Source organism: Carya illinoinensis, chromosome 1 (assembly GCF_018687715.1).
Source record: "Carya illinoinensis cultivar Pawnee chromosome 1, C.illinoinensisPawnee_v1, whole genome shotgun sequence".
Classification (NCBI taxonomy): Eukaryota; Viridiplantae; Streptophyta; class Magnoliopsida; order Fagales; family Juglandaceae; genus Carya; species Carya illinoinensis.
This window is the reverse complement of record NC_056752.1, coordinates 9,309,115-9,376,695: the sequence shown is the minus strand read 5'-3', so window position 1 is coordinate 9,376,695 and position 67,581 is coordinate 9,309,115. Positions and strand designations below refer to the sequence as shown.

Here is a 67,581-nt window from a genome sequence, read left to right as displayed (position 1 = left end):
CAGACGGCGTGGACACCATCTGCACCAAGAATGCATCCGCTCCCCATGTAATCTCTCGCCTTGCCTGAATCGCCGATATAGTTATCGGTTTCTCTTTTAACCTACTCCCCACAAATTCCAGACAATCACCATCTGGAAGCTGAAAGCTAATTATCCGACTTCTGCAATTAATACTCGCAGAATATCGGTATAGCCAATCCATCCCGAGGATGATATCAAAACCCAACAGCTTGAACACCACCAAATCAGCATCCAAGAATCTCCCCTCAAAATTTAACGGGCATCCCAAAGCAACCTTGGAACACCACACCATCTCACCATCGGGTAGAGCCACTACCATCGCCTTCGGCAACGGTTCCGTAATCAAGTTACACACCCGTGCAAAAGTGGAAGATACGAACGATTGTGAAGCACCAGAATCAAACAAGGTACAAGCATCAAACTCATACAAACGAACTCTTCCTGAACCAAACACACAACCCATGAAATCCAAAAAGCAAAGAATAAACCAAAAACACCGAAAGAAATAAATCCAACTTAAAATTAAAATTAATTTAATCCATACCTGTGATTACTCCAGCATCATGGGTCGCTGGTGCCTCATCATCCACCTCTCCGGGTGTGACAGCATAAACCCGGGCTTGCACTGCTTGTTTCGGGTTGGTTCTTCCACCGCGCCTACCTCCACGGCTTCCTTGAACCATTCTTGTACATTCTCGGACAATGTGACCCTGCTGGCCACAATTATAACATCGAACCCCACCAGAAGGGCACTCACCCACATGGGCTCTATTACAAACTCCGCAAACAGGTACACGTCCTCCCATGCGAACACTTGAGGATGCTTGCGGTCGAATCCCGGTCAGCTGAACAAACTTCTGAGGCGAACCCGAGCTGCTTCCTTCACCAGAAAAACTCCGCCTCTTTTGCCCTGGAGGGGAGCCCATACTCAGATTATTTTCCCGCTCTATAAGGGTGGCCACATCCACTAACTCCTGAAAAGTGGATATCCGATGGCTGACCACCATGCGGCGTATATCATGACGCAGCCCCTCCTGAAAACGATCTGCTCGCATCTCCTCAGTGGCGACAAGGTGAGGAGCAAACCGCTCAAGTTCTATGAATCTCCGGGCGTACAGCTCCACTGTCGCGCCCCCTTGGACCAGATTGGAGAACTCTCTTGCCTTTTGCTTCCTTACCGATGCGGGAAAGAAGCGGTCATTGAACTCTTTCTTGAAACGCTGCCAAGTCACCGCAGCGAAAGATCCCAATTCAGATTCCAACAGCACCCTCTTGGTATCCCACCAATCAGAAGCAGTGCCTTGCAAGAGGTAGCTGGCGTAAAGTACTTGCTGTGCCTCAGTGCACCCACACACCTCAAAAGTCTTCTCCAGATCTTTGATCCATTTTCCAGCCTGTATTGGATCCTCATTTCCCGTGAAGTGTGGAGTCCGATGCGCTAGGAAGCGCTCATAGGTGCATCCGGCTTGCACCATGCTACTGGACCCTCCTGGATACATCCAAGGCCCTCCCTGATATGGCCAAGGACCTCCTGGTTGTGGCCAATACCCTCCTTGTTGCGGACAAGGCTCTCCTGACGGTGGATAAGGTCCTCCTGATGGTGGACAAGGCCCTCCTGATGGTGGCCAAGGACCCCCTTGTGGTGGCCAAGGTCCTTGTGGTGGCCAAGGCCCTGCCTGTTGAGACCTCGCACTCTGTTGCATAAACTCCGTCATCTGCTGAATTGCTTCGGCTATGGAGTCATCTCTGGAGGTATTTTCTTGCGGTTCCTGAGTATTTTTCCTTGGTCTCCCTGGTCTCCCCATATTCCCGTCACAACACTACTCTTGACCCTCCTTTAAGAAAACAAATAAAACCATCATAAAACCAACAAAAACAAAAACAGCACTACACAACAAGAAACAAAAGAAATCAGCATGCCAAAACATAACTAAATAAAATAAAACGAGCAAACAAGCACAAACAAATAAAACAAATAAAACAAATCAAATAACAACTTTACTTAACATAAATTTTTAAAACACAAACTTTAAAAACATTCTGGTACTACCTACGGGACATGTGGTTTTACCCAGAGCCAAACCGCTCTGATACCACCTGTGACGCCCCCAAATCCCCATGCCCGAACACGGGGAAATCGAGATGTCCGGATGGTGACAACCCGGGGTCACCATCCCATCGACGAGTGCCAAGTGTGTGCAAGAGCAACAAAGTGCACAAGATAAACGCAGCAAAAAGCAAGTCAATAAATAAGTACCAGAATTTTTCTTAACGTAATACAAGCTGTTTGAAACATACATAAATAAAATATTACAAAAACACAAATACAGGTTTAAAAAAAAACAGATATAAAGCATAGCATCAGCAATCCGGCGGAGCCGCATCCTCGGGCTCAGCCTCCTCCTCCTCGTCCTCGAACTCTACACCAAAAGCTACGGAACCAAAAATGGTTCCGCAGGTAAGTATAACCCAAACGCTACCAGATAAAAACACATATAACTCAAACAACATGCATGCAAGAACAACGAAAACACATGCCCCGCAAAATACATATTACCACGCACGCCAAAAACCCATAAGGCCCACAAACATCCATAAAACCAAACCTCGCCATTATTCCCGATAATGGCCCAAATCACCATTTTCCCAGAAAATGGATCATAACCGAAAACCACACCACAACCCGCTCTGTATGCACCATGATCTCCCCTAGGGATCATCCGCACACCCTGGCTCAGTGCCACACCGCAGAGAACGGCTACGCGTGTGACATCTAAACGAGTGATGCCCAGACTCACGTCACATGCGCGAACCATCTGGGCCATCCTCTAGCCCTCGCCAGTGAAAGGCCACGGAGCCGGTGAATAGAGCGATGCCTAGACTCGCGCCTTGCGCATATCGGGCTAGACCCATCCTCTAATTTCTGCTCCTGTCATCGCCCAGCGACAACTCAGGGGACGTCACTCAGTATTAACCACTCCCGAGTGACCAGAGGAGTTCCGATTACGCATACACTATGATCTCCCCTAGGGATCATCCGTATACATGGCTCTGTACCACACCGCAGGTAACGACTGCGCATGTGGCACCTAAACGAGTGATGCCCAGACTCACGACACAAGCGCGAATCATCTGGGCCATCCTCTAGTCCCCGCCACTAGAAGGACCACGGAGTCGACACGATATCGTTACCGTATCGTGCGATCCGGTCGTCGCCCAGGGGATGTCACTCAGTATTATCCGCTCCCGAGTGACCAGAGGAGCTCCACCGTGATAATAACCCATCCCGGCTTGGGCTCGTGAGACACACGCAACCAACAACCAAAAACGCCGATAAACGTGAGACACTCAAATAAAATAAAATGCACATGCACGCAATTAAAATGCATAAATATCCGATATGCAACGCACGCCACACGGCACAACCCAAATCAACCAAACACAACCAACCAAACAAACACTCCGTCCTCAATCCATCCGACCCCCGAAACTCCTCGGACTCAGTCCGGAATCAACAACCAACAACAGATAAATAATTGAAAGAGCAATATATATTAAAATCTGAAAATAGGGTTTGGAAAATATTTACAGCGCTATATGGCAATTTTAGAAAACAAGCGGCGTTGCAAACGGCGGAAAAACAACAACGTCACAGTGAAAATTCACTGTGGCCGTGGGTTTGAAAAACCCACTTTTGAACGGGGACAAACTAGGACACGAGATTGATAGAGGATGGTCAAGGGATGGTTGTGAAGCTATTGGAAGCGACGGACGGCCGTGGGTGGCGGCGGAATCGCCGGAAATGGCCGAAAATAGCAAATCGGAAAACAAGCTCGTAGGAGCTGCTCCGGTGGTCGTTGGAGGCCGGAAATGGGTGGGTTAGGACGGCAAGGGACCGGTGATGAAGTGGTGAAGAAATGGTGGCCGGAGGTGGAGCGACGGCGGCGGATCGGAGTGAAATCCGTGCGGCCTTGTTGGGCTTTTTCCGGCCAAATGGACGGCCGGTTGGGGGTGGCTTTCGGAGGGGTGGTGCGCCGGAGGGAGGGGGGGAACTTTTGGGACCGGTGGGGATCCGGTTGGTGGCCGGACGGCAATGGGCTGGAAGAGAGAGAGAGCCGGCGCGAGGGAGAGGGAGGAGAGAGAGAGAACTCGGGGGCGGGGGTTCGGTCGAGCGGGAGAAGAAAAGAAAAAAAAGAAAAGAAGAAAAAGAAAAAGAAAGGAAAAAGAAAAGAAGGGAAAAAGAAAAAGAAAAAAGAGAAAAAGGAAAAAGATGTGAAAAGAGATGAGGTCCAGTCCTCACTCCGGGAAAACGAAACAAACCGCCAAAAAGATTAAAACCACAAAACAACTAAAAGAAATAAAACACTACCTCAAATAAATTAAATTAAATTAAAACCCAATTTTTAAAACGCAAATAAATTAAAATAAATAGCTAATATATTAATTAAAATAAAAACAAATATTTCAACGAAAATACACCCAAAAACGGGTCATCACAGCAATAGTGGTTTTGGGGATTAGATCTATCGTTATATTATTTTTATCAAATAAAAATATTTTATTTTAATTATCATAATTTATAATGCATACTTTTTTGATAATTTTTTTTATTCAAATGCAATAGTTATATCGTTTGTTCTAATTAAATTTTTATTTTTATTTCTATTTTCAATGATTATTATTTGTCAATGAGAATCTTAAATAACTATATAAAATTTAATAAAAGTTAATAACTTAATTTTGTACAAACTTTTCTTATATTTGTAAGTTGTACAATTTATAAGAATTCTAGGTAGATTTGGGGCATGGGATGAGACATGAAATTCATCTTATAATTACAATTTTTTTAAATTTCTACACAAAATATAATAATCAATTTAATTTTTTTAAATTTTAAAATAATAATAATATTAAAAAATAATATTTTAAATTTTTATCTAAAACTAAAAATTCTCATCTCGCTCCCTAAACTTACCATACCTTTCTACCATAAAGGTCAAGTTTGTTGAATCTCTTTTTTTATTATTGTTACTAAAAGTTAGGGTAATTTCATTAGCCTGATCCAATATCAGTGCTATTATTTGTGTCTTATTTCTAAATAATTAAAAACATGAAGTGTTATATTTTATAAAAATTAAAATTAAAAATAAAAAGAAAAGGAAGAAGGTTATATGAAATTAATACCGAGTCGGGTGTAACACAAGAGATGGGTGACCAAATTTACATACTATAAAAATAAGTAAAATAATAACCTCATTATCAAACACAGATAGAATATGATATCATCTTCAAACATTATTTAACGTGTATATTAAAAAATAGTTGATATAGATTACGTTTCAAAAATCATTACCTAAAGTGATTTTGACAAAAAGAAATTACACTCACCAACCTTACACTACATACTTATTTATAATAGAAAACACTATATCCACATAAAATATTTACCGAAATTTTATATTGAATTATTTTTTCTTTTTATTTTTTTATTTTTATTTTTTTATTTTTATTTAATGATTAAGAAAGTATTTTTTTAATAAGTTTGTGATTTTTTTTTCTTTTTTAAAAAATGTTAAGGAGTTAAAAAAATTAAAAAAAAAAAAAAAAAAAAAAACCTTTACGTAGTCTGTATAACCTTGATTTTTTCTGTGGTTCTAGCATGGCCCTTTATTTTTTATTTTTTATATTTTTTCTCAACAAATATGTGATGTAGGCTACTGAATAGAATAACCGAATGCTCTAGGCCCCGTTTGGTTAGACAGATGAGATGAGATGTTTTAAATAATAATTAATAAAATATTGTTATAATATAATTTTTGAATATTACTTTTGTATTAGGATTTGAAAAGGTTATATTTTTTATTATATTTTATATTAAGATTTAAAAAAATTATAATGATGAATTGAAATGAAATGAGATGAAATATTTAGTTTTGATTAAACAAAATCCCCAACTCATCTCTACCATGTCATGTTCTCAACATCTACAAATTCGGCCCTCATAACCGCCTCCAGGTCTGTTGGGCCTATAATCATAAAAAAGGGCCAATAGTTGACAATGGGGGCCCAGTAAGTGGTCCGTTGGCCCGAAATACAGTGGGACTCAATATAATTGAGGCCAACCGGAGTGAAGGGACAAAACCAACATGAATGTGGGTTAGAACACGCGAAGCCCGTAAACCCATAACAATGGAGGACCTCAATTATGCATAATTTCACCGATTTAAATAAAACAAAAATATTTAAGTAAAATATTATCATTTCGTATCTATTCTGATATATTTATTTTCTTTAACTTGAATTATTATATTTGGTTGAGACCCATTTTTATTTTTCGATATTTTAATCATTTAATGTTTTTTTACGTTTGGATTAGGTTGTCTGTTTTCATAAAATGTCTATTTTTATGAGATATAGTTTTTTTCAGTTTTTTTCCATAACTATGTCTAGGCATGAGTTCAACTATGTTTCTCTCATGACTCATAATAATCTTAGTTAAATGAATGTTTGGTTCATTTTTGTTTAGAAATAAAATAAGATATTTGTTATGATTTGTTTTAACATATATAAATGATGATTTAATTTCATATATTTAAGAGAAGAAATGCATACTTTAAATATTTCATTTGAAAAAGACACTAACGATAATATTTTCTATAAAAAATAATGATATATACAAGTATTAAATATATAAGTATCGCGCAAGACTTTTATAAAAAAGTGCACCCACATAAAAAAGTGTGAAAAACTCAATTTTTCTTGGTAGAGTCTACTTTTTTACGAACGGTTTGCTTGAAGCATGTGTATTTAGGGCTTGTCCTTTACATTCCTCTTCTGTAAAAGAAGGAAGAGAGATAACCGTCTAACATAATATGAATTTGAAGGTGATATTTAAGGTATGCCTATCATGGGATGAAAAGTTGCTGGGTTACATTATACAACTACTGGTATACTGTGCCATCAGCCACTAACTTAATCATTGTTTGACATATTGTTTAGAGAAATTAAAAAGAACTATTCTAAGGATTGAAAATAACTTACGTATTCATTTTCAAATATATACTCAAGACTTAAATCTCATATTTAACTCATGTAGGAACTTGCATCTTTGGAAAAAATGAAAAAAAAAATTCTAAATGGAGGTCCAAAACTTTTAAACCACACACCATGACGTGGCAAACCTGGTTTGGTCACTATGTCACGATTCTCATATTTATCTCAAATCACCCTCAAACCTGTTCCGCTCTTTCTCAATTTAGGTTACAAGTTCGAAACTCTTGCAAAGTCCCCACCATTACTTCTTTCCTGCTGATGGTCGGTCTCTCTTCTCTCTCTCAGTTTTAGAAACCCAGCTCTTTTACTCCCTGATTCTAACACAAAGCCCACCCCGTCCATTAGTCCCTCCCCCCGTGTGTCCCTTGTAAATTCCTTCACCCTTTCTTTATCTATCTTGCAAAATCGAGTCAACATCGAAGAGACACCCCCCATGTGTCCATATCCTCATCTTCATTGACCTCTTGATTCTAACTTGTGATTTGGAAATCTAAGTTACTAGTGTTCTTTCCCTTCTTATTGAATTCTTGGTGTTTGTTCTTCATGGCAAAGATTCTAGATTCACATTGGTGATAAACAAAGTCTTAGAAAACACAAAAAGAGAGAAAGAACATAAAAAAGAAGATGAAGAAATAGGATAAGCTAATGAAATAAAAATGTCATGTGGAGATAAAAACTCCAAACGGTAAGTTCACTGTGTTTGCAAGAAATCAGTATTGTATTGATAATTTGGAGAAATGGAAAAAGAATTGAGAAAATAGGGAAATGGGGAAAATGAAATGCACGTTTAGGTTACATTAGAAAAACTCCGAAAAATACTTTATAGAATTCTTGAATGACATGTGAAGAAGAAGAAGAGATTTTTGAAAAGGTAGTGTTTGATGATCTTTATGTCAGTTTATATTTACACAATACAAGTCTCGTAATATAGGATGGACCTCAACTTTATTGTCTGTTGATCTTTCTCTCAATTTTTGGGCATGTTTGGACACTAGATGTATCTTAGAGTTATGTGAATAATAATAAAATGGTTTAAGTAAATATGTTTATGTGAGTTTTGTAAAAGTTTACAAATCTCATTTTAAGATATGTTTGAATGTATATATAAGTTCAGATTGTTTCAACTATTTACAAGGATTGAAAAAGTGGTTGTTGAACCAAGGTTTCAACTATTAGATTTTGATAACAACAAAATAGCTCACGCATAAATAAGTCTCAATTTGTCCACATAATGAAGTCTTGAAAGATCAAGGACATCAACAAATTAAATATAAGTAAGAAAATGTACAAGCTTACAAATGAAGCTCTAAGAGTATTTTAGTTCATCTATTTTTAAATTTGAAAAAAGATTAAAGCTCAAAAATATTTTTAATATACTCATGAAAAATCATTTTGCATTTTCCATATGTCGATGATATGATTAAAAGTTTAAATTTTAAAATTGAAAAAATAATTAATTGTAATTTTTCAACATGTGCATAGCATGATTAAAAGTTTAAAATTTGAAATTCGAGAGATGATTAGTTAGAATTTTCAAGTGTGCATGATATGTTTGAAATTTGAAATTTAAAATATGATTAATTGTCATTTTTCAAATATGTGTGATATGTTTGTAAGTTTGAAATTTGAAAAATGATTGATTATCATTTTTTATATGTGCATGATATAATTCAAAAAGGAAGTCTTATGTGTCAATAAATAGCTCAATGGACATATTCAAAATTAGACAACAAGTATAAACTTTACACCGATATTCATCAAAGTTTCAATCTCTCTATTCTAGCATTGAAAAGAACTTACAATTTCATTTTTAAATATATACTCGAGACCTAAATCTCATATTTAAGTCATATATGAAAAGAGTCTTTAAAAAAATAAGAAAATCTAAATGGGGGCTCAAAATATTTTACTCCACACACCGTGACATGGCACTAGGCACCACGTTAGGGTTCTCAAATTTGTCTCATATCACACTTATTCCTGTTATCACACTTGTTCCGGTTTCACTCTATACTCCTCTCTCTCGTGCACTTCTCTCTCTCTCTCTCTCTCTCTCTCTCTCTCTCTCATATTAGGTTATAAGTTCAAAACCCTTGCAGAGTCCCTTCCGTTGCTTCTCTGGCCTGCCGATGGCTAGTCTTTCTTCTCTCTTTCAATTTAAGAAATCCAGCTCATTCCCTCTATGATTCTAGGGCAAAGCCATCCCATCCATGAGTCACTCCCCCCATGTGTCCCTTCCAAACTCCACCCCTTTTTCTATCTCTGTTGCCAAATTGAGTCAATATTGTAGAGAAATCCTCCTTACATCCAAATCTTAGTCTTTGTTGAATTCTTTAATCTCAGTTATGATTTGGAAATATGAGCTACTATTGTTCTTTCTCTTCTTATTGAATTCTTGGTCTTCGTGATTCATGGCAGAGATTCTAGGTTTGCACTGGTGACAAAGGAAGTATTGGAAAACAAAAATGAAAATAGAAAGAACATAAGAAAAAAGACAAAGGAATGTGGGTAAGCCAAGTAAATAAAAATGTGGTGTGAAGATAAAAACTCAAAACAGTAAACTTACTATATTTGCAACAAATGAGGATTAGATCGATAATTTATAGAAATGGGGAAAATAAAATGCACATATAAGTTAGGTTAGGTTAGAAAAGAAATAAAATAAATAAATTTGAAAAAAATACTTCACAACAAGCTGGGATAACATGCGAAGAAGTAGAAATTTCAAAAAGTTGTGTTTGACAATGTTTATGTCAATTTGTATTTGCACATCATAAGTCTTGTATTGTAGGATGGAACTCGGCATTGTTATGTGCATGATATCTTTAAAATTTGATATTTGTAATTAGAAAAATAATTGATTGACATTTTTCAACATGTGTATGATATGTTTAAAATCTTATAGTGAAATTTGAAAGTTGATTAATCGAGATTTTTCACATGTGTATGATATATTTGAAAGTTTGAAATTTAAAAGTTCATTGATCGTCATTTTTCTAATGTGCATGATATATTTGAAAATTTAAAAAATGCTTGATTGTCATTTTTTATACCTGAATGACATGTTTGAACGCTTGAACTTTGAAAATGAAGTTTCGTATGTCTATAAATAACTCATTTAAGATATTTAAAATCATACAACAAGTACAAGCTTTACAATGATTGTTCATCAAAGATTTTAATCTATCTATTCTAGCATTAAACCTTATCACTTGTTCATTTTGATAGAAATATAGTTTATATTGTATTATATTCATTTTGCTCATTGAGAAGTGTAATCTTGTGACTTACCCACTATTAACTATTGTATAAAAAGCAAAAATCTGTATAACACCTATTAACGTCGTGTTTCATAAGCCTTTGAGCCAGGCTGCTCAGCAGTCTAGGCATTTGCTCTATCAGTGTCCTGCAACAGGGAAAGGAGTGGGTCTGGTGGCCTGAGAGACCTCTGATGGCTAAGTCAGTCTTCGTCTTTGGAAAATACTTCACTAGAAATATAGAAGTCTAATAACAATTTATTATCATGGATTAATTCCCGTACCTCGTAATTCTGAGCATCCATTTATACTCGTCCCTACAAGCAGGAGGTCATACCCAAGAAGAGGGAGGCCACTCTCTAAGCCTCCACCACCATGCTGTCTTTAATGCGGCGTGGTCTCTTGGTATCAGTCATATAATACAGCATTGTTGTTTAGTATCTTCATTGAATGTGGCATGGTCTTCTGGCATTGTTGCTCAGTTCTATCTCTTTTTCTTGGAGTGTTTCTCTCCCTTTCCTCTAACTTAGGTTTCCCGCACTATTATATTAATGTCCTATCTCAACACAGGCGGTTGCCTCTGACCTGCATGAATCAGTGGCCCTCCCCGAGCTGCTTGTTGGGGGGGGAGACCCTCGTAGGCTTGGACTGATGACACCTTGACTCATGGGGCCGGGGGAAGGTGATAGACTTGGGGTTGTTAGCATGGGCTTTAAGCCCCTAACAAAAATTCTCCCTAGCAACCCCAATGAATGTAGTAGGAATTCTAGACAGAGAATTGTTGAATCATCATTTGTATGGTAATTGTAAGTGTATAATATGTTCTACACAAATTCTTTGATTTAGTGTTGCTCAAAGGCGTAAGAAGTTTCTATCTCCACCTAAAAGAAGTTGTATAGTGAATTTGGAAATACTCAATGGGTCAGTTGAGGCGAGGATGCAGACAGTGGGGCTGAATTTCATTAAAATATTATGCTTGCATCTCTCTCACTTTTAAATCCAATTCACCCTCCTCTTGGGTTAGTCATAGGAACAACAATTGGAATTAGAGTAAGGGCTCTATTGTAGGATGAATTATATCTTGAATTAAAGATCTGATGGCTAACATTACATCTAAACTGCTAAACAAGTTGTTGGAGTACAAAAATATTCTCGTTAAACTTTTCAACCTCACTTGTTCTAGAATGTAATCGTAAAAAAAATACGACAATGGATGACGAATAACAAGTACCAAGAAAGACCAGTTCCTAAATGGCATCATCATATGACTTATTAACCTGAGCTATTTCCTGATTTACTATGGCGCCTATGGTAGATGTTAAGAAAATTGGTGACTGAGGTGCAAAATACCTCGTATATTGATCGAAATGGTTTGTGGAAAAAAATTGTTGAGTCATTGCTAATAGAGAAAATATGAGAAAGCATGTAGATTGATTACAGTTACACAAAGAATATTGAATACAAATTGAATATGTTGAAGCCTATCTAATAGACAAAATACCTCGTATATTTAACAAAAGTTATTTTACCAAGCTAGCAGGATTAAATACAACTTATCCCCAAAAAATTTTTGAATCGTCAAAAAAAAAAAAAAATTTACTCTACTCCTAAACGTTGAACCTCTACCATTATTCACTGTTGTTGGCCTTAAAATTGAGCTTTCTCTTCCCAGCTCCTCTACTCATGGTTGAAGTTCATGAGCATTCCAATTTGTCAACTTTTTCAATTCCTTGTTTTCCTATTTCATTCTTTTATTCTTTTTTTCTTCATCAAGAAGTTTTCACCTTAATTCAAAAATTTAACTGTTAACCTGATCAACTTCACTCAAACTCACTCTTAATCTTCGAGAAATAATTGTAACAAATGTAGTATATTGTACACTGAGAGTCCTTGATTCTGCAATGACCTCAGAATTTATTCTACAAATCAAATGTTTTTCGGTTCCTATCATGTTGTTAATAGCTTTAATGGAGAAAACTGGTGGTTGACACATGAAGGGCTCCTGATTCAAATTTAGAACATTATTAGAAAAAAATTACTCGAGCATAAAATCCTTTTGGATAAATAAAAACTAGGTTAAGGAACAATGTGAAAATAATTTTTCTCATGAAAATTTGATTGGTAAGGATGATCCTTTAAAAAAAAATCCCAAAGCTTTTAAATTTTTACAAAATCTCATTTGTCAAAAATATCAAGCGATGGTGTCAAAGCTAGCCTCATAGCTCTACAACACTTGTCTAGATCTAGCAGTTCCAATTATTCAACTCTCTATAGTTTCTACTAGGGCCCATTTTTATGTGTATTGGTTATTGTGATTCTTTTTAATGAGGCTAAAAGGGGGAGAAGTTTATGAATATTTGCTAATATTTAATTACTTAATTTGATTTAATCTCTTTCCTATTATGAAGCTTGATATATATATATATATGCTTGGAGTTAAGTTTATCTTTACTTATTAGTTGAAAAACTAATGCACATTATCAAATGGAGTTTAAGCATTACTACAAGTATAAAAATTTTATCAAGTGATTGTTCTCATAAAAAATGGGGAGGTTGTTGAACCCAAAATTTCAAGTATTATATAACTATATCTCTACTTATGGATCTTGATTATAACAAACAAGTTCAAACATAAATGAATATCAAGTTGTCCAAATAATGAAGTCAAGAAGATCAAGGACATCAATAAATCAAACACGAGCAAGAAATGAAACAATCCTACAAATGAGACTCTCAGACTATTTTTGTACATTTCTTGCAAATTTCAAAAAAATGTTAAAACCCAAAAATATTTTTAATATACTTATGAAAAGTTATTTTATATTTTTCACATGTGCATGATATAACTAAAATTTTGAAATTAGAAAATTGATTGATTGTCATTTTTTGACATGTATATGATATGTGTTGAACCCAAGGTTTCAAGTTTTATGTAATTATATATATACACATGGATTTTGATGATAACAAATGAATTCAAAGAATAAAGAAATTTCAAACTCAAATTGTATACACAATGGAGTCAAGTACATCAAGGAAACAAGCATAAGCAAGAAGGGGAACAAATTTACATTAAAGTCATAGAGTAATATTGTAAATCTCTTAAAAATTTGAAATTAGGATTAAGACTCAAAATTAATATTTTATCATAAAGCATTAAAATACATTTTCCACATGTGCATGAATATTTTGAAAATTAAATTTGAAAATTTTGAAAGATGATTGATTGTCATCTTTTACATGTGCATGCCTTGATTAAAGGTTAAACTTTGAAAATATTAAAAATGATTGATTGTCATCTTTCATATGTGCATGTTTTATTTGAATATTTTCAAAAGTGATTGATACTTTTTTTGACTTATGCAAAAGGTAGATGATTTTGTTTGAAATTTTTGAAAAGTAAAGTGTGCTCCTTTTGTCATATGCAAAAAGTAAAAGATTAGGTTTGAAATTTTTGAAAAATGAATGATGTTGTCTTTGACAAATAAAAAAGAAGAATCTTTTATTTAAATTTTTTGAAAAAACGAATGATGTTGTCTTTGACATGTGAATCTTTTTAAATTTGAATATGAAGTCTCATATGCCTATAAATAGAACATTTGAGAATTTCACATTTACAACATCTAAAGTATACAACATTCATTCAAAACTTTCATTTTCTCTTCTCTAAGCATTGAGCCTCAATCCTTGTTCATTTTGATAGAGATATAGTTTGCGCTGTATTGTTCTTATTTCACTCATTGAGGAGTGTTTTCTGATAACCTACCTACTATCAGCTCTTGTATCACTAAAAGGATGTGTATAACCCTTGTGCGTGTAGAAAGTGTTCTACACAGGGAATAGTTGAATCACCACTTGTAAAGTGATTGCAAGTGTAGAGGGTGTTCTACACGGATCCTTTGTAGCGGTGTTGTTCAAAAGTGTAATAGATTTTTATCTCCACCTGAAGTAGGTTGAATAGTGAATTTGGAGATCCTCAAGGGGTAGCTTGAGGTGAGAATGTAGGCAATGAGGCCGAATCTCGTTAACATACTGAGTTTGTTTCTCTCTTACCCTTACTCTTTATATTTATTACTATTTCGTATTTTGTTTATATTTTATATTGTATATTTGATTTATAATTGTTATTTTTTTAAATATAACTCAATTCACCTACCCTCTTATGTTAGTTATCTAGACAACAATATGATTAAAAGTTTAAAATTTGAAATTTGAAAGATAATTGATTTAGATTTTCTCATGTACATGATATGTTTGAAAGTTTGAAATTTGAAAGATGATTGATTTTTATTTTTCGCATGTGCACGATATGTTTGAAAATTTAAATTTAAAAATGAAATTTCATATGTCTATAAATAGCTCATTTAAAATCTTTTAATCACACAACAACTACAAGATTTACAATGATCATTCATCAAAAGTTTTTAATCTCTTTTATAGCATTGACCCTTAAACTTGTTCATTTTGAGAGAAATATAGTTTGTACTATATTATTTTCATTTTACTCATTGAGGAGTATATTCTGATAGCCTATCCACTATCTGCTTTTGTATAAACATTAAAAGGGTGTGTGTAACCCTTGTGAGTTTAGTTCGAGTTCTACACAAGATATAGCTTAATCATCACTCGTAAAATGATTGTAAGTGTAAAATGTATTCTACACGAGTTCTTTAAAGTAGCGTTGCTCAAAGATATAATAAATATCTATTTATACCTAAAGAAGGTTGAATAATGAATTTATAAATCTTCAAGGGATAACTTGAAGCGAAGACATAAGCAGTGGAGCTGAATCTCTTTAAAATACTAAGTTTGCATCTCTCACACCCTTATTTTTATATTTATTGATACTTAGTATTTTGTTCACATCTCATATTGTGTATTTAATTTATAATTACTCATTTTTAAAACAAACCCAATGCACCTCCTCTTAGGTTAGTCATCTTAGCAACAAGTTGTTTGAGAGTAAGATTAATTATCTTTTGAGTTAAAGATATTATGGCTAACATTTCAGCTACATTTGGTGAAAAACAATTTACTGCTCGACCTCCACTATTTTGAAAAACCGATTATACATTCTAGAAAGATATAATAAGAATACTCCTTTAAGCTTAAAATCCAGAAATTTGAAGATTCATTGTAAAATGATCTTATATCCTAACAAAAATTGTTAATAGAGTAAAAGTCATAAAAGAAAAAGAAGATTTGTCAGAGATGGGCCTAAGGCTTGCCTTTATAGGGAAAAAAGATGGAGCTACAACTTGCTTCCCCACCAACATGCATGTTGGTCAGTCACTGCGAATCTCATTTTTCTAGTTGTTGGACTTGGCATTGAAGGAAATGGAGGAAGGCAAAGCTTGAGAAAATAGGAGGGATTGTCTAGTGGGGTAGGGTTCAAATGGCATGAACATTGAACGAAATGGAGGAAGGTAGAGGAAGAGAAAGAAAATTGATTTTCTGGTGGGGAAAGGTCTTCACATGTGGTTTGGTTCTTCATCCAGATTTCTTTTACTATTGCATTTTTTTGTGGGGTTGAGGTCTTGTTTAGTCAATGAATGATTGGACTATGTTCATTTCAATGATATCTTACATGTTTAGATACCAGATATACTTATTGGTATGAAATACACTAAGAATTTCATATCTCATTTGTGTCCAAACATTCCCATGTGATTTAGAGAGAATGACAAGACACCAAAAAGGACACATCATCGATGCCTTGTTCTCACAGAAACTTGTGTTGAAAACAAGTCAACAAGGACATTTACAAGCAGCATTATGCAGTAGCAACTCCTATCTATACTTGCATAGAAAGCTCCTTACCTATAATCTAATATAAAGCCACCACTAATTCGCTACTTCCATTAATGGAAATTTGAGAAATTTAACATCAACAAGTCTTATATGGACATTTGAAGATAAAAATAATTAGAGATTCGCAAAAACACAATTTAGGTTGCAAACAACTGAAGAATGATGAAACAAATTAAGCATAGGGTTCGGATCATAGATTAAAATGGGATGACATTTGTGCTACCCGAAAGGAGTGCATCTTCGGACCCATCGTGGCCGAGATATGATTGTTACAATGTTTATGCTTAGAGTTGGGGATGAATGTGCAACACTTTCAGATAGTGGTAGTGGTGGGTTTCCTTGATTTGGGCATGCTATATTTGTAGTGGAGTTTCGTCTACAGTGTTTTAGACCAACGTCTCCTCAACCCAAAATCTCTACAAAGCAATGCCAAATTCAATTGGACATAAAAGAGGGCAAAGGAATATGCTTGATAATGCATGGATGAATATTGTTTACAAGGTAAAGCCAAAAGAAAATGGAGAATTGAAGAAATGGTCTACACAGGCTTGTCAATTATGGACTAGGGCTTGTTTTTATGGGAAAAAAAGATGGAGCTACGACTTTTTTCCCCACCAGAATGCAAGCCGGTATGTCAAGAACACATTGATAATAAGAGTCTTGTTTTTCTCATTGTCGAATGATGTTGGTGTTGAAAGAAATGGAGGAAGGCACAGCTAGAGAAAAGAGGAGAGATTGTTTGGAGAGGGAGGGTTCGAACGATGTGGGTGTTGAACGAAATGGAAAAAGATAAAGGGGGAGTAAAGAAAATTGACCGTCTTGGGGCTGGGGGGATGTCTTCACATGTGGTTCGATGCCTTCATCTGAATTCCTTTAACTATTGCTTTGTCAATGGAGTTGATGTCTTGTTTAGTCAATAAACAGGAGTGAGACAAAGAGAGAATGACTAGGATATGTTCATTTCGATGATATCTTACACATTTAAATATCAGATATACTTAGCCATACAAAATATCAGGAGAATTTCATGTATCATCTCTATGTCCAAATGTCTACTCAAACTCTTTGTTTTACTAGGGTGTTGCAGATTTAATGAAGTTTATTATATTATAAAAATATATAATGACACATAAGTAGTGAAAGATTTTTTTGAAAATGTTAGCATAATTCTTGAGAATAAATCTTGTACTACTTTTGATTTTTTTACTAGGAAAGAAGGGGCAAACAAAAAAGAGGGAGGCAAATATTAAATTTGAGAGGTATATGGACACTAGTAGGGGTGAAAGATAAAAGTTGAGGGGGTCATATACCACCACTAGACCCCTCCTCTCTTAGCCTTTGGCTCAATGGTCATCAGGTTATTCTCAAGTGGTTTGGCAGGTATTGGGTATTCGAATTCGAACATGATTTACCTTAAACTATTAGTATTAGCCATCTAAGGACTTATTAAATTTTCTAGTGGGGTTGAGGCTTAGGCTAGTGCTCAAAATTGACATAAGGGAGCGACTACGGCTTGCACCATCTAGGCCCTTCCTATCCGGTCTCAATGGGTAAGATGCTACTACGATCTTGCTTAGTAGAAAAGCAACTTTTAAAGCTTTAATCACCACCTTGGACTCTTTTTATTCAACCAATAAAAGAATATCCAATTACAACATGATTGAAACACTTCTTTTGTCTTGTTTATTTACAACCATGAAAGCACCTCAAAAGTAGATTTGGAAAGGCCTAAAAGAAAAAACTATTTACAACGGATATAATTCTCAAAACGTTTGTTCTATGTTAAATATCATGAACTCAATCACTTGAAGTTTGAAATAATTGAAAAACCCCATGTCAATATTAGACAATTTACATTCTTAAAAAGTTCAACACACTTCATTTTTCATTTTCATCTCTATAAGACTATAACATATAGCATTCGTCTTCTTTCCATGATTTCTAAATTGGTAATAAAATAATCCCAAATTGATTAAAAAAATAATAATTTAAAATTAATATGATCTGACGTAATACGTTAAATTGATTTTATAGTAATTATAATTTTAAAATATAATATATATTTTTTTGGAGTTGAATATTTATTTACATGAAACTCTACAATCAAATTACAAAGAAAGTTGGAAATTAAAAAGTTTTCATATATCACACAAGTGCATGATTACTGACTAGTAGGGTTAGAAAAAAAGGGGGGGATTAATGATTTGATTAGCTGGAAGTGGACAAAAAGAGTCTCTTTTGTAATTGTAATCTTATTCTTAAGTGAGTCACCTCCCAGCAGCATGAATCTTAATGATGCTAGTGTCCAAAACTTGTGCCCTCACTCGCTCACACTCTCACATGGTGAGCAGCATTTCTTACACTCCGACGCCCTTCGCAGGGCGAGTGACATAAAGGCAAGTCTTTTTTTTTTAATTAATATTATATTTTATATTTTTATCATCTCACTTTATTTTTTTAAATTTTTTTATATATTAAAAAATAAAATTAATAAATTAATAAACAATACCACTTTATCGTAATAGAATAAAAAAAGATAAATTATATATTATTTAGAGAGATAATCATATGACCTATTAATACTAATATGATAATATCTCCTATTCGTATTTAATTTTTATCAAATGCCTTTAAAAGATAATAGTAGGATGCTTTTGTTGTCAACACCAACGACTAATTAAGCCACTTATGCGATGAGTGTTAAAAAAAAAAAATTAAAACTTTGATAATTATATAGAAAACAGAAAATAATTAAAATAAATTAAATAATTATTGAAACACCAGTAATAAATTCTAGAAATAAAAATTAATAATATTATTAAAATATTAAGAAAATACAAAAAGCTTAGGTTATGAAGAGTTTAAAGGAAAAATGAAAAATACTTAAAAAAGGTGAAGAAACAAATTATGAAAAAACAAAAAACCAAACTTATTATGAATAGTTCGGACCCATGCCCAATCCGAACTAACCTTGCCCCCATGCGGAGTAGCTTGTGAGCCATCTTAGAGCACTAGCATTGGCATAGACAAATATAAATACAAATCAAGATTTAGCTAACAACTCCACTAAATTGTCTATATTGAAAGAGGTAAATGTATTTTTTTTTTTTTTTTCTTACAAGCTACACTCAATCTACATCTTTGGAGGGTTACTATTCTCCATGTATTGAATATTTTATGAGTTATTTCTCCCTTCTTCGAAATATTATTAACTTGGCAAAAAAAGATAGTTGGCCAACAATTAATTTAATTATAAATTACATTTATTTATTAACATATAGTTAGTATAATTACAATATGAAAAAAATTAAGAAAAAATATTATTATTATTAAATTAATAATATTATTTTGTTATTTTGGCTAACTGAAAGATAACTTAATGTAATAATCTCTCTTGAATGAAATAGACAAAACACAAATCATATTTAGCCAAATTTTATCTTTGCATTTGACTACACCAATGCTAATGCTCAGCATTGCAATAGTATAGCCAAGTACAAATGCAAAATTACTTATTTCGGAGGTTACATTTGACATTTAAAAAAGACTTTCATATTGGATTATGCATCTTTTAGTTAAAATTATTTTCTTATTATTAATTTTTTTTAAATTAATTTTTATATATTTTCCAATATAAACCCACTACATAAGATCTATAAATATACACGATTGTGTTGTCTTAAAATTGAACATCGACAAATATACACCAATATAGTTGAAAAAAAAATGAAAAAGAAAAGTAAGAGAAGAGAGAGAGGGCAAGTGGGAGAAGAGAGAAAACAGTAGTAAAATAAAGGATGAAATGTGAACAGTAAATATGAAAATACATAAAAATATTATTTATAGTAAGCAAAAAATTTGCATATAACTAATCCAATACGGTAGAAAAATTGGAATTACTAGCTAAATATATGCTTGTATTTGCATTTGGCTACACTCATTACTGTCGCAATGCTCAACAGCAATGGGTGTATTTTAAGATTTTTTTTATAGTAATAATTATAAATAGAGTGAGTCTTATAAATTTTATAATTGGCTAAAAAATTATAAATTATTTATGAAATTTTTTGTTAAAAAACGTATATTATAGCTTATTTATGAAAATTTAAAAAAAAAAGTAAATACTTAATAAACGTTATAGAATTTAATATAATTATTATTGAATAATATGCGTCGTGTTCATCCATCGATCCATGTGTGTCGCACGCACTGTTAGAGAGCGTAGGACTTCCCCTTACGTTCACACTCTTTTTATCACAATAATACTTTTATTTTAAATATTTTTTTGGATAAGTCGAAAGGAAATCTTAAAATACTGGTCGTCTTCCGAAACGACGTCGTATCGATTGTACCGACATCGTTGGCCCCTCATGCTCATCCCCAACACTGCATTCACCCGTTATACCAGTCGGCATGAAAAAAAAAAACTAAAAACGCGCTTGAAGGCGTCGCACGTCCACGTGGCTCTCCAACTCCTGCATCGGATTCCCACCGCCCGATCAAGCAGTCCCCAAGCTGCAGGAACCACTATCACACCCCCCATAATCTACGGCAATACCGCCACGTGTACAACAACCACATCTTCATACCTCGCAGAGAGAGGCTATAAACAAAGCAGCCACCTTTGGAGTTCGTCGAAACATTGCTCGTTTGCTCTATTTCTGATAGTTCCGAGTTGTCTAAAGCTTATTGGCCTGAGTGATGGAGGTGGCAGTACCGACCAAGGCGGAAGCCGAAATACCAACAGCGGCTCCACTTCTGGATTCTGTAATTGATGTTCCAAACGATGCAGCAGATGAGAAAGCTGGGGCTCCAGCACCAGAACCCAAAGCTATTGTGGAGAGTAAGCTCTGATTTTCTATCTCAGTACTATTTATTGTTTTCATCGTTTTCTGTTTTACCAAATGTGTTTGCAAAGACAGATGATGATGGTAGTTTCATCAACAAACCAGTCTTTGGAAATCTTTAGAGGGTCAGTCGGATGATATGAAAAGGCATATAATTGAATAATGAGGCATCATGATCAGTTGAATGGAATATGAATATGTTGTAAATCTATCTTTATTGGTTAATTTCTGTAACAGAGACTCCAGACGCTGGGGTGAAGGTAGCTTCAAAGGGTTCACGTGATAGAGGTGAGTATCGGAATTACTTCTCAATGCCATTTATTTTCATTGAGAAATGCTTAGTCCACAGTACTGATTGATGTACTTGAGATGCATTTCCTCTAGCTCCGGAAAAAGACATTATATGTACTGGATTAAAAGGGTCGGTCATCCTAAAAATAAGAAGTTTTTTCTTTTCACTAATATTCACTTGTAGCATACCATATCTGAATAGATTGTCGAAAATTTTCTACCGCGTGTAGATTTCCACAAAGATGGTGTTTTTCCAAAACCAAACTCTGTTGTTCTGCATCTTGTACAGCCGGTATGGTTACGGCTTCACAAATTGATGCAGGGCTTAGATGTGATACATCATATTGTAAAATTATTTTTATTACAAGATAGATCTGACCTATCCATCAAGTCACGGTAGATTATAAGCTTTCTTTTGTAGTTCTCTTGGTAGACCTAACACTTCTCTTGTTCAATTTGTTTAACTTGGTGAATATGAAGAACCTGCACATTTGCATGTATCTTATAGCATTTTTGACACATTTCAATGAGTCTTTATTTATTTTTATAGCGTTTCTAACACCATGTGTATTTCCTAAACACATTTCTAGATTCCTATGTGATTGATTTTGGGATTTGTAAAGGTTGCCAAGTGGATAACCGATATCCTGCTTTATGTTCTGCAGATGTTGCTCTGGCAGAGGTTGAGAAGGAAAAGAGGACATCTTTTATCAAGGCCTGGGAAGAAAACAAGAAAACTAAGGCAGAAAACAAGTAAGCCTTCCTTGAGACTTTCTTTCCTTGAAGCGTTTGCTGGGGCAGTATATTAACGTAATTACAGTGGCAGCGATAGGAACCTTCATAAAGAAATGATCATGATTGAGTGATTTTCAATAATTGTCCCATGACCATCAATTAATCCTCAACTTTTTACTTCTGTTAATATTATTCTGGCCAGTCTGATATCCCTTGGAACAAAAGTTGTGATTGAGGATAACTATTTCCTTAATTCGGTAGCTCAGGAAAGAGCTTAATGTTCATTGTTCACCATCATCTCGCCTTCCATTGGGTTTTGAGAGAATTCTCTATCGGCTTAAAAATTTTTTGAAACTTTACCAACTGTTCTTTAACTGTTAAACAGGGCTCAAAAGAAGCTTTCTGCTCTTGCTGCATGGGAAAACACCAAGAAATCATCTGCTGAAGCCAAGCTAAGAAAACTTGAGGTAATTAGGCTCCTGGTGTCTTACTGTAAGAATACATGAGGTTTTTCCCTTACTAGCTAATCCCATTATACTTCAGACAAATGGTGATTTAACATGATATTAGAGTAGTAACCTTAAACTTGAATTCTAGCTCTATTCTACCTTCCAATCAAAATATCAAGTTTTTTTTCTTCATAGGTGGGTCGTCGTGCTTTCCTGTTTCATGCATGAGGGGAAATCTTAAAGAATATAATTTAAATAATTAAATTCAGCATTTTTCATCAACTTAAAGTTTTGAGACAAGTGGTAATTTAACATGTTATACTTTATGTATCTTTGATACTTGATTTCTATGCGCTTCAACAAGGTAAAAGGGGTCATTCTCATTGATTCAAAGATACAGAGCTTTTTCAGAGAAATGAAAGAACACATCCGGTTCACGTGTAATGTAGTTATCAGGGAACCAACGAGACTTTATAATGAAAAGCACTGAATGGAATGTTAGTTAGTCTATATGGCAAAATATTATGTCTATCACAGTTAAGATTCAGCTTTTAAGGAATCCAATGTACTTTCGCAGGAAAAGCTAGAGAAGAAGAAGGCAGACTATGGAGAGAAAACAAAGAACAAAGCCGCTATGATTCACAAGCAAGCAGAAGAAAAGAGGGCAATGGTTGAAGCTACTCGTAGGGAAGAAATTCTCAAGGCAGAGGAAACGGCTGCAAAATATCGAGCAACTGGTTCCACTCCAAAGAAGTTCCTTGGCTGCTTCTGAAGCACTCGTGTCTGTAAAAGAAAATTAAAATGTCTTTCCGGTTTTTTTTTCCTTATCTGTATATTTCTTTCTTTGTTGTTCAGAATATGTTGTTTTTGTATGTCGACTGATTGGGAAATCAGTAAAAGTTGTAATATTTTACTTGAATACATATAAAATGTTTGATTCGATTGATTTTGGGCCCTTTTCATTTAGTATGGAATGGTAAAAACGCTTTCACAATGATAGCGCAACTCCAGCAATCACAAATCCTGCCACCAAATCAGCTAAAGTCGACCATTCATATGTGTCCAAGAATCAAGCCAAAATCAATGAGGAGACAGCTCCAGCAAATCATGCAATTCTGAATGACAGCAAAGGCTAATGCAATTATTTGTAATATTTTTGTACAGTGACACGATCACTCCTTTGATATGGCATTCGGTGAAGACTGTACATCATTGTTGTGAAACAGTAATTACTGATGAATTGTTCGAGATAATTAAAAAAGAAAAATAATAGAAATAGATACATAGACTTAACATGGTTCGGGATGTACCTACATCTACATGAACGAGCAGCACAAAATTTATTATCAATAAAATCGAATAACATAATGTATATTTATACTAACTTTAGACATATAGACATATTTAAAAAAATTATAAAAATATCCCTCATACCTCCACTCGTTCTGACATCTACCTATTTTTACTGTATGAGTCATATACTTTAACCATTATAATTGTAAGCAATACAATATTCTCTTTATACATATTTACACAAATACATACATGTTAACTCAACACTATCTGCCGCTTAGATATTCCCATCCTCCCCTCTACTTTTTCCCTCCTCTTCTTCCTTGTTTTTTAACCAAATTTTCTCTTCTTTTTCTTTAGCTCCTTTCCTTTCCTCACTTCTACTCACTTTCCTCTATTATCCCGTCCCCTTCCTTCTCCTTCTTCCCAATTCTCTCTATTTTTTTCTCTGGTCTATAAATAATAGGTCCATGATTATATACACGCACCACCACCATTTCCATATCTTCATTTCTATACTGCCACCCGCCAATTTCATCTATGCGTGGTGATCACGCATCACTGCAGTGACCACTTATGCATGATCACCACAGTACTGCATGATTACTACTCGTCACCTGATGTAGGACACTAGCTCACGTGATAATTGATAGAAATCAATTCGAGAAGATTATCTAACGGTGGAAAACTTTTGGGTTATCACCAGCAAGACAATCTTAATAATTACTTTCCTTTAGTAGCTTTATTTGAATGTTTCATTGTTTGACAGCAACCTTAATTGATTTGTTGTCCTATGTTCGCCGATTTACTTTCCATTTGGTTAGCTTTCCTTTCCAGGTCAAAAATCTCCTCTTACAAATTGTCTGCCTCTGTAACAGGAGTTGGTTTTTTACGCATCTTAGAGGAAAACTTTTAATAAAAGTCGTTGATTCACGTTGAGCAAGAAAGACACAGTTCTTCTTTACAAACCTTCCTAGCCTCTTCCGCCACGACATCACCACATTTAATGTTTTTTTATCGTCAACTTAAGAAGAACCATCTCTAGGAGATATTTCAGATTAATGTAATTTTATTTCCCCATTAGGAGTGTGTTTTGGAATTTCTCTTCCCATAATTTATACTTTAATATTAATTAGTGTTATTTTGCCTACAAAAAAAAACATATTAATTAGTACCAAATAATATTAATTGTCTCTTAGTCGAGAGTTTCTTAAGTTATTGCTTAAATCTAAGAATTTTTTAAGTGAGAAAGATAGACACATGAAATAGATCCTGCATTATTTATTAGTGTTGGAGTATCATTACATATAACTCTCTCTCTCACTCCAACCATTTAAAAATTTTAAAATATAAATTTTCAAATTTAGATTTTACAAATCAAATTATATTATATGGATGGTATGTGGTATAGAGGCCTTAAATAATAACGTTAGATACAATCATGGGTTGCACATAAGGGCGGAACTAGAATTTGGCTCATGGGAGTGTGATTAGCAAAGTGTGTCATATGTATGTGTCATAAACAGTAACTGACATTTAAGATAGTAAAGTGTGTCACTGATATTTAACATTAATTAATCATATAAGATAATTATTTAGGGACAACTAAATTATTAAAGCTGTCAATCTGAACCTCTCACTTGAGCTCTATCGGACTTAAGTGAACGATAAAAATTATTATAGAAATAGTTATGTGAGACTTATTGAAATAAACGATAAAAATTAATTATGTGATTTTATCTTTGCCTTCACTACTAAATGTTAATTTGATGGTAGTACATATATGGTGCTACAGACCATATGGTATGTAGCACCTGTGTCGATGATCCAGCTTGTAGAAGAAGTATGTGGTGAGCTGTGTGTGTGTGGACAGGCAAGTTAATATACCAGACATCTTGGAAGAAGAGATTGTGTGGAGGGTGGGTTGTGGTGGAATGCTCGAGTAAGTTGTTGAAGCTGCAATAGGAGAATCCTGAGGTTGAAGAAAGGCAAGGAGCTGCTGATATTGCTGCTTGGTTAAACCAATCTTGTCATCACAAACATCTTTAGAGTTAGAAGCAAGAGAATTTTGATTTGCAAGGAAACTAGATGGTTGCTTAGTGTGAAATTTATGTCCAGGGGGAATCAATTTGTAGCACTTCTCCACCGTGTACCTAGTTAAATGACAATGGGAGCAAAGAGGTGGCTCAGCATTCCCAATTTTGAAGCAGGTTTCCAAAGAATGGCTTGAAATTTTGCAATGGTTGCAACATAGGCGATCTTTTTTGGGTGAATTGTTTGGTTTGCCAGAAAATCTGGAAGGAAAGTAAGGTTTCTTAACAACTAATGCCATGGTTTCAGATGAGGGAATATTGGAGGTCATATGGTGATGTCTTTCTTGCTGTTGAACAAGGCAAAAGACTTTTGAAACAGGTGGAAGAGAGTCTATTAGCATAATCTGGTCTCAGATGGGTGAATAAGAGTCATGGAGACCCATTAAAAATTGAAGAACACAGTCTCTCTGGTAACAGTCAAGTAAGATCTTTATTGTGCCACAATTACAAACAGGCATTGGGTCATACACAAAGAGTTCATCCCATTGTGCTTTTAACTTTCCATAATAAATGCTTACCGAATCGTATTCTTGAAGAAGAGCAATGTCTTTTTAAGTTGGTAAATTTGTGGACCATTATGTTGAGAGAACCTTTCTTGAATATCTAGCCATATTTCTCAAGCATCATCAACGAAGAGGACGCTGGATTGTAGGGAAGGACTGATCGAGTTTTGAAGCCAAGAAACGATCATGTCATTGCATCTTTCCCAGAGTTCAAGCGGAGGATCATTAGAATCAGTGGGTTGAACAATCGAACCAGTGATAAAACCGAGCTTATTTTTCATTCGAAGGGAATGGCGCATGGCCCGGGACCAAGTGGTATAGTTGTCTGTGGTGAGGGGTTCGGAAACAAGGGTGATTGCAAGGCTATCGCCATGGTCTAGATGAAATGGATTTGCTAGATCATTGAGATTCAGGTAACGTGGTAAGGTGTTTGAATGAAGGTATGATACATTTTCAGAAGATTTGGGAGTTGATCCTGCCATGGAAATGCACTTTCGAAGGCTCTTGATACCATGTAAGGTAAAAACCAACCTTGAAGAAATTTGCAATGGAGCAAAATAAAACAAAGAGCAAGTTAATGGAGGCAAAATGAATCTACCATTTTCATTGAAGAGTTTTCTGTGTTGCGCACTACAGACCAAAATGGTCATATATACAGAAAGGCCTAACTGAATAACTAACTAAATCTATGGCCTTGTGCCAGCTAATATAAAATAAAAATAAATAACAAAATGAAAACAAATAACAAATGATAAACGACTAATAGCTTTGGCCTGTGTCTGTTAACAATAAACGGCGTTAACGCCACGTGTATAGAACACCTCACTCTATATATATTACGTAGCTCGCGGAGTCTAGAAAGAAGGAAAGAAAGGCGTAGCAGTTTCTCGAACGTTGCCGCCACCTGTTTGCTGAGAATTCCCAGGATGTTGTCGATTAGATTGGTGGAAGATGAGGAAGTGAAGAAGGTGGAATCGGAAACGCTGTCGTCTCAACCTCTGGCTGCGGTTGATCATGTGCAAAGAAGGTTAAACGAAGTCGCAGAGGAGGAGAAAGTTGTGGTTCAAATACCACCAGAAACCAAAGCTGTGGTTGCTATAGTACAGAGTAGGCTCCCATGATATCGTTCTCATCACTTTTTCTTGTCGGTTTTGTTGAAAATTCTTTTAGCTGAATGATATTTACTCTTGTGCTTATTCACAGCCGGCCATGCAAATATCTGTAATCGTATTTTTTTGGTGGGAAATCAGCTATGTTTGAATCTCTCTTCCATATATATTGATCAGAAAATCTGTTATTGTTACAGTATTGGAATTATGATATTATCATCGTTGCTTTGACGGTAATTAATTCAATAATTTTTGGTGGATGCATGTTTAATATTGAATTTATTTTCCCCCGGAGAAATAATATAAAAGGTGGATATGTCCTCCTTATAAATTGATCTGTTTAACATATTATATGAAATCATATCCGTTTATGAATTTTCAGTTTATGAATTTACAGTGGGATCTTTATGGCCTTTTTGGAGCTGTAAGCACTTCTCTTCACAAATGTCTTTGTATTAGACAAAAAAAAAATACCACTTGTGAAGAAAAAGAAAACCCAAGAAATCTTGAGAGGATCAAGTACTGGGTGACATGAAGCGGGCATCTGATTGAATATGCTGAAATTGAGTTATTTTCTATGATAGAGACTCCAAAGCCTGCGGTGAAGAGAGCTTCAAAGGGTTCAATTGATAGAGGTGAGTTTTTTTAAGTACTTTCCAAATTCAGATCTCTTTTTTCTTTTGTTTTTCATGATCTGCTCTAACTTGATCGACAAAGAAACTTGGTGCAATTGCATGTATCCCCTAATTTTAACGAGTCTATTCGGTGATGCATGCATGGCATTACACCACTACCTAGCTAGCCTTCTTTCTAAATTCCTTTGCTGTCTTGCTTTCTGTTCTTCAGATATTGCTCTCTCAGAGGTCGAGATGGAAAAAAGGTTGTCTTTTGTCAACGCCTGGGAAGAGAGCGAAAAAACCAAGGCACAGAACAAGTAAGCCTTCCTTGAAACTTCTCTTTGGTTTAAGCTTTTGTTGGGTACATATGAGTTGGTGTATAACTAAATTGTACTGAGCAGGAGCAAAAGGAAATGAAGATTGAGTGATTTTTGGCACATGTTATCTGATCATGATCAATTCTCAACATCATGTTCTACTTTTTACTTCCGTTAATAATGCTGTTGCTGCTGCTGATTTATGTTCTTTGGGCGGCCGTCTAAGAAAAACTTATGAACTAGTTTAGAATTTTCTTGAAAGCTAAAAAATGTGCTGAAATTGTTGAACAGGGCTCAAAAGAAGCTCTCTGCTATAGCTGCATGGGAAAACAGCAAGATTGCATCAGTGGAAGCCAATCTACGAAAAATTGAGGTAATTGACTCTTTTTTAGGATAGGATCCATCCATTGCAATTTTTTTATTCAGACTTTTTCTACAATTTGGAGATGGACAGACAATCACATACATTAAATCTTAACCAAATGCTTTCCATCTGCAGTGTAGATCCCACATTAAATAAATTGAAGTCTACATGCTGTTTATATATCTAACCGCAATTTAAAAAAATATTTGGATCAGAAAATTATAGAAAATCTTAGATCCATGATTTCACTTGAACAATTTATCTTTGACTATTTGATTGGCATGCACTTCAACACCGTCGCGAGTGTCATCCTCGTTGATTCAAAGAATGCAGTGAGTTTCAAGGACACATCTATGTCATGCGCTACGCTGGATCGGGAAACCAACTAGAATTTACTGCAAAACCACTAAACGGAACATAAATCCTTGTATGTAGGCGAGTGTTCTGTCTTTACAGTTTAGGTTCAACTTTTAATAATTCCAAGGTATTAGCAGGCGACATTTGAGAAGTTGAAGGCAGACTACAGAGAGAAAATGAACAACAAAGCCGCTTTGATTCATAAGCAAGCAGAAGAAAAGAGAGCAATGATTGAAGCTAGACTCAAGGAAGATTTTATCAAGATAGAGGAGATGGCTGCAAAATATCGTGCTACTGGGGACCCTCCAAAAAAGCAGCGATTTCGCTGCTTTTGAGTTTCATATCTAAAGACATTGGAATAAAGCATTAGATGCAATTCCTGGTTTTCATGTGTATATTTTACTTTCTTTGTTCATTAAGCGTCATTTTCTTCTGTCTGCAGATTGGAAAATCAGCGAAGTAGTTATTTTTATTTTGCTTGTATAGAAGTAGCATGTATGATTTGAGGAACGAGCTGTCTCTTTTTCATATATGATCAAAAGGCATATTTATTTGAGATGTTATCATAACCATTAGAATTGTAACCTGTTAGCTACTAGTCACGGATTAATTAAAGATTCAGTTCTAGAACTCTTTTATGGATCTTGTTAAGTTATCACGCTTTCATGTCTTCAAGTCTATCAATACGATTACTACAAGGATGACGACGATCTGGAATATGAACCATACAAGAAAATACATATTAAGCAAGTCAAAGAATAACTTGCATTTTGTAAAAGAATTATGTAGACGCAATAGTTCTCTATTCAGAGAGGGTCCTCTCTTCAAAGGTGGTCCTGTCAGTGGTATTGGCTACCTGTCCCATATTCCTTAACATGCGTGTGAGATCTGTTGCGCATTTTGTTTAGTATCCTCGCCTGTAATCTGTTCTCTCTGTTGATCTCTGACTTTCGTTTTCTTAAAGCTTATCTGCTGCTATATCTTTCTTTCAGACTGCTCTGCCCATGATAGGCCATGCCTTGATGATCCTCAAGCTTCTCTCTTTTTTTAATGTTTTTGGGTTTTCGATAAATTCATTGAGATCGAATATCAATCTTTATTTCCTGTTTCAGTCCGACCAGTTAAACACAATATTATATAGTTCTTTGGTTCTTTCTCTGCAATTTTCTTCTCATATTATTCTGATATCTGAAATCGGCAATATCACACACTTTTAGTCATACTAGCGAGGATACCACAAACAAGATGCACAATTCAAAAGTTAAGAGAAGTATAATCTTTTCCAAAAATTCTCCTCTCTGCTTTAGTTTCTACTTTCTGCACAGAAATTCATCTCGTATCCAGTTTGAGCTTGAGCCAGAGCGTACTGAAATGCTAGAAAGTGACAAAGAAAATAAATGAAGGGACAAAAATCGTAACTAATTTCAAATAAGATGGAATTGGTGCTAAGCCAGGGCTTGAAATATCCAATGTTGGTTCACCTGAGCTTTAAAGCTTGACCAAACAGTATGTAAACACCAACTGGGTTTGAGTTTGTATCCAGAAAAGGACCAGGTTTTATACATATTTCAACTAAGAGATGCCGTATCTCAAAATATATTCTTTTATGAGCCATAATATAAATAAAAAGAGATTTATGTAGGGTTCAGGAGTTAGAAACTTCAGAGAAAATGCACTAGAACAGCTGCGTGGACAGAGTAAAATCATCACAAAAAAATAGTTGATATTAAATGGCCTCCAGAACATATTAAATGGCCTTTTCTACTTAAGTACAAGAAAGATCTAATGAGCTATCTAGCACTAGTAAAAATGGTGAAGCACCATTTCTAACTGCACTCAGCCAAAAAACCAACCAAATATACTTCAACTTAACTTTCATCCTTTACTCTCTGTATTCCTTCACAGCTTAAACACAGGAAGAAACAGCACAGCCTTAGAGGTTTCAAAATACCAAGCTTGAAGGCATGCTTCAGAGGTGGCAGATGAAGGAGCTTTCTGTCAGCATTGCAGGAGGCAAGGCATACTTATCTATGTCTTCCTCCAAAAAGCTCATGTCGTTGTTAATGGGGAAATCCAACAGCAGCTGGAATGCATTTTCGGATGAATCCTCCAACTCATCGGAGCTTGAGCAATCAGACGCAGCCATCATCTCTTCAGTGTAGGACTTGCAACTCTTGCACTCAGTATCTTCATTTTGATTGCTTCCTGCGATTGAGGATCCCCCTAAAATGGGGCAAATCTCGGTGGTGATGGCTGACATTGATCCACATTTGGTAGATGAAGATGCCTGAGAAACAGGGCTCTGGCAGAGAGTTTTGTCCCCCATACTGAACTTTCGAAATGATTCTCCAACTTCTGAGTTCCATATGCGAAGAAAATAGTCAGAATCAGTTCCACCAACAGGATTCGGATTGAAGAGTGATGACTCCCTTGAAAGCCGAGCCTCAGCTTCAAGCCTAGCACTCTCCCATTGTGCCATGTGGCGAGTGGTAGGGGATGCAGGTGCTTTTATAGCTGTACTGCAGGAGTTTAAGGGCTCATGTGTTTGTGGATCAAGGCCCATGCAAACGAGGCGCTTCTTCAGATGGGTATTCCATAAATTTTTTATCTCATTATCAGTTCTCCCTGGTAATTGAGCGGCAATAGAAGCCCACCTGAAATTTATCATAAGAGGAATGCAGAACAGGTTCACACAAAAGCTGCAGAAATTTAGAAGTTTCTTTTTTGCCAAATATTAAGTGAAATTTATACACAATCGGTATGTTCAATCCAGAAAAGTATACAGGGGTATGCAGAGTACTTAATTATTATTGAAGCTTGTTTTGACTCATGATTGTGATTGCATTGTAAGGACTCTTTCCAATCACATTTTTTTTTTATTTGTTCTAACTCCAAGTTTCAATTATTCATAATACATGCCGATCAACCATAAGCATCCAACCTATATAACCTCCAATGCCAATATGCCAAGGGATCCGTGATTCCATAACGTGCCTTGAGGGTTTGTACAAGTTTTTTTTTCTTTTTAAAGTTGCAATAGGATTGATTCCAATAGAGGTCACACTTTGAAGGAAAGTACAGAAGCACAACAAAGTACCGGTTTCCAAGAATTCCATGAAGCTGCACAACAAGCTTCTCTTCCTCCTGGGTGAAAGGGCCACGTTTGATGTCTGGTCGGAGATAATTTGTCCACCTAAGCCGGCAACTCTTCCCACAGCGAAGAAGACCTATACAAAAGAGAAGACTTGCTAGTCTATATAAAAGGGAAGTTAAAGGTTCCAAGAACTTTGGATCTGCATAGAGAAACATCCTTGACTAGTGACATACACAGCTAGAAAACATACAGGAGGATTAGTGACACGAATAGAATGTATTTGCAGTTGCTGAAACAACCACAACACATTTAATTACATCGAAAGACGAGTTTACACTTGGATACAATGGTTTTTTTATTTATAGTGATTGTTTCATATTAAAAATTGGAAGGCGTTCATGAACGACAAACATAATAGATGGCCCAAATAGTATGACACCTTTACCAGTTCCCAGAAACCAGAACAAAACTGAACTGAAACTGTTATTTTCCTGCTTTCCTTAGTTTTATCAACAACCAAATAGTTGAGCATTACACCTATCAATGAACTATGGCAAATTTGTTCATTACCGGTAGTTAAATTTCCAAGCCACCCCAACTCTAAACGTAAAGCTCCAGAACTTGAACTTATTCCTGCACCCTATATTTAGGTTCAATGCACTAAATGTGAAATATACCAAAATGTTCCTAGAACATTTAGATTCATAATCTCACTTCTTCCTATTCATGCAAAAACAGGGTCTCTTTGAATTTTGGAAAGGATTTAAATGTTAAAAGGGATTTCCACCTAAAGGACAATGAGCTTCAATTTTCAACAATACCAACTTAAAAGGACAGATCGATAGGTCCATTGGGGATACTTTTCCTAAAATCTAGAAAGTAAGGACCTTTTTTTTTTGTTACATTAACTAGGAAACATGGCTCAAGGGGAAACACAGATAGAACAGAGGCTAAAAAAATAGAAACAGATTGGTTAGGTACCAATCATTCCAGTATTTAAATAAGTAAACACTATACAATTAAACGATGAGCTATTCGTGTTTCTAAAACCTATGGCCAGTTGGCCACCATCACATACTAATTGTATCCGAGTCCATCCCCAGTTCCAAAGAGTCGAACTTCAAATTGAACAAGTTAATCAGTTATTTGTTCGATATGTAGTCAAATCTCAAAGCAAGTCCCAAGCATTGAAAAAAAGTTTGCAAGGTGAAAGTGCGGCCATGCTTGAGAAAGTAAAAGGGACTTCAAAAAGTACTTCTCTTGCTCTCAGAACACGAAAATGCAAAATCAGCTTCCACTTCCAAAAGCAAGAAAAGAAAAGCTTTTCAATAAGTTTCACCAGGCTATAACTAACCAATTACTAGCAGAGTAAAAAAGCTCAAACCTGCAAGCTTAGGGAGAGATCTCCAGCTTCCATGTCCACCATTCTTCTTGATATACTCAACAAGAATCTCATCCTCCTCGGGAGTCCATGGCCCCTTCTTCAAACCCCTTTTGTCACAGCAGGGTGCTCTCCCCATATTTCACTCCTATTTTTCACCACCACCACAAAATACTAACACTAAAGGAGTCAAAAGAAAACCCTTTAAAGCTCCAAAATTTCCGACAACAACACCTCAGATAATGCCACAACGTTTAAGAATACTATAAAACACTAAAACTAGAAGATCCAAGAAAACCCTTTAGAGTTCTGCACTTCTGTAACTGTAAGCCAACCCCATTACCAAACACCAACAAGAAAGGACACGGGAGAAACCCTTTTAAGGCCCTAGGCTTGGACACCACCACCCAAAAACACCAACAGTCCAAACACTAAGCTCTAAAGAAACCCTTTAAAACCAAACATTTTTAGAGCAAGATAATGTAGAGACAAGACTCAAGAGAGACAGAGAGGGGTGGCTATAAATGCTAGAATTTGGTATTTATTATCATCTAGGGGAATTCGAAAGTGATATAATAATGTCGTGGGCTTGCAAGGACGATCGTCGGCGAGTAGGCTGGCTTTTGCAATAAATGTTGGGAACACAGATATTGGTAAATTGAATCATCATTGAGAAACCACAGGACAATTAATAAAGTTGTTTTTATTTTATGAGGTTCTCAGTTGCACAGGAGTGCTGCGAGAGAGAAATGAGGTATCGTGAAGATGATCGTGAAAGCATTAATGGTGGATTCTATCACAGAGGGCAGAAAGAGATTCAAACAAAAAGAGAGAAGACATTAATTGTCTGACAGTGACATGCAGAGTACGGAACTCCACGAAATGACCTTTCTTGGTTCTCAAATGTGACTTTTTGACACCAAAATATGAATTTTTAACTCTCTTTTTCTTATATATTGGTGTTACCTCCTTTTCTCAACTCTCCTTTTCGATTTAGTAACAAGATGGTTGGTTTTAAATAAAAATTAAATAAGAAATTATTATTATTATTTAAAAAATTAAATTATGTATTTTTTTATAATAATTAAAGGAAATGTTTTTTAAATTTAAAAAAATGAGGTGTTACTCACCTAGCTTTCATCTGACGTGATTGAAAGGAAAATAAAAAATAAAAAACTGTTTTCGTCACTTCTCATTAATAAATCAAACAGAGTTTGTTTAGCTCAGCTAAATATTTCTGAACTTCAAAAAAGAAAACTTTCGATAATCGAGAAAATGTCGGTCAAGCAAGCAAGGTTAAAAATAGAAGAGATAAGGAAAAAAATGGGTGGTGGCTCGTCCTTGGGTTTGATAGAACAGAGAGAGAGAGAGAGAGAGTTAAAGCTCTGGTCTGGTGAAGAAGCATAATAAAAAATTTAAAAATTAAAAAAAAAAACAGGCGGGAAAAGGAGCGTGACAAATGAAGGAATGACACGTTATAGGAGACCACGCGCGAAAGCGATCGAAGCGTTTCCGGATTTGAACGTTTGGATGGAGGTGGAGGGAGCAGATTCGTAAAGAGATTGACAAAAGGGGTATGATGGCAACTCCATTCTGCTGTACCCTATGAGTAATAAATGTGGTCAATCTGAAAGTCAGATGTCCCACCCCCTGCATGCATGTTCGCACCTTCCTGTGTTTTTCCGGTCTGCTTACAAAGTTTGTTTTTTTTCTTCTTTCTTTTCCCTTTTTTTTTTTTTTTTGAAAAGATAGGTTACTTTCATTACTTTAACCGAAACCTTACAACATATCCAAGCTTACAACTTGTTGAATACAAGAGGGAACCTCTTCAAAAGCAAATACATCCGTACTAAGGGATAATGCATTCTGTGCTAAACCATGGGCTGCTTTGTTGCCTCCCCTTCTTGTGTGAACAGCCATCCACTTTGCAAAATTGTTCAACAGCACCCTTGCTTCCCCGATCACAAGGCCTCCACAGCTCCAATCTTTCTGTGGTTCACTTAGTATCTTCACCACCTGCAAGGCATCACCCTCAAGTATAAACTGGTTCATCCCAATATCCCTGCAGAAGCTTACACACATCAACATTGCAAATGCTTCACCACTGAAAGCCTCCAGCTTCAATTGTCTTTGAGCTTGAATAGTAGCCATCACCTGGCCATCACTGTTTCTGATTATGCCCCCTATGCCGACCCGACCCTTTGCCTCACTTATAGCTACATCCCAATTCAGTTTATACCAGCCTATTGGGGGTCTAATCCATCTAGCACTGATCTGGTCCTTGGTTCCCTGCAGACCACCTTCCTGCTGTTTCTGAACACTCTGGAACAACTCAAGCTCTACCCTGGCTTTATTGAGTATTTGATTCGGGTCCATGAAACCTTTGCCAAAAATGAAATCATTTCTTCTGGCCCATATTAACCTTGCAATCACTGCCACTTCCCCGAGGCTGCTCTCCTGCAAATACTTACTCAAATGATCCCAAACCTCTTTGAAAGATGAACAAAGGATACTCATTTTTTGGATTTGCCTACTGCCTTGGCTCCATATGTCTTTGGCAGCCCCACAGCTCCACAGAGCATGTTCTGAAGACTCAGGTTCCATTAGACAGATAGGACACCTGCCATCATCCACTATCTTCCTCCTCATCAGGTTAACCATTGTTGGCAAAGCTTCATTGCAAGCTCTCCACATGAAGCTTCTAACTGCACTAGGAACTGGAAGTTTCCAAATTCCTTTCCAAAAACCGTCTTCCAACTTATCATTGGATGTTTCTCCTGTGGTTCTTGTTTGCATAGTCCTGTGCAGGAAGTATGCACTTCTAACAGAGAAGAGGCTATTTTTGGTGTAGTGCCAGACCAGTTGATCTTCTCTATCCCCCAAGCTAGTTGGAATCGATCTGATTATGTCGACTTCTTGGTCTGAGAAGAGCCTGGCCAGAAGTGGTACATTCCAACTTCTCGAGTCTTCATCAATTAATTCTGACACCATAACCTGAGTTGCATGATCCCCTCTGGTGGATTGAATTCTGAGTGTGTGGGCCTTTGGGATCCACTTGTCCTCCCAGATTCTAACCTTTCTACCATCTCCAATCCTCCAAACTAGCCCTTCTTTCAGAACCTCAACCCCACTCAAGATACTTCTCCACACATAGGATGGCCTATAACCCAGTTTAGCATCTAAGAACTCCTCCTTAGGGAAGTACTTCTGTTTTAGGATTTGAGCAGGCAGGGAGTGGGGTGACTGAAGAATCCTCCACCCTTGTTTGGCCAGCATGGCTGCATTAAAGCTTTTGAAATCTCTGAAACCCAAGCCCCCTTTGTTTTTACCCTGGCTTAGCTTATCCCATTTTATCCATTGCATTTTGGTGTGATCCTCATTAAAGCCCCACCAGAATTTCTTCATAAGCTTGTTGATCCTGTTTGAGATGGACATAGGAAGGAGGAATATGCCCATAGCATAGGTTGGAATAGCTTGGAGCACAGCCTTGAGGAGGACTTCTTTTCCAGCAGCCGAAAGCCACTTGGTCTTCCAATTTGAGATCCTGGACCAAATTCTGTCTAGTAAAGAGTGGAATGCAGCAACTTTTGATCTACCAAGTAGGGTTGGTAGACCTAAGTACTTCTCAAAAGAGCCCGAGGACTTGATCCCAGAAATCTGCAGGATGTTTCTTTGAATGTCCTTGGGTGTGTTCCAACTGAAGAAGATGGAAGTTTTCTCCTTGTTAAGCATCTGTCCTGAGGCCATTTCGTATGTTTCCAGAATGTGAAGCATCCTGCACCATTCTAGTGAGTTTGCCTTGCAGAAGAGGAGACTATCATCTGCAAAGAACAGATGATTCACCCGGGTATGGCCAACACCAATAGGGATGCTAGTTAGGCTCCCCTTCAATTCAGCTTGATACAGCAGATTAGATAGAGCCTCCGCACAAATGATGAATAGATAAGGGGATAGGGGGTCCCCTTGTCTGATTCCTCTTGTTGGAGTGAAAAAGGATCCTGCCTCTCTATTAACCAAGATGGAATAGGTGACTGAAGTGACACAATTCATGATAAGAGAGGTCCATTGAGGTGCAAAACCCAGCCTTACCATCACAGCCTCTAGGAAACTCCACTCCACTCTATCATAGGCCTTACTCATATCAAGCTTTAGGGCCATGAAACCTTCTCTGCCTTTGATTTTGGAGCTCATTGTATGGAGGGTCTCGTAGGCTGCAATCACATTATCTGTTATGAGTCTTCCTGGAACAAAAGCACTTTGGTTCATGGAGATGATGTCAGGCAGAACAAGCTTCAACCTATTAGCCAGAACCTTAGCTACAATCTTATAGCTCACATTACACAAACTGATTGGTCGAAAATCAGAAACTGTTTTGGGATCCTTAACCTTAGGAATCAGTGTAATAAAAGTATCATTAACCCCCTTTAGGGAGCCTCCTTGATTTAGGATATTAAGGACAAAGTTACTCATCTCCTTACCAATGTTGTCCCAATGGTTTTGATAGAAATGGGCTGGGAACCCATCAGGTCCTGGAGATCCGAGGGGGTTCATATGTGAGACAGCATCATAGACCTCCTTCTCAGTGAATTTGAGTAAGAGTTTCTCGTTCATTGTATTAGTAACTCTTTTGTCCATGCCTTGGAGGCATACATTAAGGCCAGAAGGATAGGAGGTAGAAAAAAGCTGTGTGTAAAAATCAGAGAAAATACCAGCTATTTGGTCTGGTTTGTTGTGGATTTCCCCCTGCTGGTCCATGATCTGCCTGATTTCATTAGTTTTCCTTCTCTGATTGGCATGCATATGGTAGAATCGAGTGTTCCTGTCCCCATCCTTCAACCAATGTTGTTTTGCCCGCTGCCTCCACCTTAGCTCTTCTTCTTCCAGGTGCTGTTCCACTTCCTTCTGTAGTGCTTTGATTACATGGACCTGGTCACCAGTTTCCTCTTCTTGAAAGGCTGCAATTCTGTTCATTTTCAGCTTGATGGTGGATTTTGCTTCTCTCTGTCTACATGAGTTCCACTGTTTTAGATCTTGTGCACATTTGGTCAGCTTGGATCTCAACAGGGAGCTTGCATGTTCCCCCACCATTCCCCATGACCAAGCCTTCTTAACAACCTCATGGCACTCTTTGGAAAGGGTCCAGGCTGCTTCATAACGAAAAATGGCCTGCCTGTACCTCCTCACTGATAGAGGTCCTTCCCATTGGAGATTAAGTGGAGCATGGTCAGACTTCATTGCTGTTAAAACCTGGCATATGGCATTTGGGAACCTTGTCTTCCACTCGACATTTGCAAGTGCTCTGTCTAGCTTTTCCTTAATGAAGCCTCTTCCACTCCTATTATTGGACCATGTGAATCTGTTTCCTTTGGTGGGGATTGAATCCAATAAACAGAACTCAATGGCTTCCCGAAAATCCTCCATTTGTTTATAGGGTCTAGGTACTGCCCCTACTTTCTCTTTTTGACATAGAATTTCATTAAAGTCACCTATGCACAGCCATGGAGTTCCACAAGAAGGCTTTAGGGCCCCAAGTAAGTTCCAACTAATTTTCCTTTGGGATGTGACAGGATGGCCATAAAAGCCCGTAAGCATCCAAGGAACACTGTGCCTTTTATCAGTTACCATCACACTGATATGCCATCTAGTAAAGTTTATCAATTGGACTTCAAGGCTGTTTTTCCACATCATAGCTAACCCCCCACTACTTCCCACGCTGTCAACTACTAGGCAATTATCAAACTTAATCAGCTGTTTAACAGCTTCAACTTTGGACCTTGAGCACTTGGTTTCTAGTAAGAAAACCAAACTTGGGAGCTTATCCTTAATCAACATATTAAGGATTCTAACTGCCCGAGGGTTCCCAAGCCCTCGGCAGTTCCAGCTTAAAAGATTCATGGGAATGGGCAGGGCTGAACTTCAGCCTCTGCCATATCAATGGAAGTTTCATCTTCTAGTGCTAGTCCAAGCTTACCTTTTTTCCTTGTCGATGGTTTGTTCACTGCCTTCCTTTTCCCCTTCCTTCCAGCGTTTTGGTCAGTTCCTCCATTGTTGTTTCCTGTTTCATTGTCCTGAGTTAGCTGGTTGGGAACTGTAGTTGAGAAGGGTTGCCGTGCTCTTCTTTTCCAGGTTCTACTTTGACTGGCCAAGGGTATGTTCACATCCACTTCCTTTAGCACGTGTATGTTCTCACCAGCCTCCTTTGTTGACTTCCTTGCTCCATCCTTGGGTTTCCTTACAGCAGGAGTAGGGGTCCAGTTTTCCTTTTGTGTTGCAACTGTACTTGATAACCCTCTTTTCTGTGTTGGTCTTGTATAGTTGCACGAGCCTTTTAGCTTAGCTTCTTCTGTCTTGTCCTTAGCTAGTACCTCAGCGTAGGTCATGGCCAACCCTGCTTGAGTACCTATGCATCCCTCCTCACCCCGAGTAGGTAACCTATCCAGCTGAAGGCCCTGGGAGTCCACCACCACGTCAGGGGTGGTTGAAACCTGCTCAGCCTGTTCCCACTGTCTTGCCACATCATCATCGTCTTCCTTGTGGTTTGAAGAGTGTGCCTGCTGGTGTGTTGGCTTGCCCTTGCTGTTCTTCCATTCCTTTGCTGGATCCCTCTGGAAGGAGGCCCGTAACCAAGCACCATATTGGACTCTATTATTTCCATGAATGGACCTATTCACAGCAGGCTCCTTGCACCCAGTTGAACCATGCTTTATAACACCACAACTAAAGCAGAAAGAGGGAAGACGTTCATACTGGAACGAGATCCATACTTGCTTCCCATTTATAGAACACAACACCCCCCTCATAATGGGTTGGGTGATATTAATAGATATTCTTACACGAAGATAGGGTCCCCATCCAAGACCTTCCTCGTCCACATCCACCTCCATCACATCCCCCACTTTGGAGCCAATCTGTTGAGCAAAATCTCTAGTCATCCCTCCCAAGGGGAGGTTATGCATTTGTACCCACATAACTTCCTTCTCAAAGTGCATTCCTTTCGTTGTTATCAAGCCTTCGTACTCCTTAATACATACTAAACTACGGTCAAACGTCCAGGGTCTACCCTTCTTAACCCTCTCCAAGTCTTGAGCCTCATTGAATTCAAACAGGAACATGTTATCTCCCATAACTCTGAAGTGTACCTCCCCTTTTGGCCTCCAGAGCTTCAGCATGGTTGTTTTGAAAGCATCTTGATTTACCAGTTTATCCATGACTAGTAGCCCCATTAAGCACCTCCTACCCCTCATAGAGGCCACACCGTCCATGCTGAGTTCCACTTGAATCTCCTGCTGTTCAGCTTCCGTCAGCTTGAGTTTGTGCCATTGTTCAAGGATGGCTTCTGTCATCTCTCCCTTCTGCTCAGCCTTCCACCTCCTCTGTACCACTATTTCCTTACAGACAACCTTGCCTAAAGCAAGACAGCACCTTCTCAGCGAGAGCTAGAAGGACCCTTCCGACTTAGCTACTTTCTTCTATTTCCAGCCACTCTTTCTTTTCCCTAAACAAACAAATTTTATTAAAATGAAAGATGATACATTAAAGAAAGTGGGATTCTCGATAAAATATCTCAAAACAACCATTATACTATAAAAGTGATGAAAAAAATAGAAAAGATTGGGTTGGGGTTATGAGATCAATTTTTTGATCTCTACCTAAACCTTATGAATAAGAAACCGTTTTAAAAAATATTTTGAATGTAAGCATATAGGCGGTACAAGCAAATGTATTGTAATTTAATATCTTAAAGTATTTGTTGGTGAGATCTTTAGTCTCTTTTACAAAATTACCAGTTAAAAAGAATAATAATACAGATAGACTAGTATAGGAAGAGCAAATATATAACGACAAAATAGTCAACTCACACCTCTGGAGCAGCTCTCGAGGACACGCATAGATGAAATAGAAGTGAGGTCAAGCCGATTTGAAAGATCGGAAGGTGGGGAGTCTGCTGGTGCAGAGCTATCAGAGTGCATAGGTGCATGAAGACCACATACGGAAACAAGCCATGCATGAGGGTCATGCACCAATATTTTGGACGCAAATTTGCATTGTCCAGGGAGAGCAGCGAGAGGGGAATGTCGTGGTGGGGCAAGTGTCTATTGTTCATGGCCAAAGTGCTGCAGATCTGAGCAAATTCAAACTGGTGGAAAACCACTACTATAGAAGCATATTCACAAAAATATACTTAAAAGGGAAAGGAAATTGAGAGAAATGTGAAGTCGAGGCCTACACCTTTCTCTCTGGCAATGGCACTCGAAATGATCAGTTTTCCTTCTAGAAAGAAGGCAAAGGTTCTCTATCTAAAAAGAGACTGAAGGTGATTAGCCAACAAGTTCTTTCTTATTACTTCCTTTGAGTAGAAAAAGATGAGCGCTAAGGACACAAGAATGTTTTATAAAAATAATTTTATGGGCTAATATGTTTTGTTCATCACATCCATTTTATAAAAAAATAAAAATAATAACTTTACAATCAATAATCACATAAGCAACGTCAAATTGTGTAATGATTTTTGTGCAATATCTTTGAAGAGTATTTCTCTTTCTAGATGTTATCTATTTTTTATATAATTTTAAAGTAATATGTTAGAAATAATGCTAGATATCTTAGAATAGGGCTACAAATAAATAGAATAGCTTGTGAAGAGTTTGAGCTCGCTTCGTGTATACTCGATTCATTTAATAAATAAGATCTTTGTAAATACTAATATAAATTCAAATATTAAACAAGCAAAACTCGTATAAATTCAGCTCGACATGATTTAAATTCATTAACAAAATTCAAATAAGCCCGACTTGGCTTATTTGAGCTCGTTTTAAAGCTCGTAATATGGTTTATATATGTGTGTTATATATATTACATGTTAGTTATATTTTATATACTTAATTATATATTATTAATTTATTTTTAATTTACCTTATTTAATATAGATATCTTATGTTTCCAAAATGTGTATATGATAATTTGTATAATAATATATCATATAAATACAACAATTGATTTATTATATTATCTATATGTATTAAATAGTTTAGTTTATTACATTTATCTTGTCTATTATTCTTTTAATTTATAACTATAAGTTTTTTTTTTTTTTTAAAGGCTATGCTATACTATAAGAACTTTGAATCAAAATTATTTGGTTGAATAGTTAAATGAGTTTTTTTGTAAAATTTAAAATTTTTTTATTAATCAAAAGATAAGATTAGAAATTTCAAAATAAAAAATTAAGTTCAAACTCGAGTCCTTTGTTTATTTTTAGTGAGCTCAAGTCGAATTTGAATAACATTAATAGTTAACAAAAAGATTTCGAGCAAAGATATTCGAGTTCGAACCAAGTAAACATATTAGTCGAGCTCAAGTACCTTGTTCCAATTCGACTCGATTCGGTTCGTTTGCAACCCTATATTAGAGTATGCAAGTATCCACACTCTCTTTTAAAAAAAGTACAGTATACCATTAAAGAATAATTTTTTCATGTGAATTATATATATATATATATATTTTTTAAGAGAGTGCAGGGTTTGTACACTCTAGATCTGCAAATATCATTTTTCATTTATTATTTATATTAAGTTACTTACAACATGTTTGAATTATGAGAATTCTCAAAACTTCTCATGATTTCATGAGTAATGCAAGATATATACAATTATTAGGTGTGCAAGCCCGTACATTCCCTTTGAAAAAAGTGGCATTTATTATTTAAAAAATTATTTTTTCATTTGGGTCTTGGATTTATCAATTTTTTTGAAATAGAATACACGAGGGGCTTGCACACTCTAAGATTTCAAATATCATTTTTCAGATTTTATTCCCAAATATCATTTAAAAAAAATCAATTTCAAATTTTTAATTTTTTCATCTAATTATTACCTAAACACTATTCAAACAAAATAATCAATACAACTTTTACATACTTTAAAACAAAAATAATTTTAAAAAATTATATTCAAACAATTTTTTAATTTTATAATATTTTTATTCATTTTTTTCTCTCATATTTCTTAAAACTCAATAAAATATCTTCATTTAAACTATTTCAATACTGTTTATAAAATTATAAGATATTCTAAATGTCCCAACATACCCTTACTCTATTTTTTTTTTTAGTTTTTATTATAATCCTTCAAATAATTTAAATTTTTAAGAAGTATTTTGTTATTTATTGCATACACTTAAAAGTCTATAGGGAGACACGTGTGCACCACATGCTACCGGAATGGTGCCTTTGACTGTGTGTTGGGTCCGACTCCGAGGGCTGGGAATCTGACGGGGTAGACCACTTTTTTTTTTTTTTTTAGGAAAATGATAAGCTTACGTCTGATTAACAATTTGTATACTATTAAGTAATAAAATAATATTATTTTAAATTTTATTTAGACTGTTTTTATGATTTGATGTCTTTAAATATAATAAAAAAATATTATTATATTTGAAGTTGTTTATAAATTTTGAATGGGTTGTTGGGCTATCATTATCTTTTTATTTTTTTCTTTCAAAAAAAAATTTGTCAAATTTGTAAACCTTAAGAGTGTATTAATATTACTCAAAAAGTTATAGTAGATTGAAACATTTAGGAGAAAATAAACTAACTCATTTCATTTCATTTAATGATTATAATTTTCTTAAATTTTTAAATAAAATATAAAAAATAATTTAATTTTTTTAAATTTTAAAACAGGTATAATATTAAAAAATAATATTCAACTTATATTTTATTCAACTTTTATCTCATCTCATTATATAACCAAATGAAGCCTAATTGATGTTTGGGACTAAGATGCCATCTTTTAAAGATAAAAATAAAATAAATATATTTTCATTCCTAAACATTTTAAGGTAATGTTTAGGTTTATTATGTTTGAATAATGTTACGTACAGTCATAAAGTGCATAAGCGCCATGTAATCACTTTAAAAAAATTAAAATTCACTACTAAAAAATTAATTTTTTAATATAAATTTCATGTTTATTTTTCTTAAAATAATTATATGTTGCTTACGTAATCATGATTGTGATTATCATTTTGAGTAGTGCCAAAGAGGCACAAAATCGTGCGGAGGCACGAACTCCTTTGACATGGCATTTTGCCATGTCATCAATTATATTTAAAAGAAAATTAAAAGCAAAAGAAGAATGAAAAGCAAAACAGCGAGAAACAATGTTAATTCAAGCTCTCAGACCTCTTCATCTCTCAGCCTCCGAAAATTGCAAATTCCTTCTCTCAGACCTCTTCATCTCACAAGCTTGGAAATCGTAAATCTCATCTTTCTCATCCTTCTGAGCAAACATCTTCATCTCTCAAATTTAGAAATCGCAAATTTGTGTCTTTTTTTTTTTTTTTTTTCGTTCTTTTTCAATTGGGTCAAGATCAGCGTAATCCTTTCTTACTTGGTGAGTCTGTGTATACTCACATGTGTGCAGGGGGAGAGAAACCAGGTCAGAAACGAAGAAGAAGAAAGGTTAGACGAAATGGATTAGAGGACAAACTAAACGTATCGTTTTATTAACTCCAAAACGGTGCCTTTGTTTCCACGTAGGATGTCATCCCCCGACTCAGGCCTGGGTTTAGAGTTTTCCTATCATTTTATCCTTAAGAGTAAGGTGTCTACTTCAAAAAGATAAAACTGTTGACATTACAAAACAAATGACTTAATCGTTGTAACTAATCAGGCACGATATAACTAATTAGAACAGTACACGTCATATTTATATGCAATCAGACATTTTAAAAAAGTTGTGATATGTAAATAATTTTTTATGTATATTGTAATAAGTTTAAAAATTACTAAGCAAAAACAAATATATTTTACATAAATAATACTAAATCCGACGCCTTAAATATGAAATTTTTGAATCGGTCAGCCGAATGGTTGACAACCGCTACATCAAGTAGTGCTCGGTTTAAAAGGGACATCTCGCCGCTTTTGTAGAAGAGGTCACACAATAAGCACAGTGTAGGCCGCCACCACCCACATTTAATTCGCTCCTGTATTATTTTCGTGTGGTGATGTTTTCTTCCCACTTCAATTATGTTGTCGGCAGAAGCTAAACATTCAAGTTCACATTACAATACTTGTTTTTTTCAATTTCTTATATAAATTCACTGGTTGTACTTCTTTCTTTGGATTATACAAAAAAGTAAATTACGTATTTTAATTTAATGTACTGCATCATTGTCATTTTGTAAGTTTACTTTTTGTACAATTCTCCTGTAATAAAATAATATTGAGTGACCAATTAATGTTACTTGCACAATACATTCAAATGATAAAAGAATGTCATTAACTCCCATTTCTTCTGTTTTAAATTCTGAAATCTGAACAAAAATGATTAAAAAACTCTAATGTTATATGCGTGCATAGACAAGAAAAATGAAAACCAAATGCAGCAGAAATGTGAGTTGACGTATTATTTTGCAGCTGGAATGCTCACAATGGTAAAGTCCTTTTCCATTAAGAATGAATGGTATAATCAATGTTCCAGGAGCCAAGCATCATACATTCAAATCCAGGAGCCAGCACATTCTCCCTCATGTTTGTTTACCTGGGAGCCAATTTATACTTCTCTTTTCCCATTTGCACAGCATAGTGATTTGCAAACCTCAGAAACAAAGCCATGCAAAAACAGTTCAACTTGAGCTTAAAAATTACAGGATGTATGTTGTCAAAATTGAACAGAGATTAATTGATCTGGTCCACTCAATTTTTAACAAGATACATCCAGTAATTTTTTAACTGGATGTGAATCAAACTACAAGCAAAAAGTACACTCTAAAAAAACTAAAAAAGGGAATAAGAGAAGCCAATGGATTTCTTGCGCAAGGCAAAACCATCAACAACAGCGATCAAACTAGAATCACAGCATAGCAGGAAACCAGACTGATAATAAAATCTAAATGCAACTGTGAACTTGGACCCAGCAGATATCTATCTGGGTTTTTTTTTTCCTAAGCCAATCTAAAACATGCCTCGGGGGCTCTGAAAATCCAGAAACTAATAAAAGCAATCCAAGGGAAATACCTTCCACTTGGACAAAAGGACTTTTTCCCCAATACATACTTCAGGAATGTGTCCTCCATAATTAAGCTAGATAACCTTCTGAACTGGACAGCATCAACCTTAAAGAGAGAAAAACACTGTTAATTTTCAGCTTAACAATTGGTAAAATATTTTCAGATTATCGCACTCCAATAAACCTAATTTGCAAGCCAATCCACCAACAAAAATGCATGCCAAAAAGGTAGCAACTAAAGCAATCTCCTTTATACAGCAGCACCGGGTGCTTGATTCAACATAATTCTAATACCACGTGAGAAGAAAAAATAGTACCATGGTAAGAAAGAAACGGAGAGAGAACAAAAGGGGGTACATGTGACGTTTATTTTGGAAATTGCTCTTTTACCTTTCATTAAATTCATTCTCATTAATTAAGTTACTATATTTTGAAGTTTAAAGTTGTAATACCCTGGATTGTGTATGTGAAGGTAGTAAATGGGATCACACATTACTTGGGAGGGAGAAGTTTATGCCCTTTATAAGGATTCAAGGGACTCGAATTGTAACCTTGACTAGTCCTTTTAGATTACGAGAACCTATATGTCGCTTCACCTTCAGGTCATTATGAATGAAATTAAAACCAAACCCAACTAGAAGTATGGGACTAGAGCCTGCCGTCCATATGATGGAATGGCCCAATGAGGACATCAGGGATTTAAGGGAGGTTGTAATATCCTAGGTTTTGTATAGGAAGGTAGTGAACGGGATCCCACATTTCTTGAAAGAAAGAAATCCATGCCCTTTATAATGATTCCAGGAGACCCCAATTGTAACCTTGACTAATCCTTTTGAAATATGGACCCACATATGGCTTGAACCTTCATTAGGTCGTTACAAAAGTGTAATTATAGAAGGCACGCAATAGTTGCAGCAGAAAATGCTGGGATTATCTTTATTAAGGACAACGACTTACCAAAGAAAACAAGATACGTCCACACACTACATGATCAAATTCTATGAATACTTTCTTTGAGCTTCAACTTCACATAATGGGAATGCTATATGTACTACAAAATTTACTACATATGTTTCATAAACAACGGCTGTCTACCAATCAATAGGTAAGTCGAACCATATTATCATATTGGTGATCTGTCAACAACTCAACAATCACATAGTAAGATTTTTGTAGTAAAGCTTGTAGTATGTTTAGCGTTTTCCTTGCATAAATATCATTAGATTCATAACTTGGCCCAAGTTTTAAGCATTAAGCCATTAGTGGCCTATATTATGGCACATAATTCAGTAGTCCAGAAAGCATACATGTATAACATTTAGATTCACCAGTATTTCTAAATAGATACAAGAAATGATTTTTTTTTTTAATAATTTGAAACAAGGAATGATATATCTTGCCATTATGTGTTTGTTTGGGGATAGAAGAAAGTGGAGAGGAAACCCAACTTATGTTGAGATTAGGTAGTATCATTACTTTTCAATTGAACAGCTGATAGAGAGGAACTGTCACGCTATTCATTCAATATCTGAATCAGAATAAAAGACACGCACGCTCAACCACTCAGTTTGTTGAACTTAGTCACTTAGCATTAAATAAAAAAATTAGTATGCATCAGCGAGCCATCATATGCTTTACTCACCATCATTGACCACACAGTAAGTGATATCTACCAGCAGTCACCGACAGTAAATTGCCTGATCAATATGTGGTGGAATTTGCTTTATCTCAGTCCCAAGTTCTTGCTCAATCCGGTACCTATTGGGGAAAACATGAAAAATAAATCATGAAGCCACCAATAAATTGCTGTTTATGGCTTTGTAGTTAAATATAATAGAGAGAGACCCAAAATACATACAAGTTAAAGCGGTCCTCATATGTGATCAAATTCACGGCTAAACCAAGGTGCCCAAACCTTCCAGATCGACCAACCTGCATGTATAATGAATCAGTAAGCAAAGAACACGTGGATAAATCTGCATTCAACAACCGCATCATACATACCCTGTGCAGATATGTTTCTGAGTTCTTGGGGAAATCAAAGTTAATAACCACATTGACTGCTTGAATGTCTATTCCCCTTGTAAATAGATCTGCCATTTCACCCAAGGGAAATCAGAAGAAGTAATAAATGGCTAATCGAGAGGTTCTTTTGTTTAATGTGTATGATAAATGTAGATTTCCTTCTGAAGTTATAAATACAGCCACCAGTCGTAGTCAGGTAAGAAGTTCATTATATTTTTATTTTTTGATAAGTAAGAAAGACACTTTTATTCATCGAATAAAATAGGCAAAGCCCATGTACAAAGGAATAGAAGTTCATTATATTGCAATACTAGTTTTGTCTTATCACTGATAAATAAACTTTGCAGTACTAAACCTACTGTTGACATGAGAACTCCAATATCATTTCACCTTCCAGCACAAGTGTATTCCACAGTACAATGAAAAAGATACCCCCACGAACTAAAACACATGCATGCACACACTGATGTATATAACATCAGACAGTTAATCCCATGTCAGATCTATCTCCGTACAAACCAAGCTTGGAAAAGATGCAGAAAAAACAGAGATGTAGGGGGTGCAGTGTTGGTCAAAGCACTATGCGCACTTGAGCGTAAATACCATCTAGAGTCCAGGCGCAGAGTACAAGCCCAACTGAAGTAAGCACACATTTTAAGATTTATGTATAGTAACAAAAAAAATCTATAAAATACAATAAAAAGAGCTTTGAAAAGCAAAAAAGTAATATATTTAGCCTATTAACTCAATTTCCTACAACATTGTACAACACAAAAATAAAATAATAACCTAATAACATAAAACTTAAAACAAAATAGTTTATATAATTCTCCTGTGCTTCACTAAATATACACGTCTATGATATTTGATCGCCATAATCAAATTGAAGTGTACATGGTTCAATCAAAATATACCAAAAAGGCCAATACCAAAAGTTCGAGAATGTAGGCATTGACTTCTATGCTCACATGAGCCATCAAATATCAAACCATCTAGAAAGCCAACTTAAACTATCATATTGGGTTCAAACCATATACATCACACACGACAACATGTGATGCCATTGCACATAAATGATCTTCAATATCAAATGAATACTTATGAATATTTTATTACCTCATTTTCTGGATCTTGAACTGATTTTATAATTTTTTCTAAAAACATTACAAAAGCGTGCTTTTATGCCCTTTAAGCTCACAAAAAGTGTGTTTTAGGCATATGAAGCACTTTGGTCTTGGCTTTTTACACTTCACACTTAAGCACGCTTTTTTTTTTTGATAAGTACTTCACACTTAAGCACGCTTTTACCAACACTCGGGGGTGGCAAGTTCGTTTGGTTGCCAAACCCTCCTCAACTCACTTCATCTCATCATTACACCTTTTTCAAATCCCCATACACTTTTTCAAATTTCTATATAAAATATAATAAAAAATTTAACTTTTTCAAATCCCAACATACTCATAATATTTAAAACTAATATTCTAACAATATTTTATTCAACTCAACTCAACTCAACCCAACATCCAAACCCAACCGAACAGCTGCATGACGAATTCATTGAAGTAACATACCAGTGCAAACCAGATTCCTGCATGCCCCATTGCGGAAGTCATGAAATACTCTGTTCCGATGGTCTTGCAGCATCTTTGCATGAATATAAAAACAAGAGTAACCAAGTTCGGTAATTTTCTTGGCCAATAGTTCAACCCGATTCACTGAGTTGCAGAAGATGATTGATTGGTTTATTTGCAGCTGGAAAAGAGAACCACCAAATTATTTTTTTTATAAGTAAACGATTGTATTAATAAGAATAGGCATGGCCCAAGTACACAAGATGGTATACAAGAGGTAACACCTACCTAGGAAGAAGAAATGGAAACAAGAAGTCATGAACACCGAGGCCATTAAAATCTACAGCTCTGGCCCATAGAAATAAAGTTCTAATAAAAAGAAATCTAAGTTCCTCTAACGAGAACCACCAAATTATTATAATAAATAGGAGGAAATAAATAATACATGCATAAATAGTTCATATTCAAACAAACCTTGGAGAAAAGAGTATTTAGGCAGTGGACTTTCTGTCTTTCTTCAACAAAAGCATAAAACTGTGTGATACCCTTCAGAGTAAGCTCATCCATAAGATTAATAATATATGGCTTTTGAAGATATCTGTCTTTAAAGTCCTTGACTGTAACAGGAAATGTAGCTGAAAACATCAATATTTGACGGTTTGCAGGCAGAAATCGAATTAGCTGCTCTATTGACGGTTGAAATTCCGGAGACAGAAGCTTATCAGCCTAGGAGATTCATAGACACTTCAGATTTTTGCAGTTCATGATATTTAAACGAACCAAATTGCATGTAAAAGAAGAATCAAATAAGCAGCACATTAGAAATTTCACCTCTCAATCATAATTTTTTTTTTGAGTAAATGTCCACCATGAATGATAGTTACAAATGAAAAAGAAATAGCTGGCAGAATCTGAGCTATTTCAAAATTTATAAACATTGAAAGCACCAACAAAGCTAAAATTTTAAGCATTTACCTCATCCATAACAAGCATAGAACAGTCTTTCAAAATGCATACACCTTTTTTAGCAAGATCTAAGATTCTTCCAGGAGTTCCAACTAGTAAATGAACTGGTTGATATAAGCGCATGATATCATCCTTTAAGCTGGTACCACCTGTTGTAGCCATAACTTGGATATTCAAATGCTTCCCGAGTTCTTTACAGACTTGTGATGTTTGAAGAGCCAACTCTCGGGTTGGAACAAGTATAACAACTGCATAAAAATAATCAAGTAAATACACAAAATGAAGATAAACAAGCATCAAAATTAATGTCAAATGCCTAAAAGCTATGTACTGAACTTGATAATACCTCCTTTTCTAGAACAACAATTGTGAATAAAAGCGTCCATATTATCATCTCTTTTTTCATAGAAGGGCCATATTATCTTCTTGAATAACTACCATAGATATCATTTCAGCAAAACTACAAATCAAATGTAAGTAGAGGTATTCAAATGCTGGTGACCAAACCTTGAATAGCATTGTTATCTTGATCAATTTTTTCCAATGCAGGAACGCAAAATGCAGCTGTTTTCCCAGTTCCATTTTTTGCTCTAGCAAGAATATCACTCCCAGTTAAAGCAATAGGAATACTTTCTTCCTGAATAGGAGATGGTCTTTCAAACCCCTTCTCATATATTCCCATTAGCAACTCACGCTTCAGAAAGTAGTCTTCAAACTCATTTCCCTTAGTTGCTGTCACATCCTGAATGGAAACATTAATGAACATCTCAGGGCTAATTTATAGATTATAAAGTAAATTCCAAACACATTTTTTCATAAGTAGATTCCAAACACATTAATAACAAACATGTTCAACCCCATAAATAGTAACATTTAAAATACCTTGTTGCCAAACACTTGCAATAAAAATAAACATATCAAAATTACTTCAACAATAAAAAATGTTCATAGCCTTTTTTTTTTCCAAGATTTGAGCACTGCTACTTTTTCTTCAGGGCAGAAGTTATGACTGAAATTATTTGAATCTTGGAAATCAATACAATGAGCAGCATATATTCACTTTTATGCCTGTAAAGAAATCATATTATTTAACCTCTCGCATTTGTCAAATTAGTACGTGCTTACTCCCCTCTGCACGTGTACGCGAAGAAAGTAATTAAAAAAAAAAAAACTAGATGCAATACAAACATGTTGCCGAGCCTCACATAAAACACAGCAGGGTAAAAACCTTCCCTATTTCTTAGCACACAAGGCAGTTAATGTCCTCGTTCCCAAATACATATATTGTACAAAAGGATTCTACAGATAATTAAATAAAACAACATCAAACAGGGAAATGCCACAAAAATATGGTTCACTTTACAGAATAAATTTCCGAAACTTTTAACCATCCAACGGATCTAATAATAGAAACCTAGTTTGTTACTTCACTATAAGGATCTTTAAAAGCATAAAGAAGGCAATTGAAGTTGGGTGAGTACCAGGATATTCTCTGCCAAGCTACTTCACCAACCGGGCAAGTTATCCAAGAGTTGATAAAACATACACTAGAGAGCTCTGGTGGAGAACCTCATTAACTTGACAGGTGTTTTATGCAGTTTATAGGGAACTTAGGATGCCTTCAAATTACCGTTCTACACACGGTAATCAATCTCCTCCATGGAATTGATTTCAAATTCCATTTTCCCATGCACAAACAATGCATTCCTTCCCAAAAATAAAGGGAAGAAAAGAATGAACACGAAAGTAAGAAGCAAATATCTGTTGGGCTGTTCACCCAGATGTAGATCTAGGTAGCCGGCAAAACCACATCTGGGTTTGCAAGATGTGGGCAGATATCTGCCTGGCTTATCTGTATTTTTCCTGGGCAAATATCCGCCCGTATCCAGGAATAGACATCCAAAATCCCGCATTATTTGGGTTGTAACCAGATTTTTTAATCCACCCATCTCTCGGGCTATTTTATCAACTTTTTTTTAGAGCCAAGTATCTTTTTAGCAATTTTATGGGCCTTTTATAGGTCTTTCGTGTTTATTTTAAATTATAAATAGAAAAAATGTTTAAAAAGTATTAAAATTTGATTAAAAAAAACCCAAGATAGGGCCTGGGCTGCCCACAGGGTGGTCACCGAATGCCACCTAGCAGTGACCCATGAAGGGCTGCCCAAATAGATGGTTGTCCAAGGCCACCCCTAGGTGGCCACCTACAAGGGGCACCCTTCATGGCTGGCATTCATTTTTCTTTCCAATTTTTACTTCTACTTATTTATATATATATATATATATATATATATATTGTATTTTTATTATCTATTATGTTTTTCGATAGGATGGGTAGTGAATGTTGTTATCCAGTACGGATTAATCCAAACCGGATAACCGCTCAAATGAATCCAGATATATAGATCCCGGGTCGGAACAGTCCTACAATTAAGAACACAATGCATGCAATTCACTCATTGAAAAGTTGTCTATAAAAGCATTGGCAACTATTTAAGAATTTTCTCATTTGTTGCAAGAGCATTCACCACCATACCTCAGTTCTATAGCGTGTATCAGGCGGAGGTATATTTAGCCTTGCCTTCCAGTCTTGTGAACTAGACATGAAAATTGGACAAAAAAATCAATACGAACTCACATTTTAAGTAACTAAATACCATAAGGATACACAATTTACAGAAAAGCAAACAAAATGATTTGGCCCACATTTTGAAAATCAACAACAACAATATGGAACCAAAGCAAGAAATCAATTTCAATTATTAATTAATCTCCAACACAAATTCCATATTGGTGCTAATCTTTGCATGATTATTTGCAAAATCAATAACAATGTGAGAGATAAGGAAAAGCAGAAATAGCCTGGGACATATCTTGATGGTATGAACTTCCTTATCCTCTAAGAAACACGGTATCCAATCAACTTTGTCCAAGAAGAGAGCCATGCCAATCCTAGGCTCACAACACCTCAAGCATACTATAAACAAAATAGACCCACCAATGAGGAAATTGTTACTATGTCACACAAAAGGAAACTTTGTAACAGTTATCTACAACTCCAATGGTTACTATGTAATTGTATTGAAGATTACTCTTACGCAGTTTCATTTTTCCACTTATAAGAAATATTAAGACAAATGACAAGAAAACAAAAATTATTCCAAAATAAGAATGGCCCTTGTACAAGTTGCGCCTACTCATCCAATTAGATCCAATTCCCTCACATTTCAGATGACAGAGCACTAAGAGTTGGCGCAAACAACAGTAAAACATGCTTAGGTGGGACAAAACCACTTACATTAAATGAAAGAAGGAATATATAACAGCTATTAGAACACTATTGGGGAATACCACTTTTAGCCAATGAAAACAGCTACAAATATAACATCTAAGGCTTCTAAGATGTCTACCTGCCAAATTACCCACCCTATACAGAGGCTCTTATTGTAAAGAAAATTAGTATATATAAAGACTCGGACAGCACAGTCCTTGGTCTTCAACACATTTCTCTCTGTAGTCTTCAACATGGATGCTCAGACTTGATAGTACAAGAAGATACACAAAAATATGCATATGTATACAGCTTATACATCAAAAGCAAACAGCACCTTGAGTCGACGGCCTCTGACTGCACAGTTTTCTCGACCTCGTCGACAATTGAATCGGCACCTCCCAACTGGGCTCTCCTAAGCCACTGTTGTTGTTGCTGCTGCTGCTGATGATACTGCTGCTGTTGTTGCTGGTGCTGGTGCTGCTGTTGCTGGTGGTGGTTCTGCTGCTGCACCAAGCTCCTCTGCACGTAATGCTGCTGTGGGACCCTCGACTGGAACGCCGGGTTCAGATTCATGCCTCCGCCTCGGCCAGCGCCGATTCCCGGCGGATACCTACCCCTATTGTTGTTCATCGCGCACCCGTTCAAACCCCACCCAAAAGGTCGAAAACAAGGGTTTGTTGGACGGGAAACTACGACGCTAGGGTTTCCTAGAAGTAGAGATCGTAAATTAGAGTACACACCGTGGCCGTTCTAGAAATATTAGCTATTGCTTGATGAAATTGAAAAAAAAAAAAAAATAACCTACGTAGACAAAAAATTTCTAAAGCCTGCTGTTTCTCAAGGCTACTGAATCTCAAATTCAAAACAGAACCAAGTGTAAGAATTCTGCAGTCGATTCAACAAAGAAGAAATCTTCAAAAAAATAAAAAAAAAAACTAGGGTTTCTCGGTGGCAAGATCGTAAATTAGAGCAAATTAATACGGTCAGAAATCGGTGGAGATGTAAAAGCGTAAGAACCAAGAACCGGAAGAAAATGAGGGTCTAATCCAGAACCATGAGATGGAGAATTAGAAAAAACAAAAAACAAAAAAAGGAAGAAAATTAAGAACAAAAACCAAGAGTCGAATCTCGATCTTTCTTTCCTTTTTTTGTACAGACCTGGTCGATCGGAAATTCGTGGACGGAATATACTCGTAAAGCTAATCCAGAGAAATGGATGGGAGGTTTTGGAAGATGACACAGAGCAATGCAAACACCAAAGAAACCGAGCAACTGACACCTAATGGAGCATCCTAGGGCATCATCACAAATGAGACTCTTGTCTCTGAATTTGCTCAATGGGCCCCAGCTTTACTTGTTTTTGCGTTCAAACTTCTATGCTCAGTTTTGATTTGATTTTAACAGTAAGTTTGAAGTCGTTAAATAAAATATTATTAAAATATTATTTTATAATATTATTAATTTAAATATATAAAAAAAATTAAATTATTTATTATAAATTATATAAAATTTTAAAAAATTATAACAATAAAACCAGATAAAATACTTTTAATATCAACTTATTTTATATAATAAGTAATTATAGACTTAGGTTTTTTTAATAGTGAGTTGAGATGAATAAAAATAAAAGTTAAATAAAATATTATTAAAATATTATTTTTAATATTATTATTATTTTAAAATTTTAAAAATTTAAATTATTTATTATTTTTTTTATAGAAATTTAAAAAAATTTATAATGATTAGATTAAATGAATTGAGAACACCCTTGTATAAAAAAGAACCTTAATTATAAAATTAGCAGATTTTCATGTTTTTATAATTTGAGTTTTAAATTTTCAACTTTTGAACAATTATTTCTTAACTTTACAAACCTTGCAATCTAAAGTGAGGTTTGGAAAGTGAGTTGAAATGATATGAGTTGAGATAAAAATTGAAAGTTAAATAAAATATTGTTAAAATATTATTTTTTAATATTATTATTGTTTTAAAATTTAAAAAAGTTAAATTATTTATTATATTTTATATAGAAATTTAAAAAAATCGAAATCATGAGTTAGGATTAGATGAAATATATCTTGTATTGAAACGAGACTTTAATTGAAAACTATTAGGGCATTACTACGTGAGAATAGTATGTTACGTATCGGTTTTTTATTAATCAACGGGGCAAGTTGATGCAAATGTGAGATTGTCGCTTACTCAAAGATTAAAGTGTTGTTTGGATGGTAAAATGAAATAAGATGGTTTTATATGAAAGTTGAAATTAAATAAAATATTATAAAAATATTATTTTTTGATATTATTATTATTTTAAGATTTAAAAAAATTATAATAATGAGTTGATATTAGATAAAGTACTTATTATATTGAAACGTGGTCTTAATTGAAAACTATTAGGACATCGTTGCATGAGAATGGTATGTTACGTGCTAGTTTTTTATCAATCAAGATGCATGTTGATGCTACGTGTGAGATTGTTATTCAAAGGCGGTGCGGTTTGGATAGTAAGATGAGATTAGATGGTTTTAAAAATTTAAAAATTGAATAAAATATTGTAAAATATTATTATTAATTTAAGATTTGAAAATTTTGAATTGTTTATTATATTTTGTGTATAAATTTAAAAAAATTGTAATAATAAGTTGAGATTAAATAAAATACTTCTTATATTGAAACGGGACCTTAATTGAAAACTATTAGGACATTACTGCATAAAAATAGTATGTTACATGTCAGTTTTTTATTAGTTGACAAGGCATGCTAATGCTACATGCGAGACTGTTACTCACTCAAAGCGTTACGATTTAGATAGTGAGATGAGATAAGATGATTTTAAATAAAAGTTAAAAATTGAATAAAATATTATAAGAATGTTATTTTTTAATATTATTATTTTAGGATTTGAAAAGATTGAATTGTTTATTATATTTTATATAGAAATTTGAAAAAAATTATAATAATGAGTTGAGATTAAATGAAACACTTTTTATATCGAAACAAGATCTTAATTGAAAACTATTAGGACATTACTACATGAGAATAGTATGTTACATGTCAATTTTTTATTAGTCGACCAGGCATGCCGATGCTACATGTGAGACTATCACTCACCCAAAGACTAGGGTCCGTTTGGTTGCAAAATTTAGTTGAAATCTACTCAGTTCAGTCTAATTTTAAATTGAATATAATATCCAAACACCAAATTTTCAAATACTAAACTCATCTCAACTCAAAACCTCTTTATACGTGAAACCCACAACTTTTTTCAACTCAATACATCTTTATACATAAAAACTATAATCTTTTTCAATTTTTCATAAATAGTACTAAATTCATCTTATCATCCAAATATACTTAAACTCATTTTAGATAAGCTCCACATAACTTACTTCACCTATTTAACTCACTGCTATTCATAAAGAACTCAACTTAATATCTAAAAGCAGCCTAAGGTGCGATTTGAATAGTGAGATAAAATTAAACTATTTCAGATAAAAGTTAAAAATAGGATAAAATATTGTAATAAAACTATTTTTTAATAATATTATTATTTTTATATTTGAAAATATTGAATTATTTATTATCTTTTTTGTGATAATTTAAAAAAATTATAATAATAAAATAAAATATTTTTATTATCTAAAAGATTCTAATTCGTGGCATTAGTACGCTACGTGACAATCTTTTGTTAGTTTACTAAAGAGGTTGACGAACTTATCTAATTATGAGTTTTTTGAAGTTTAGTGTTGAAAATCTAAGCATACGTTTGGTAAATGAGATGAGATGAAAAATTTATATAATTTTTTTTTCTAAAACATTACTTAAATATAAAATAATTTTTAGTTTTAAATCTTCAATGTTTTTACCTCATCATTATAGTTGTTACAAAATTCAAAATAAAACATAAATATTAATATAACCTTTTTAAACTTTAAAATAAAAATAATATTAAACCATTTATCTTTCCTTTCCCAAAAATAATATTAAATTATTTCTCTTATTTTCCAACCTTTTTTTCTTTTTTCAAAATCAAATAAAACATTTTAATTTAAATTATTTTAATACTATTTATAAATTATTTTACTATTATTCATATAATCCGAATATACTTCAAATGTCCAAACGAGTTGTAAGCTCAATTTATAAAAATATGAAAATCAAATTAATGAATTTGCAATTAACCTAAAGAATAATTGCATTATTTTGTTCTCACGTGGTTTGCATTATTTAGATTTAGGTTTGATAATTATAGTAGCTTGCGTTAATTTTTTCACCATTCACCGTTACAGCGATAAAGAAACTATTTCAATTCATTTTATCACATTTTATTTCATTATTATAATTTTTTTAAACTTCTCAATAAAATACAATAAATAATTTAACTTTTTTAAATTTTAAAATAAAAATAATATTTTAATAATATTTATTAAATTATCATCTCATCTTATCTCAATTTACTATCAAAACCAGACATACATGAATCAGTAAAAAATGGTGCATGTGTCAATTTGAGATTTAAAAAAAATATATATTAAAGAAATATTTTTTGTAAATAAGAAATATATATATTTATAATAAAAACTGATTTTCTTATCCTAATAAGTTTAAGCATCCGTTTGACAATACAATTGTTCTAAAGTATTTTTAGATATTTTTTTCTCAAACATCACTTAAAATATAAAATGCTTTCAGTTTCAAATCTTAACTTTTTTTTAATCTAATCATTCCCTAATTACAACTTTTCCAAAAATTTCAAATAAAACACACAAAAAATACTACTTTTTTCAAATTTTAAACAAAATAATATTAAATTTTTTAACTTTAAAATATTTTGATTCAACTTTTTTTTATCTTATTTTTTAAAATCTAATCAAACATCTTAATTCAAAATTATTATTATTATTATTATATACAGATATATTGAGATATTATAAGTTACTACTAAAATATGTTTAAGAAAAAATGTGATATTTTCCTCTCTAGCTTGTAGCATTCCATCCATGGCATGCATCTCCTCCTCTCGGATCCGACAACGTTCATGCAAGGAGAGGGGGAAACAACATCCCAAGTCCCATCCTAAGTACAGTAGTGAATTCATCAATTATAGCAACACGCCAAGCATCAAGTTTGGCAACAAAAGTAAAAAAGTTGGCCCCAGGCTCATTGGTCTCGACAAAAGGGGGCATGAATGATCGAAGGTAAAGGCTATCAAATGCCGCTGTCATTGTACTGTGTTTGGCTCATGAAATGTGGTGCAAGTCAGTGGCAGGGTCTTCACTGTTAGGGGAAGATAAGGAAGCCGAAGGAGACGAAATATAAGGAGATGAATTATGATGTATTTGGTATTTTTATATATATGAGATAAATATTTTTAGATATTTTTATATTATTTTATTATTATTTATTATTATTTACAAACTATTCCACTTATTTACAAAATATTTATTATTATTCACACTCATATATACGATTCTAGTGTTTGAAGAAAACTTTTGATTGGACAATAAGTGCTAAGCCAGTGTCAATTATTTGACTGTGTGCAGCACTCACACTTTGATGGCCGTGACTGGGAAGGGCAAGTTCGGTGGTAAGATACGTCTTTGAAGGCAAATCAGTAACAGAAATGATTTTTACAAGTTTTAAATAAATAAGTTTTATATAAATTCTTGTAAAAAAGGAGACCTCACTTTTAAAAAATATATAAAAAAAATTTATTAATAAGATCTATTTTTTTATAAAAAATTTTTAAAAAATTTGTCTATTTAAAATTTTTACTTAACCTTACTCAAATATATAAATTCTTCATCATCATCGATTTGGATTGATTTGACAATGATGTCAATAAAAATTTCAATGAAAAGTTGCAATGCAGGTAACACATCAGATTTGGGAGCTACATAATATAGTAAAAAATTATGAAAGATAATTATCGAGTTGTTGGATTGATGGTAGATTCGATCAGAAGTAGATTATGCAGGTTGTGTTAAGACACCTCCAAAGTCCAGCTCATCCCCAGACTCTTCTAGTTCATGATTAAATGTTTATTTTCAGTTTTATCTTTATCTTCAGTTGCAGATTGTACTTATCTTATCATGCCTACGTAGCTTATCATGTATATAGATATCTCTTGTAACAAACCTTGTCTGTAAATGCTTTTATATAGAAATCAATACAACTATAGTCAGTATTGTGGCTTTTCCCAATTATGTTCAATATTTTATATGGCATCAAAGCCCCTGGTTCACACCACCCATCCATGGCTGAATCATCAATTGCTTCTACAAACTGTTTATCAATTCCAAACATTACTCATCTTGTTTCCACCAAACTTGATGACAATAACTATCAAATATAGGTTTGCCAATTCCTTCCCATTTTACGCACCAATGGTTTCCTGAGCATTGCAGATGGCTTGGAATCTTGCCCACCAAAATATCTACCAACCTCAGATTAGAAAGATCCAATTGTTAACCCTGCATATACCACCTAGGAACGAAATAATCAATATATACTAAGCTGGATTATATCAACACTCTCTGAGAATGTGGTATCTACTGTCTATGGTCTCAACACCTCACATTAGGTGTGTCAGTACTGGCCAACAGGTTTGCATCACCCTCAAGGTCTCGCATTAATCACCTATGTTGCCAGCTGCAAAATCTATGTCAAGGTATAGGTACTACTTTGACTTTTTCCATCCAGCCAAGACCCTTGCTGATCAACTAGCTCTAGTTGGAAAGCCAGTAGGAGATGATAATCTCATCTCTTATATTGTGGGAGGTCTTAACCCACAATATACTCCCTTTATCACTTCTCTCTCGTTGGCTACATGAGATGGGTTTTTATCTATTGAGGAATTCCAATCAAAACTGCTCAACCATGAACTGCTCTTGGAACACCAAAATGCAAACTCAGACAGTAGCAACTATGTTGCATTTTATTCTCAAAGACCCTCAAATCAAAGAAAGAAAACTAGTGGAAATCAGCAGGCACTCCCTTTAGGAACTCTAGCACACAAAAACCATACAAAAAGAATCATAACTGTGACGTCCCCAAATTCCATTTGGAATTGGACGGATATTTGAAGCGTCGAGACATGCAACACAAGGTTACCTGCCCCCGTTCATGACATATAAGATGCAATGTTCCTAACATGCATCTAACATTATGCAATATTCGCAGCGGATAATTTTTTTCTTTAGCAATACTATGCACCAAATTGAAAATATCCAAATGCTTAAAACATACTTCATACATAAAGACCCATTGAGTAGATCACAACACTAGTCCAAAATGGTTATGATCCAAAAAATACTAAAGATGCAACTCCATTGTACAAGTAGTAATTTACGTTAACTACTGTATTAACATTGACGTTGCACCGTCGCTTAGTCAACCGTGTCTAGTTGATCAGCTCCTGATTCTCCTTCAGGTCCTGTAACAAGATCTACCATTCGGAGGGAATGGTAGTTAGGACTACCAAAGTGAGATTTGATTACAAATCTCAGTAAGTTAACAAAAAAACTTTCACACAAGCTAATGATGCATGCATGACAGTAAAAGCATAAATGCATAATCAAATTCATAAGTAATTAAAGCATAACTTGGCGTACAACATAGCATAATTGACATAACTTAAATTGAAACATGAACTGAACTTGACTTGACATGAACTTGATCAAAAACTTGACTTAACATGAAAAATACATACTCCACAGTTGTTGTGGCCCCATGTATTCTACACAAACTTGACTTAACATGAAAAATACATACTCCACAGTTGTTGTGGCCCCATGTATTCTACGTGTAAATACATACTCCACAGTTGTTGTGGCCCCATATATTCTACAGAAACTTATTCTTTAACTGCTTAAATACATACTCCACAGTTGTTGTGGCCCCATGTATTCTACGTGTCACAATTGCTGTGTCTCACGTAGTGTATGCGTCATAATTGTTGTGACCCCATACATAAGTAATCAAGATGAAACGTGACTAGAATACGAAATGACTAAAGCCCTGACATAACATAACGTGACTTGAATATAACTTGAAATACATGACCAACTTGAGATAGAAATATTTCGTAATATTGCATAACATATAATAGACAACATATTTAACATGACATACTTGCAACAGTGAATATTACATGACTTGACATACATGTAATAGATGGCATACTTAGCATGACGTACTTGTAAGGTACAGTAATACATGACAGAATATATTATGTAACAGATAAAAATTGACGACAGAATAAATTCTGTATAATAGACAATTACGTGATAACTTGGCATGGCATGACATATATGATAACACACATACATACACTGTAGTTCCTTTACTTAGCACACATACACAGTAGACTGCTAGTAAGTTAAAAACTAACTTACCTCGATCTCCGCGTTTCTTATAAAACTTCAAGTGCGATCACGAGGAACTGTAATTAGTGATTCTAAAAGTTAGAACTAAATCACTAATAATTTGAAATATGGAAAATACTAACTTAAAGAGTAAAATTTTCATTTTACTATCTACATGTGGAAAAATGACCGTTTTACCCATAACTTAAGGATTTTGCATACTAACTCCAAAAGTTTCCAAAATTTACATTCCTCATGTAAATTTTGTCCTAAACTTAAATATCAACTCAGAAAAATTTAAAACAAAACACAACTATGAAGAACACATTATGGCCGAAACATCCATAAGCCATTTCCCTTGATTTTTGTTGCAATTCCTTCCAATTTCAAAACTCATGCTTAAACCAAAATTTTGCAACAAACATCTTCCAATCCTAAGTTCAAAATCATACTTGAAACATCCATTTAGAAAAAGCTAATAATTAACACCAAACTTTTTTGTAAAAAGATCCAAGCACTTGAATCATAAGTTTTGACCTTAAATCAAAACATCTCCAAGAATTTCAAAAATCAAATCTTACTTCTAACATATTCATAATATCATCCTAACATCAACAATGCTTTAAATCATCAAACTAAAGTCACCAAAATCACAAAATAACATTTGGAGTTTTTGGTTTTACACTTAGTCCAAAAACAGAAACTTTTTCCTCAACTAATTTTGATAAATCTCTTGATCTATGACTTATAAATATATGATCTTCAAACCAAACCATCACATGGTTTAAAAAGATGTCCTAAAACATATATAAGTTTCTAATTCAAGATCACATGGTTAGAAATTAACCAAAACATAAATTTAGCCAAGAATATCCACACTTTGGCTTATTTGAATATCTCTTTGCATAAAATTTCATATCTTTGAAACTAACATCAAATATCTTCAAAATAATAATATAACATGTATATAAGATACTTAGGATCCTCCAATAAAATTATTAAAGTCATTAGAATAGGTTTAGACCACCAAAGAGTTAAACTTTCTCAAAACAGAAACTGTTTTTCTTCTTCTAGTTTCTAAGTTTCTAAATCTAAGAAAATATTTCATCAAAACCTTTAATCATGCAAAAATCCTCAACCAATAGTCATATATACATGTTAACAATACTCCATAAAAATTTCGGACCAATATCTATCCATTAGCTTGGTCAAAAACTCCAAACTATAACATATTCTCCAGTTTATCTCCCAGAATGACCTTTCTATAGTTTACATAATATTTGACTGACCAAATGATCTTCAAATGGGGCAAATAAGATATCCATATAAACTAGACTAAAAAAGGAATAACTTATATGAAGGAGACTTTATGATAAAACACTTACAACAGCTTCGAAATGGGTGTGCAAAAGACCTCCTAAAAGCTGTCCGAGAGAGAGTGTTTGATAATCTTTTATTGGAAGGTGTAATTGAAGATAATTTCGTGGGGAGAGGTGGCTGGAGATAATTATGGATGAGATATGAAAGAGATGAGGCTGGAGTTGAGAGTTGTGTGTAGTTTTCTCCTACCCAAAATATCTATAAAAGATTATCTCATAATATTCTATCCAATAGTATCTACAAAAATCAACTTAAGATATTTTTATCTAATAATATCTATAAAAATCAACTCAAAATATTTTTACCCAATAATATTCATGAAAATTACCTCAAGATATTTCTTTTTATCCAATAATATCTACAGTTTTGAACAGACGTTTTGACCGAAAATATGAAAAAATGTTATTGCGCCATAAGACTTTAAATAACCCTCCGAGTCTAATGGCACAAACCATAATACATTTTGACACTTCTAACTATCTCCAATAATCAAAAACACACTTCTGATATCATAGTAAATAATAATACTAACTATGTAGTTAGACAAAAACCTATATGATTAATGAATTCGTGAAAACTTATGGGGTTTTTACGAGGTTCTTAAAGTTAATAGAAATTTCACAATTGAATTTCTAGCGGGCTGTTACAATAACACTGGAGGAAATTCGAATCAAAGTGAAAGCATCCCTACTCATACAAACCAAAAATTATCTAATCGTTGTCCTTGTCAAATCTGTGGCAGGAACAACCACCAAGCCTTTGACTGTTTTCATTGAATGGATTATGCCTTCCAAGGCATACATCCACCCAAGGAATTAGCTGTAATGGTTGCCTAAACCAATTCACTTCAAGAGAAGGAATAATGGATGGCTAACAACGGAGCCAATAATCATATATCAGCTTCATTGGAGAATCTCATGATTCAGCAGCCTTACAAAAGAAATGATCAAGTTGTTGTTGGAAATGGTAGTAGACTCAACATTACTCATACATGCATCTCTTCTTATAAAACCAGAAACTCCATGCCCCATCTCGAAAATATTCTGCATTGCCCAAATGCTTCAACAAACCTTCTTTCAATACAAAAATTCTATTACAACAATAATTGTTGGTTTAAACTAACCGATACTTACTTTCTTGTCAAGGACAATGTCATAGATGAGATCTTACTGCAGGGATCCAGTGAAAATGGTCTATATCTAGTGAAGTTGAAGCAGTAATTTTTCAAGAATAAAGGAAGAAGCCCTGTAGCCTTTGATGGAGCTCAAACCACCTCAACAATTTGGCACAAAAGATTAGGATATCCTTATGATCAAATTCTCTAGAAAATCACCACCAAACATTATCTACCTGTGTCCCAAGGCAACCTAGAATTCACATTATGTAGTTCATGCCAAATAAGCAAAAGTAGGCAAATGCCTTTTCCAATGTCAACTCAAGTAACAAACTTACCATTAGAGGTGGTTCACAGTGATGTTTGGACCTTGCCAATCATGTTAATAAATGGATTCAAGTAATATGTTGTGTTTGTGGATGACTACTCGAGATATACATGGTTATTTCCTTTGAAATTAAAATCAGATCTCTTTATCTATTTTGCTAAGTTCAAATGCCTCATTGAGAACCAACTTTCCATTAAGATTCACCAACTCCTAACTAATGAAGGAAGAGAATATTTATCTCATAACTTCACTGAGTTTCTATTCTCTCATGGAATTCACCATAAACTATCATGTCCATATACACCTCAGTAAAATAGTGTTGTTGAGAGAAAATATAGACACATTATTGAATCAAGCCTCATCCTCTTAGACCAATGTAAACTTCCTACAAGTTACTGGGTTGAAGCCTATCAAATTGATGTGTATATGATAAACAGACTACCCTGAGCATCCATTAAATTCTTCATTCCATATGCCAAACTGTACAATCTTAAACCAAACTAAACTCACTTGAGAGCTTTTGGATGTGCATGTTACCCTTATCTTAGGTCCTATACCAAACACAAACTTGAGTTCCGTAGCAAGTAGTCCATTTTCCTTAGCTACAGCTTAAGCTACAAAGGATACAGGTGCCTCGATCCAACCTCAAATAAGATGGTCATCTCATGCCATGTGATATTTGATGAACAATTGTTTCTTTCACTGGACAAGACCATCACTGGATATTCTACCAACAATAATTATCCTCAAGGTACATTTCTTGTCGATGACTCAATATCTCATTAATCCTCCTGTTGTTGGTTCTCCTATTGTTGCTACAAATGATAGCACATCTCCTCAAGAGCCTCATACAATTTATGTGCCTACCCAAATTGATTTACCAGAGAGTAGTTTACAGACCAACAATCTTTTTGCACTACTTAACCAACAACCTCTCCCTGAACAACAAGCTCAAATTGAACTACCAACAGATAACACCTCTCTAAGCCAAATCCTATCTCTTGAACAACTATCATCTTATATAGTCACTAGGTCCCAAACTGGAAATCTCAAACCAAAAGCCTTTGCAAATTCAGTTATATTACTCAACCAAACGTCCCTTAAAAGCCCTAACTACAATCTCTCTCCCTAGTGAGCCCACTACTTTTCTTCAGGCTTCTTCAAGTTCCCTTTGGATGGCTGCTATGGAGAGTGAATTTAATACTTTGCTTGAGATCAAAACTTGGTCTCTTTATCCAAGGCCACCTAACAGAAATATCATTAGCAATAAATGGGTTTACAAACTAAAAACCAAACCTGATGGGACCATAGATAGATACAAGGCAGGACTAGTTACTAAAGGATTTGAGCAAAAAGATTAGGGCTGTAAAACGGTCGGTCCGGACCTAAAAAACCGACCGGACCGATTGATTTGGTCCAGTCCGGACCGGACCGAAAAATATAGGGTTAGGGTTCGGTCCATGATTCTTTAGACAGAACTAGTTCAGTCCGGTCCACGGTCCATGATTCCACGAACCGAACCGGACTGACCGAATTAAAAAAAATATATTTTTATTATATATATATATTATTTTATATAATTAATTATGTAATTTTCATCTAACCTATTCCCATTTATAATATAAAATTTTAAATATGTAATTACAAAATAATATTCTATTAATTAAGTAGTGTATATTATCAATTAATTATAACCAATTCACCATTAACTAATTACTAACATTTACATTTATATCTAATTAAAATTATTAGATAAATGTTTTGTAAAATACCTAAATTGTAAGTAAATATAAAACAATTGATAAATTATAAATTAACTAACCTAATACGAATTCCCCGTTATGTATATATGTATATAGTATATATATATTATGATTTATATATAAATATAATTTATAATTTAGAATATGTATTATGTATGTATATATAATTTATAGTATGTATCATTG

At 34.7% G+C, this 67,581-nt stretch overlaps 4 protein-coding genes across 4 annotated transcripts; 2 read left to right on the top strand and 2 right to left on the bottom strand.

The window, feature by feature from the left end:
* The first annotated feature begins 20,582 nt into the window (after positions 1 to 20,582).
* LOC122309704 (remorin-like) lies at positions 20,583 to 23,410 on the top strand. The gene is made up of 5 exons (XM_043123283.1): positions 20,583 to 20,985; positions 21,227 to 21,277; positions 21,946 to 22,033; positions 22,401 to 22,482; positions 23,042 to 23,410. The coding sequence occupies exons 1-5, from the start codon at positions 20,844 to 20,846 to the stop codon at positions 23,234 to 23,236; spliced, it is 558 nt and encodes a 185-aa protein (XP_042979217.1). The 5' UTR covers positions 20,583 to 20,843; the 3' UTR covers positions 23,237 to 23,410.
* Positions 23,411 to 27,225: 3,815 nt separating this feature from the next.
* Positions 27,226 to 29,680, top strand: LOC122309694 (remorin-like). Its single transcript, XM_043123273.1, has 5 exons — positions 27,226 to 27,460; positions 28,047 to 28,097; positions 28,309 to 28,396; positions 28,688 to 28,769; positions 29,255 to 29,680. Exons 1-5 carry the CDS (start codon positions 27,280 to 27,282, stop codon positions 29,450 to 29,452), a joined length of 600 nt encoding a protein of 199 aa, XP_042979207.1. The 5' UTR covers positions 27,226 to 27,279; the 3' UTR covers positions 29,453 to 29,680.
* Positions 29,681 to 30,769: 1,089 nt separating this feature from the next.
* On the bottom strand, positions 30,770 to 34,453 carry LOC122309687 (transcription factor MYB17-like). Its single transcript, XM_043123262.1, has 3 exons — positions 33,596 to 34,453; positions 32,215 to 32,344; positions 30,770 to 31,771 (listed from the first exon to the last, which is right to left on the bottom strand). The coding sequence occupies exons 1-3, from the start codon at positions 33,729 to 33,731 to the stop codon at positions 31,087 to 31,089; spliced, it is 951 nt and encodes a 316-aa protein (XP_042979196.1). The 5' UTR covers positions 33,732 to 34,453; the 3' UTR covers positions 30,770 to 31,086.
* An 11,757-nt stretch (positions 34,454 to 46,210) lies between these two features.
* LOC122309681 (DEAD-box ATP-dependent RNA helicase 8-like) lies at positions 46,211 to 55,810 on the bottom strand. Its single transcript, XM_043123251.1, has 11 exons — positions 55,600 to 55,810; positions 54,776 to 55,148; positions 53,704 to 53,764; positions 51,676 to 51,910; positions 51,178 to 51,416; positions 50,677 to 50,928; positions 50,203 to 50,383; positions 48,610 to 48,698; positions 48,464 to 48,537; positions 48,248 to 48,363; positions 46,211 to 46,711 (listed from the first exon to the last, which is right to left on the bottom strand). Exons 2-10 carry the CDS (start codon positions 55,069 to 55,071, stop codon positions 48,285 to 48,287), a joined length of 1,506 nt encoding a protein of 501 aa, XP_042979185.1. The 5' UTR covers positions 55,072 to 55,148; positions 55,600 to 55,810; the 3' UTR covers positions 46,211 to 46,711; positions 48,248 to 48,284.
* Between the last annotated feature and the right edge of the window lie 11,771 nt (positions 55,811 to 67,581).

What these genes read in the sequence shown, in the direction of transcription:
- LOC122309694 (XM_043123273.1), top strand. Translation starts at nt 27,280, where the DNA reads ATGTTGTCGATTAGATTGGTGGAAGATGAGGAAGTGAAGAAGGTGGAA. An exon ending in AAAGGGTTCAATTGATAGAG is followed by an intron (nt 28,098 to 28,308) that starts GTGAGTTTTTTT and finishes TCTGTTCTTCAG; the next exon opens with ATATTGCTCTCTCAGAGGTC. An exon ending in CCAATCTACGAAAAATTGAG is followed by an intron (nt 28,770 to 29,254) that starts GTAATTGACTCT and finishes AGGTATTAGCAG; the next exon opens with GCGACATTTGAGAAGTTGAA.
- LOC122309687 (XM_043123262.1), bottom strand. Translation starts at nt 33,731, where the DNA reads ATGGGGAGAGCACCCTGCTGTGACAAAAGGGGTTTGAAGAAGGGGCCA. An exon ending in ATCTCTCCCTAAGCTTGCAG is followed by an intron (nt 32,345 to 33,595) that starts GTTTGAGCTTTT and finishes TCTTTTGTATAG; the next exon opens with GTCTTCTTCGCTGTGGGAAG. An exon ending in CATGGAATTCTTGGAAACCG is followed by an intron (nt 31,772 to 32,214) that starts GTACTTTGTTGT and finishes GATAAATTTCAG; the next exon opens with GTGGGCTTCTATTGCCGCTC.
- LOC122309681 (XM_043123251.1), bottom strand. Translation starts at nt 55,071, where the DNA reads ATGAACAACAATAGGGGTAGGTATCCGCCGGGAATCGGCGCTGGCCGA. An exon ending in CAGGAATCTGGTTTGCACTG is followed by an intron (nt 48,699 to 50,202) that starts GTATGTTACTTC and finishes GTGAAATGGCAG; the next exon opens with ATCTATTTACAAGGGGAATA. An exon ending in CAGAAACATATCTGCACAGG is followed by an intron (nt 48,538 to 48,609) that starts GTATGTATGATG and finishes TTATACATGCAG; the next exon opens with GTTGGTCGATCTGGAAGGTT.
- LOC122309704 (XM_043123283.1), top strand. Translation starts at nt 20,844, where the DNA reads ATGGAGGTGGCAGTACCGACCAAGGCGGAAGCCGAAATACCAACAGCG. An exon ending in AAAGGGTTCACGTGATAGAG is followed by an intron (nt 21,278 to 21,945) that starts GTGAGTATCGGA and finishes TATGTTCTGCAG; the next exon opens with ATGTTGCTCTGGCAGAGGTT. An exon ending in AAAACTAAGGCAGAAAACAA is followed by an intron (nt 22,034 to 22,400) that starts GTAAGCCTTCCT and finishes ACTGTTAAACAG; the next exon opens with GGCTCAAAAGAAGCTTTCTG.